The following is a 70,337-nucleotide window of genomic DNA, read 5'->3' on the forward strand; positions in this document are numbered from 1 at the left end:
ATTTATTTAAAATTATAGGGAAAATAAGCAAATTGAGCTTTGAATTTTATAATTTTGTGAAATTAAAAAATTGAATAACATATTTTAATATATTAGAATCAAATTAAATATATAAATCAAAACAAACAAAACTAAACGTGCTTCAAATAAGAGTGATGCTCAAATAAAGATCGCATGCTATAAGGCACATCGCATATCATTTCTCGATAAATATAATATATTAAGCTCGAGCTCGAGTAATAAATAACGATTTGTTCCGCTCAATCCATTGATTTTGATGCACACATCAAATTTATAATTTAATGATAAATTAAGCCACATTAATTGACTTGTGGTTGTTGGTGCCAACAAAATTATTGTAACAGTTGATGTTGATTAACTAGGTAAAATAGTAAGATTTAATTCTCACGATACATCACATTCTAGAAAAAAAGATTAAATCCATTACTTGGAAGTTCTTCATGCTCTTCGAAAATACCATATTCTTTAGTGTATATCATAGAATAACTATGACTACTAGACATAAACGATAAAAGTAGTTTAAAATATTCATAGTTAAAAAAAATAATATATCCTACTTTGAATTTCATCAATTCCAATATTTAATTTTGTATCTAACAAAGATGAAATGAAATTCTAAAAAATATGTAAAGTTAAAATTAGAGAAAAAAGTATGAAAAATGAAAATGATACACAAAGTTGGATGTGAGAAAGAAACCACTGAACTCGTAGTCTAATATTTGGGTGAATTATTCATGGTGGTACGAGTGAATACAAATTTAATACCAACAAACTTTATCACATTATTTCTTCCCATTTTTCTCATTGCACTTTAATTTCCTACATCCTAGAATGGGGATCATGCTACACACCATATACAGAATTGAATAAAATCTTAGACTACCTAAAAACACTTTAGAAAAATTTTATCTAAAAATAAAAAGAATAGAATTTTGTACCGTGATTATTACCATATCCTCATCAACCAAGTAAATTTTTTATCAAGCTTGAAAAGAACTAGTACTACATTGATATAACTAAGGTTTTCAAAATTATTATGTTTTCTTACATTTTCTTTTCTTTCTTACATCAATTCTCTCACTGATGCAATTTTTAGATGAATGGTCAACTCTTAGAATTGGAGTACTTTTTCATTGAAAAATATTTTAAAGAGTATAAGATGATAATATATATATATATATATACACTGTTTATTTACACGATAAATCATAAATATGCTGAAAAAATGAACTCAAATCTGATTCGAAAATTACATCATCCATGGTAGATGTTCCAATTTAATTTTTCTGAGTCTAATAAAGTTCATTAAAGACATTAGCCGTCACAGCCTTTATTACGACTATTTTTTTTTCAATTTTTTTATATAGGGAAATTATTTTCAGTAAAATAATTTGACAAACCTACCAGTCTCCATAAGATTAAAGAAAGAAATAAATACAAACTTTGTTCCACTAATAAATGGATGGAGAGGTTAGGTAAAGCATGCATATTTGATCTTTCAATACCGTTAGCAATTAATTGAATCTATTTTTTTTTTTAATCCATTTTTACAATAAGGAAAAGACAGATTCATTGGTTGGCTATTGTGGCATATCTTGTTCTTGTTGACAACGAATATACTAAACTAATGTTGGAAAGCAAACAAAAAATTTGTTCGTGTTCTTTGTGTTTTATTGTTGTCTCAAATTTTATAATTTATTAGGAATTCGATTTTTTTTTATAGGAAGACGACCTAATATATAATTTAAATCGGAACATACAACATAAAGAAGCCAAGACGCAAAATACCATTACAAAACTCTAGGGTGTTTGGATTGTGACATTTGAGGTGATTTTAGATCAACCAAAGATAAAATCCCTCAATTTGTATAACAATTGAATCACAAAATATCTCTACGTATCAGAGATACAATTATGTTTTTACTAATATTTAAATTTAAACAGACTTATGTTTTCATGTATTTATTTATTACCAATTCACTAGCTCGCGAGATTCTATTCATTAAATTACGAAAACAATAGACATAGATTCTCAAATTTCCTATCCACTAAAAAGAATTCCTGATTTAAACTTTGATGTGAGAAAAGATGGAATCCAAATTTCAATAAAATCAAGGCTTTGGAACTTGCAATTGAAAAAAAAAAAGTTTGGTTTGAATAAATGGATCATTACATTATCAAAAGGTCCATATCCATGACTCCAACCTATGCACCAATATACGAAGTTAAATGCCCTCAAATTATAAATTAAATAGTACTACTAATAACTCAATTTTCATTATTTGTATCTTTTATAATTTTATTTATTTTTCTTTGATAATTACCTCAAGACATAAAGAGACAAAATGAAGTTAGTGTAGTTGAAAAGGGTAGTAATGAAATACGTGGAAGAAGCGAGGCAAAAAAGCACTAAAATAGCTCGATTTCGAGTAAGAAATAAGTTGTGGGTGAATGAATAATATTCATACCATTATCATTCGTGACCAAAAAGATTTAAAGTTGCCCTCAAATTTCCAATTTCCAATTTAATTTTTATAATATTGGGTTTCACTTTCATCCATTAAAGATTAAACCCTCTATGTGAAACTCAGATTTGTGTATGACAACAACCCAAAAATGCGCCCTTCTCTTTCACTCATCCTGTCCTTTCGGCTACTTATTTGATTTGAACGTAAATTGGCCAAGAATTTATCAACTATAACTCCTTCTCTCTCCTCTTTCTCTCTCTGCCCGCTTATATATCTGACATTGCTCAAGCCAACATACAACTATATATTCCTTTCTTATTGGATGCTCAAACATTTTGGTATCTCTCTTTTTTCTTGACCTTCACTTTATGCGTTTTCGTGGCGAATCTGGAGGATTTTGAGGTTCTCGGTGTGACCCGTTTCTTAAAGGTACAATCTTTGGTTGTTTTATGCGAACAAATCCTTTTCTTTTTTGTTTTATTGCAGATGGGATTTTGAGGTTGTTCTGAGATCTGTCTCTGCTGCAGTCTTTTTTATGCTATTGTTGCTCTTTCTAATTTGATGATTTGTTTGTATTGAAATGGGGTGTTTGGTATTTTCTCTTTCACTGAACATTGGTTCAATAATGCAAAATTTTCCAAGGTTTGGTGGGAAATTCTTGAAGTGGTTGTTTGCTAAATGAATAGTAAATAATTCAATTTCATTGGTGTGTTTAGTCTGAAGGGCTAAAGGGTCTACAACCCCCCTCCTAATGTCATTTTCCTCTTTTCTTTTCTTTTTTTTTTTTGGTTTTTTTAGAACCAATATTGTTCACCTCTTTATTTTGTGGCAGGTATTCATGTCTGTGTTTATAGCCTATGAAATGCGATATGTTCTTGTTTGCAAGCTTTCTACCCTTGTAATGATGTTGCTCAAATATATGTGGTTGCTTATTGTTAAAAAAAAGCCTATCTTTTATCTCTCTTGTTCCAGATATCATTGTTTAGATCTTCAATTCTGCTGAGGCATCTCTTTAAGTCTTTGCTTAACATGTTTAAAAGCCTATCTTTTTGGAATCTGTAGAAGTAGGAATATGTATGTGTATCCTTCTAGTTAAAAGAACCTTTTCATTTCAATGGTCGATTCAAATTAATTCAAATTTGGTGTCTTGTTAGGGATGTTGGCATAAACTTAGATTTAGTTCCTGTAAATTTCAGTGAACTACATTTACTTGATAGCAAATGTGGATTTTGGTGATCATGTTATTAGTTCTTTAACGGAAGTTATAAAGGTGTATGTTTGCTTATCGAACATTTCTTCCATAGGTTCGTCAATGGAGGAGGAAATCTCATGGGTTAGTCATTGTATTGACAACGTTGATAGCTGCCCTGTGGGATTTGACTCATTCTCGGAGCTTAATGAGGAAGCCGACAGAGGAGTTTCTGCAGTTTCTATGGATGTAGTTCTGCCCGATGATCTTCTGGAACGGATAATATCCTATCTCCCCATCGCTAGCACCTTTAGGGCGGGATGCGTGTGCAAAAGATGGCATGAGATAGTGACATCGAAGAGGTTTCTTTGGAACAATTCTCATGCGTTGTTACAAAAGCCTTGGTACTTCATGTTCACGAGCTCTGATGACCCGATTGGTTATGCGTATGATCCCATTCTCCGTAAGTGGTATGGCATTGACCTTCCTTGCATCGAGAAATCAAACTGGTTCATTGCTTCATCGAGTGGCCTAGTCTGCTTTATGGACAATGATAGCAGGAGTGAGCTGTATGTATGCAATCCGATCACCAAATGTTGCAAAGGACTTGATGAGCCTCCGGGTCCTATATTTCCCGACTACAGTGCTTTAGCGGTCTCAGTCAACAGAGCGACTTGCAGTTACAATGTCTCGATTATCAAATCCAAGCAGGTCCCTGAAAATTTCTTTCAGTGGGATCTCTCCATCCATCTATATGATTCAGAAACGCGGGAATGGCTAACTGATCTGACCGAGGTTTTAACAGGGTGGAGAGCCGGTGATGAGAGTGTGATATGTGATGGGGTATTATACTTCTTGATTTACTCGATCGGAGGTGGTGGCCCTGACAACCGCCACGGCCTTATCATGTATAACCTCAGAAGCCGGTCGCCTTATGGCCTACTGATGAGGAGTTTCGTTCCGGTTCCATGCTCTCTCACATGTGGCCGCCTGATGAACCTGAAGGAAAAACTTGTGATGGTCGGAGGCATTGGCAAACATGATCGACCGGGCATTATAAAGGGCATCGGGATCTGGCTTCTGAAGGGGAGAGAGTGGCAAGAGATTGCCCGAATGCCCCATAAATACTTTCAAGGTTTTGGTGAGTTTGACGACGTCTTTGCCAGCAGTGGGACGGGCGATCTCATATACATTCAAAGTTATGGGGCTCCTATGCTTCTTGTTTTTGACTTTGACCAGAAGCAGTGGAAGTGGTCTCAGAAATGCCCTGTGATCAAGAGGTTCCCCCTTCAGCTATTCACCGGCTTTTGCTTCGAGCCAAGGCTCGAAATCGCACCCTAGCTTTCCTGCTTATTATATATACATAATCCAATTATACATGAAGCAGCCATTGATGCCACCATGTTCTCTGCAATTCCAAAATGCTTAGGTTTTGAACTTGTTTTAGCTTTGTTTACGACGATTCAATTCGTAGTAATGCCTCTATAGGTGAATGCCATCATTGAATTGATGAACTTTGCTGATAATGACCATGTTAAGATCATTATTCTTTACATTCATAGATTCAATTTACAAGTTTATTAGTGGTAAAAATGTAAACTTTATTATCTAATTTTTATTGTGTTTATCTTCAATCTTGGAATGAACAATTATCTGTTCACTTTTTTTGTTCTGTGTTTAACCAATCAATTGGAAGTCATTCTCAGTAGAGAGTTATTCCACCATTTCAGTGTGTTTTTATGTGTTGGAGTGAATGGAGTCCATAATTGGGCTATTTTTATTAAATAAATGGGCCCTCATCTTTTGTTTCTTTAGTAGCCAGCCCAGGAAAGCAAAGAGATTGACCTGTCACACAGCTAGCCCAGGAGTATTTTTTTTTTTTGGTTTGACCACAGGTATATCGAACTCACCTTCGGCGGAATCCGACTAATCCTGCTCGACCGGGTTTGCAGATTAAGGCCGAAAGTCTCCCAGCAGGTGGTGGGGTTTGAACCCGTGACCTCAAGGTCACCACAGCTCCGCGCTGCTAACTGTGCTACAACCCGTTGGTTGCCCAGGAGTATTTAATTACACTTAATATTTTTATAGCGAAATTGAGATCTTTCTAACCAACACAAAATTATCTTAAAAAATAAAAAGTGAAACTGCATTAAAGTTGAATCATCAAAAAATTAAAAAGTGAACTGCGTTAGCGTTAGAGTTGAATCATCGTTGATGCCTGCACTCGGATCGGCTTTCCAAATTTCCCATGACACTTGAATGATTTAGGAATATGTGACATATTTGGTCATCACTTCATTCATCATCATCATGTTAAATACGTATTGCTTTCTTCTCCATAACTTACAACGACTTGATTTGCAACAAATAGTACTTGTGCATTCAATAAACTACTACTCCTACTAATGTTTCAACGGATCATACTATTTATACTTTATCAATTTTTATTATTTAGTTTAAGAAGATCGGACTTAATTATCTCATTCCTATTAACTTATTAATGCATAAAACAAATACTCCTTATACAAATTCTTCGCTTTGAAGATAGTTAATGATTGAGAATTTTCAAACATATAAAACATACTTTCGCTTTGTCTCTCTCTACACGCTTTCTCTCTCCAGTCTTGGCACTCCAAGCTTTTGAAATTATGAGCGGTTGGGGTTTGGGGCTGCCCGTCATGGACCTATCCGACCCCACCACTGCCCGCCAATCCGACTTCGCCTTCGCCTTCAACGACAGCAATTTTTCCGATCGCCTGCTCCGGATCGAAATAGTCGGAGATCCACTCCATGAATCCGTCGGCTGCGGCGCCATAGCTGATTGGGCGGCGCGCCTCTGCGACCTCCGCACCCGAGATATTGTGGAAAACCAGCTCGGTGAGCAAGTCAAACTTAGTGTTGCTGGTGGTTTTGATTTGTTTGTTCGATTGAAGTAATGATTCATGCTGATTTTGATTAGTTATCGAGTTTAAAATTACTATAATTTAATTCGTTTGGATACTTGCGTGTTGCAACATTTGGTTACCGATTGAGCTATTTTTGTGAACATAAATGCATTTCTGGTGCTGTTTTGCGCTTAGTTTCTTAAAAATATAAAAATTCTGTGTATTGTAGTCTGGATTTTGGTCTTGTTAATCAGAAATGTGTTGCTTCGTTTGCAGCTTTGGATGTGAACAGTGGCCAGGAAGAGCGTGATGCATTTGATAGTCAGCAGCCTGATGTTGAAGACGGGATTGGCGATGACAATCATGATGAAGTGGCACTTAAAATGATCGAAGATTCACCATCAGGTATTCTGCGATGTTTACTTTTAATGTGTGGTAGTTTTATGAAGATTCTGGCTGTGAAGAGTAACTTTTCGATACTGTCGTTTCTGCTCTAAGTTGGAGCTTTTATATTGTACCTCAATTAGGAGATGAAGCTGCAAATGATGATTCGGAATTGTTGGAAGATGAATTAAAAGTTGTAAGAGTTAAAACTCTGCATATCAGTTCACCCATCTTAGCTGCAAAGAGCCCGTTTTTCTACAAGGTACTGGTTGTATTTTGCTGATTGTTGATGTGTTCCTTTTTGTGAGATTTCAAGTCATAATTTCTGTATGCTTTTTCTTGTTACAGTTATTCTCAAATGGTATGATGGAATCTGAACAGAGAGACATAACCCTTAGAATTAGCACCACTGGTATGTAATCAGTTGATTCATGAAAAATAACTGAGAGCAGTTAACTCTCATAGAGTTTTTGGTTTTGCATTATTAGGTCATAAAATGTAAAAATGCCTCTCAATCTTTGGTGCAGCTTCTTTTCAATGAGAATATCTTGGAACACATTGTTGGTTTTGAACACATAAATTGTAGTACCTTATATAAGAAGATAGCAATCATGATTTCCAAGAAATATTTACTTTGTTATCAGGTAGCAATGACTGTTGTCAAAGCTAACTAACTCTCTTCTCAATGGAACAGAGGAAGCTGCCTTCATGGAGCTCCTGAATTTCATGTATAGTAATACATTAAGCATCAATACAGCTCCTGCTTTACTTGATGTGCTTATGGCTGCTGATAAGTTTGAGGTCATCTCGTGCATAAGATACTGCAGCCATCAACTAAGAAACCTGCCCATGACTCCCGAATCTGCATTAGTTTTTCTAGACCTTCCTTCTAGCGTCCTTATGGGTGATGCAGTTCAACCATTGACGGATGCAGCGAAACATTTCTTAGCTGCCCGGTATAAAGACGTATCGAAGTAAGTATCAATCCATATTTTAATGATTATTGATAACAAATGTAATGTATTATGGTTTCATTTTGCAGTAATAGTAACATTTTATTAAGGCTTGACCTTTTTGATAGGTATCAAGAAGAGATTATGAATTTACCTCTGGCTGGGATTGAGGCAATCTTGTGTAGTGATGACCTTCAGGTGGCATCAGAGGATGCTGTTTATGACTTGGCGCTGAAGTGGTCCCGGTTTCATTATCAAAAGCTGGAGGAGCGTCGCGACATCCTTTGTTCTCAATTGGGTGGCTATATTCGTTACCCCTACATGACTGGCCGCAAATTGAAGAAGCTTCTAACATGCAATGATTTCGATCGTGATTTTGCAACTAAAGTGGTGATTGATGCCTTATTTTTCAAGGCTGAGGCACCCCATCGCCAACGGAATCATGCCTCAGAGGAATCCACCTCCACTAGCCGACGCTTTGTGGAGCGTTCCTATAAATACAGGCCTGTGAAAGTAATCGAGTTTGAACTGCCACGCCAGCAGTGCGTGGTCTACTTGGATCTCAAGCAGGCAGAATGTGCAAACCTGTTCCCATCAGGACGAGTATATTCCCAAGCGTTCCACTTGGGCGGGCAAGGGTTCTTCCTATCCGCACATTGCAACATGGATCAGCAGAGCTCGTTCCACTGCTTTGGTTTGTTCCTTGGGATGCAAGAGAAGGGTTCAGTTTCATTTGGTGTCGACTACGAATTTGCTGCTAGGTCGAAACCCACAGAAGAGTACCTGAGCAAGTACAAGGGTAACTACACATTCACCGGTGGAAAGGCCGTGGGATACCGGAATCTTTTCAGCATTCCCTGGACTAATTTCATCGCCGAGGACAGTTTGCATTTCATCAACGGCATACTTCATCTTAGGGCTGAGCTCACCATCAAACACTGAGATACGCGACGATGCAGGGAAGCTCAAGGTGCCATCCAATCTTGTAGTAATGTTGTGTTCTAACTTCCATAGATCGATTGCTGGGGTTGTTAGCTTACTGATGATGGATTAACTTTGTATACATGAGCCGTAGTTATATGAATTGTAAATATGGCCGGAAAATGCTAATTCAGTTGTGTTGAAATCTTGGAAATTTAAATTGAATTTGTGAAATTTGAATTTAATTAGGAGCTTCAAATTCACCAGTTTCAACCTTTTTGCAAGAAGAAGATCGATAGTGATTTCTTTTTTATCCTATACTCTATCGCACTTCAATCTATTAATTTTAGAAATTTCATTTATAAATGCATTTTATTTCATATACCTCTCGCTCATTTAACTTTCGTTCTTAATGGTAATGGCTAATACATATACATGAATTTCACAGAAGAATCTGTCATGCCACCTAATATTGCTAATGACTTATGATTGTATTAATTTAGAAAATATCTCTAATATTAAAACTAATTTCTTAACAACATTTATGATCAAATGAGGCACCACTGCATTGATCGCAAAACAAAATTAAATTAAGAAGCATAAACCCACGATAAGCATCAGATTGCCACTGGAAATATTGCTGTTTTTGTGCTTGTTTGTGTTATTCAATTTCTTGATTAAAACAAGGGCAGAACAATACAGGAACACATGCAAAACATTATAATAATGCCATCAATATTCCACATGCCTATTATGTGAAGCACAGTTTTATCCTTATACTTTTGCAATAGAAGGACCTCATTTCATTGACCTTGCTTCATCTGTCCCTCTGACTCTATGTAATCACCTTGGATCTATGATTGCATCTGAAATCTTGTACGTGTTTGAAAATAGGGGAACCTTTTTTTAGCCTCTCGAATTGAGAACACATTAATAATGACTATGGACTTTTGCTATCCTTGTTTTGTGAGAATACTATGTGTCTTAATGAATTGGTTTAGAATGAAAACGAAGAAGTTGGTTACTGTTGATAACTTTCACTATCTTGATTCATACATGTTATCTTCGAACTTCTTGGTATAGGCTACGCTCTTTCATGATTATCAGTCTCTATTTTCACATGAGACAAGTGGCGTTACTTTTAGGAAGCATCTTGCAGTGTGATGCCAGAGTGGAAAAGGGAACTGAATTTATTTATTGTTAATTTATTGAACATATAGCAAGATTGAAAAGGGAACTGAATATTGTTGCTCATGCTGGTCTATGTTTAGTTTTCATGATTATTAGTTAATTATTTTGGCGTGCAGATGGCTCTTCGTTGTACATCTGTGGTTTTGGTAGTTCAAACAATTTTGTTGTCCCACACGGGAAATTTAGAGAGTTTTACATCCTCAAAACTTCCAGAGAGTTGCTTAAAGTACTAGATAAAATTTGGAATTGGATATATTGTTGGTAAGAGCTCTGAAGAGGGAAGGAAAAACTTGATGCAAGGGAAGGAAACGAGATCGAAGTGAAACGATCATTTAATGAAGCAAATGACAAAGTACAAAGTTGCTCAAAAGAGGGATCATCAAAGTATCAAGAATGAAAGTGAAGAGACGAATGAAATTGAAGAGACGTCGCCATCACAAGCCGGCTAAGAAGTCCTCATTCTCTAATGCTTTGAGAAAGCTTGATCGGGAGAGGAATTAATGCTAGAAGACATCATGTGACGAGTTCTCCAAATAAATATTATGAGCGAGAAGATTTGATGAACATGAAATTTACATGAAATTTACTTGTTCTTAATGCCTACGAAAGACTTATATTTAAGGACACAATAATTGAGACGCACTTAATTGCCTTGGAAAATTTAAAACAATAGTAACAATTTAAGACATAAAAGAAAGTATTCCTAAATGAAGGACAAATATTTTGTTTATTAGGATGGTTACTTTTAGTTGGAACACTAACAATAATAACGTTTTTTGAAGCGTTGTTGGTATTTTTAAAAATATAAATCAGCATCTTTAATTGAATTAAAAAATGTCCTTAACGATTTTTTTTTTTTTAGTGTATATATAGTTATACATGACACGAGTTTTAATGGTCAATTCTTAAAATAAGAGATATGTGAAAAAAAGTAAGAGAGGGGAAAAAAGTAGACTATGGGATCCACATTATTAGTAGTAATATTTAAATGTTTAAACTTTCATATTTAGAAATTGGTTTAATTTTGGTGGATGGCCCAAAACGTTAAAACTGGTCTATTTTTTTTGGACGGAGTTAATATGAATTATGTTATTGCATACTCATAAGGCAAAAATGTAAAACTCTACTCTCTCTTATTTTATCTTCTATCCTACTTTTTCTCACTCCTCTTTTCTCACTCATACTATATTCTCTCTTAATCTAACAACTTAGGGATATCAATTGGATCGGCCCAGCAGGTTTTGGGCCAACCATACTCTGGTTGCGTGTCAATTGGTGCTGGCTAATCGAGTTGTGATTTTTTTTTCAGGTTATAAAAGTTCAACCATAACCCTAAAAGCTCGGGTTTTCGGGGTACCCAATCCATTGATAATTCTGTAATAACTATATTTGTATTGGAATGATCTATTCTTCAAATTATGCTTTCGAATTTAAAGAATTAGTTTTTATTTTTTAATATTAGGGTTTGTGGTAGAATTCTCAAATTCAAAGTTCTCTTTGTGGCGTTGTGATTATGAAATTATCGAGAATAATTTGGCTGATTTGAGGATTTAGAATCACGCGTACCTAGAATGTTTCGGACAAATGAATTGATATTTCGATTCATGGTTGAAGGTTTGCGCATACTTACACCTAAAAAGAATTAATGGTTACTTAATTGCGAATTGAATCGAAACGCATTTTATTGGTTGAATGGTTGGTCCTTTTAATATTTAAATTCATGGTGGAGATGCAAAAATACCGAAAAATGATGATAAGAATTTATTCTAAAGTAATGTAAAGAATTTTTAGTTGGGAATTGAGTTTTATTTTGTGTGCTGTAAAAAATTGATGAATTGATTCATCAATTCAAGGTATTATTCATGAATTGAATTATAATTATAAATTCATGGTTTTATGAACGACTAACTGAGAATTAACTGAATCGAGTTTATTTGGTGAATCACATATGCTAATTAACGTAAAGAAATAGATGACTTTGTTTTGTCAATGAAATTGAGAATTAGGGTTGGCGTTCTTGCTAGTTTTGATGAATCAATAAAAATCTAGAGGGTTTGTGTTTTGTGGATTTAGTTGTGTTTCGTAAAACAAAACAATGAAGGGATTAAATTAAGAAATAAAATAAAAATAATAGTGAATACAGAAGTAGCTAGTCGAGTAGTGTTTTGAGAAGGGGAGCATGACTACTACTACTACCACCCGTTATCACCAGGTATTCTGAGATTAGAGCTTCTTCATACATTCTCACAAGGCTTAATTAATTAGAACAAGACAATAATAATGAGACTATGATTTAAAGCTCCTATTCTATTTATACAGTTATAATAACCCAATCCCGTCAAGGGAAGGTTGATTATATAAGGAAATAATCAAACCATTGAATCTTTCAATGCTATTATATAAGGAAATAATACCAATATTAATTAACTACTATTATGCCTTCTCCGTAATTTTCATATTACTTACCGTAATTTTCTTATTATTTGTAATATTATTATTTCTTTACTTACTTACTTACTTACCCTTTTGTTATATTTGTAAAGTTAAATTACTATTAAATTACATGGACTATATATACAAATTTGAAAATATGGAAGATCATTACAACAAAAAAATATGGAAATAGTATTCCAACAGATGGTTTGCTTACCAATTTTAATTCGTCTCTCCTTGGTGTTCTTATTTACCGCGCGTGGAATTATATGAGGCTGCAATTGTTTCTCAATTTTAGATTGCACTCAAGCAACTCTAAAATGGAATAAATATTAGTACTTCCTACGTCCCAGTCCCATGCTACTCGCACTTTCACTTTGACAGTGTAAATTTAAACATGAGTAATTAGTATAATTAAATTAAAATTAAAATTTTAAGTGAAATAAGGCAACACTTGATAAAGGAAACACGAACTAACTCTAATATCTTAATTAAATACCATCGTTTATCTAAAATAGAAACAATGCGAATAGTTTGGGACAATCCAAAAATCAAATGTGCAAGTAGCATGGGACGGAGGGAGTATTATTTAATAATCTTAAATTAATTTTTACTGAAACTTATGAAAATAACAAAAATAAACAAAAATATTTTATTATAAATTTACGAAAAGAACAAGATATAAAATACAAATTTCCCACTTGTTAACATTAAAGTTTACAAAATTATAAGAATACTACTTATAACAAAAATAAACATATGAAAACAAAAACAAAGATTCTTTATAATTTAAATTAATGTCATATATAAATTTACAGGAAAAAAAATACAAAAGTTAAAAAGGAGAAAATGGGCGCCCCAGCCCCCAGTCCAATGACTGATGGAGGAGGGGTCGCGCGGGGTCGGCCGACCCCGCGCGTGGGTCTATGAATACCGGAAATTTTTAATTGTATTCAGGCGTTCGATCAACCGTCGACCCCATCGTACGACCCTCTGTCCCAAAAAGGACAATCTTTCTCTTTGATATATTTCATACAAATTGTACATTTGATCGTTGTTTTGTGATTTTTGTAAACGAGAGTAGTAATGAATTTATTCACATGTCTCTCAAGAAATCATATATGGTGTATAGGTATGTATGTTACAGTGTGAGAGATTGAGAGAGTATTGGTGGTTTTATCTCCTTTCTTATCCATATCATCAAATGCTCTTAATTTTAGAACTACCGTGCATGTCATCTTTTATGTAATCTTTTATGTATTTGATTTGTACCTTTTTTTAATGTTACTTTGTGAATCATTGAATGGCTAGCAGCAATATAGCATTATATGTTTTGTTTTTAAATAATTTTATTGTGAATCATTTTTTCAAGGAACATTACCTAATGAAGTATACACTATTTTTACAAGTGCAGACGATATAATTTCACAAATGGTCAAACTATACATTCACCGATTTTACAAAAAGTTATCACAAATTATCTAATTTATGCACAAAACAACTTAAAGTATTAATTCTTGTATGAAAAATTGTTAAAATAATCTTGTTTCTTTGACGATTTTACATCGACAACGTCAAGTAGGGAAGAAAGTTGATCTTAGTGATCCGACGTGCCGATTGGAAGGATCGTCGCTCAGCACATAAAATTAATATAGGGTTTATTGCTCATTTGTCCAATCCCATACTAAATATTTTCTGGATCCGTCATTGCCCCAGTCTACAACATGAGTTGTGCGCACGAAACCCATATAATTACGTCAATTCTTAATTATATGAACAATATAGCAAAGACTACAAACGTTGCGAATGACTATGTTTATTGTGTGTGATGTTAGCTTTAAAAAAATTAACTATATATGCATATACTTAATTTTATAACTTAGACTTTTAAGAATTATTTATTAATAAAATAACTGGATGCGAACGACTATGACTATTTAGGTGGCTGATAACACTAAGATTTTAATTATATACACATGTACTCGTTTTTATTATTTAAAAATTTGAAGATGATTTAATAATGAAATAATTGGATGTGAATGACTATTATTAATATTTTGTAATTCATTGGATAATAGCACTAAAAAAAAATTAATTATATGCGCATGTAGTCGTTTTTATAACTTAGAATTGTAAAGATGAGTAATAATAAAATAGTTGGATGCGAATGGCTATTACTCCCTCCGTCCCGCTTTAGGAGTCCCGGTTGATCAATTTTGGGCGTCCCACTTTAGGAGTCCCGGTTGAGATAAATTAATAAAAAATGCCTACAAAGTGTTAAAAGTGGGTCCCAACATCCACTACAACTAATAAAAAAGTGTTAAAAGTGGATCCCAACATCCACTAAAACATTTATTTATTGGACACTCAACTAAAAGTGGGTCCCAACATCCACTACAATATTTATTTATTACACACTAAACACTTTTTTCTTAAAACATGTGCCCGACTCAACCGGGTCTCCTAAAGCGGGACGGAAGGAGTATTATTTTGTATTCCAGTGAAAATAGCACTAAGAAATTAATTATATATGCGTCTAGTTGTTTTTATAGCGTATAGTCATTTTCATAGCATAAGGAATTTCTGGGGAGGTTTAACATTTATTTTCCCTTTATCTCTTGCAATCTGGTATTCTCTGACATTAGTAGCTGGAAGCTCAGTACTGTCTCCACCTTGACTTGAATCACTGATGCACTTTTTATTTGCACTATAAATACCTGCAAGTATATAGAGTAGATATAGTATAGCAAAAGGTCAGTATCGAATATCGAACACGGGGAAGGCAAACACAAAGTGTCTATCCTCTACTAAGACTCAATTACTATTTGGAAAAACAAGTGGGTTTTGAAAAACTTTTGAAAACTAAGAACAATAAAAAGCATATAACAACTAAATGCAAAAAAAACGGAGATAATCGATAGAGATAAGGGAATCCTAGGGATGTGCGTTCACAGTTATGGTTATACAAATTCCAAACTACAATACCCTAGCACAGTTATTACTTTGATAGGACGAGTCACCTAGCTTATGCTCATGCGATACAAACGTTGATTACAAAATTAGGGTTGTCAATCCTAACACGTAACTCCAAAAAGCTCCTAAGACCCTTGAAAAGTCCTCACTCTCAATTAACAGTGCCGTTTTAAAGAAGCTAACTGTAGCGTCTACTAAGTGAATCTAACTCGCTAGAACTCTGTCACAGTTATGAAGCAAGTTATATTAAAGCATACAAGATTGTGTCACTCAATCATGCAACATCAAAACTACTTAGGGAAGAAACAAAGTAAAAACAAAACGGATATTAAATAGAAAAAATGAATTGTATAACCAAAGTCGTTACTAACACATCCCTAGAATCCTATGAGTTTAGTTACACATGGTGAAATAAGCTAAACACATAGATTGAAGGGAAGACAATTTGAACATAAAACTAAAGCAAATAAAACCCGTAGGTTGAATCCTTGTCGTTCTTGATGTTCTTGAAATCCTTCTCCAACTCCTTGCACAAGTGAAGTACTCTACCTCTTGATCTCTATGAATTATTTTGCAAGTCGAAGCTCTCTCTTTTGATGAAGCTTGAGGTCTTATTTATAGGGGAAATCCAATCCTTGTTGTAGAAGGAAAAGATCTCCAAAATATGGTGAATCTTGGAGCAAATCTAGGGCTTCTCGGATTCGCCGCCTTTCTCCGGCGGGCCGCCACACCTTGGCCGGCGGTCGCCGTGTTGGAGTCCAGAGAGTCTGTTCCCTCGGCGGCGGACCGCCGCACGACTCCCGGCGGTCGCCGAACGAGACTTCTCTTCCAAGCATATTTTTCCGAGGCGGACCGCTGTATTGATCTGCCCGCCGGGCGCCGGCGGTCGCCGGTCGCCGTCTGAATCCAGATTTCCAAACTTTGCGTTTTGGTTCCCTTTTTTGGCTCAATTATGCACGTTTCTCACAAAACACATCAAAATACCAAAATAGACAAAATATATAAATAATGGACGTGTAGAGTGACTTTGACATAAAAAACGGACCAAATAATAGCCTTAAAATAGTGCAAAATCTGAGCGTATCAATCACCATAATTTTCTGGCTCAGACTCACTTTCTAAGTCACTGACTCCACCTTCACCTTGGCTTAGCCCCACTGACTTCACCTTGAAGAAATCACTATCAGCCTCATCAGGTTTCTTCTTGTCACCTTATCTTGTCCAATCTCTCAACTTTATCTATTATTGGCCAATGTTAAATTCTAGTTTTTTGGTTTTATATGGATTTAGTGGTAGCGAGTCGATAAGAATCATGACTACGCGTTGATGTTTTTTTTCATATTTTCCTTCTTTCTTTCTTTTTGTGTGTGTCTAACTCCAGTCTGAAACCTGAATTGGTTTATACTTTGTAAGTTGGGTGGGTTTCTCTCTTCTGATCTTCTCTCTTCTGATCTTTTCCTTACACGTTGATTATTCGATAGCTTTATTTTCATGTGTGGGCTTGGGTTCCTTTTCATGTTTCAATCGTACCCCTCTATTTGTCTCAGGCTAGTGTTACGTTCCAGTTTTGTGGATTTAGATTAGAGGTTGTAGAGTTCAATCCTTCAAATGTTTATGTAGATTCCAATGCAATTAATTGGGGGAATTTGTTCACCTTAGTGGACATGAAGTTCCTTTTCTCCTTATCTTATCCTATCTCCCAACTTTACTTTTTAATGAGTAGTGTTAGATTCTAGTGTTGTGGTTTTACATGGATTGAGTGGTAAAGAGTTGATAAGCAATCAAGACTACATGTAGATGCTTGTTTCTTCATATTTTCCCTTTTCCTCTCTTCTTTATGTGTGTTTCTAGTCTGAATTGGTTTATTCTTTATAAGTTGTGTGAGATTCTATCTTCTGATTGTTTTTTTTTTCTACTAGGATGACAAGGCTGTGTTAGGTTTGGTATACTGAAAAGCATGTTTCGAGCAAGTTTCGCTCGAATAGAATCTTGCTTGTATACGTAAAACTCTATAATCCACTTTTAACCCGATTCAGTATTATTCGAGCAGTTTCGCACGAATAGAATCAGTATATTATTACATTGTGTTTGCTTGTGCATTTAGAAGATGTTTTATAAACGTTTGAATGTATAAGAAGCAAACAAAGTCTAAGTCTTTTGCTTAGTAGACTGGTTGTGGGCGTCGTCCACTTTAAGGTAACACAGTCGGTTCTATGCAATGCTTTGCAAAAGAAAAAGAAGAATTTCACAACCCAGATAGGCTTAGACTACCTATCGTGAAAGGTTGCAATGTCAGTCCGATTATTTCTAAGCCTTTCTGAAATAAGATGACGTTGGTGTGGTATAGCACTGAATGGATCTAACAGCAAGACGTGTCTTTATGCTATCTACTGAAAGACTAGGTCTTGATAAAATACTATTTCTTAATCTACATATGTTAGCATTGAGCATACGGTATTGATTATGCACTACTTTGACTTATCAAATGGTGCGGGTTTTTCGCAACCCAATAATCCTGATATATTGGGTAGTGGTGATTAATATCTAGCGGTGCTAGGATTGCTATTATGTTGAATCGTGCGCGAGGTGAGTCTCGTTTGATAATGTCCTCAAGAGGAGCTTGAACAAGGTTTTATTATTCGGAAACTGGCCAGTTGGAGTTTTATTACTCTATGAATAATAAATAAGTGTTTCTTGCTAAGTCCACTCTTGGAATTAATAAGATGTTAATTAATTAAGTCCATAGCAGACATTAATTAATTAATGGACATTTATATCTTAAGCGCGGGAAATAAATAATATAAATAATGGAAACCCGGATTACTTGTAATTTCGGATTTGGATGGGGAGTGCAATATTACTTCTGTAGTGGCTGCTCGTAATATTCCAATATAAGCTTATATTAAATTGGGGTTCAATTTAATTAGTAAAAAGCTAATTGGGCGAGCCCATATCCAAAACCTTTCATAGATCCCTGTCTGGGCCCATAAAGAACTTAATATAAATAGGAGAATAAAGGTGACAGAAGTATCACAATTTCATTTTTTTTTTTGAAATTTTCGAAAATTTCAGCTCCTCCAGCTGAAGAGAATTTCGAATTCCACTCCTTTTTCCAAAAGGATTTCTTCTGTCTTCTTTATTCGAGTCCTAGTATTTTGATAAGATCAGCCCACCCTGATATCGAGATACAGTTCGGGAACCAGAGAGAAGATCTGTGGTCTAGTACTCAAGATCATCATCGTGGAGAAGGCGCAAGCAATCGTCGATTCTTTGGAGAATCAAATCGGTAACTCTAAACCGTAGAATTCATGTTTTAGGATTTACTTTCTATAAGCATGAATTATTTGCGTTCTAGCATGCAATTATCTGTTTAACATGTGAATTGATTAATCGCATAATCGGTCAAATAGATCCGTATCTGATTTATTTGTTTTGTACAAATCTTCCGCTGTGCAAGGGGCACCAAACCCCAGCAGGCTGATGTGATCCTAAAGTACATGCCCAACGAAGCCAAGTTGTTGAAGGCCTACGGCGAACTGCCTGAGAACACTAGGCTCAATGAGGGTATTGCTGGAGGACTTGATGAGGAGGATGATGGCCCTGGCGATGATTACATTGAATTTGAGGACGAAGACATCGACAAACTCTAAAGAGCTTTTGAGAGCTGTAATCCTATCTATTTTTTTCTTTTTTAAAGTAGCCTTTTGGATTTTTCAATACTAGAGGATTGTTGTCTATTATGTTTGATAAAAATGTGTGTGGATTTCTCTCTACAGTTATTTCGGCTGATACAATAACAGTGAGCTCGAGTTATATTCTCCGTGTCATCTCTCGTTCTGTATCGGAATCTGAGTTGAGCTATTGAAAAAAGGGAGGTATTTATTGAAATATGATGAAACAAAAAATGCATACATATATCGTACTCTAAATTACATCAGATCTCTCTCCTACAAGCATATGTGTTTAATAGGAGACAGGAGTATTATAACATGTTGCAACTCTTACTAAAACTCACCACAATAGAAATTACATATATTTTTCAAAATTCATTTTCTGTTATTATATATTTTCTATTATCTATATTATTATATAGATAAAATAAACATATTTCAAAAATATTACTACTGCTTTAGAACACCCAAGTTATACATATGAATATTTTAAGATTTTAAGTAAAGAAGACACTCTTGCAAATGTTAATTAAAAAGATTCATAGTTATAATTATCAATTTCATAATTCAAATAAACAATTTAAATGAATCCATTAAAACTGCAAGATTTAATTCTTCCAGCCCAATAAAGATTTACATTATTTAATTAAATTGCCCAGCCCATAGACAGCCCAGATTCAAATATCAACTCTGGTCCAACAAAAAAAAAGAGCTCACACCTCTCCACTTGCCCAGCCAGCACCAACTCGCTGCTGCCGCTGTCCTTGTCCGACCAACACCACTTTGCCGCCGTCTCTGTCGCCGGGTGGGGCCTGCACCGCCATCTCCTCTCTCACCTCTGCCATTTCCACACGCAGCTGATATGTTGCCCTAGCACCAATCTCCCCTTTCCTCGCCTCTTTTCTCCTTCCTCTCTCCTCCTCCCTCTCTCACATGATACATTTTTACAACTGTGCCATTAGATACCTATAGATTACTAAAGTAAAATCGTCTTTTTCATCCTACATTTCCCAGGTTTGAAATTATGTATTCCGGCAGCAGCAGCACTCGGTGGACCGACGCGACCCCACATGGATCCGCCAACTACGGTAAATGCTTCTTTGTATATTTTCTTTAAGAAAGAGAGTTCTTGTGTGTTTTCTTTTAGACTTCGAACTTTTTATTTTTTACCGTATGATGTGAATCCGGGAAGCGCCAAACCAATAGAAGGAATGAAGGCATCCAATGAACCACACCGGAGCTGGGGTCCATTTCAAACGTCAATATTCCTACTGAGACGGTGTCCAAACGCTGATCCAAGACCACCATCGTCTTCATCGTCGAAATACCTTCATGTGGGTACCTCACACGCCCCAAACGGAGTTCGGATGAGAGAGTTATGATCGTTTTAAGAAAGCCGCGCAATGCAGAAAGAAAAACGCGGGCGGGTGTTTTCCAACCCAAAAACACCCGGTCAGGTTTTTTGGCCAAGAAATCAGTTTTTGTCCAGAAACTTCACACGCGCAGGTGAAATGAGCCGTGGGAATCACCCGGTCGGGTGTTTTGTCCGGAATGTGAGTTTTTGATCAAGACTTGTTTTGTTTTGCTTCTTTTTAACTCCTAGTATAAATACTCTTGCTAGGGTTCATTTCAAGCAGACTTTGAACATTGTTGAAGAACAAAGACTCCATTTGTGAGCACCCATTTTCATTTGAAGATTTATCAAAATCCCTTGTGGTTGTATTCCAATCTATTGTCGGGCTTAGGTTGAATATTAAGGTATGCAATTCTAGTTCTTGTGTTACTAGTTTGGTGGAGCCATTAGATTTTTGCTTTGGTGAAAGTTTTCTTGGGTTGTCTTCATTGTTTTGTAGAAGGTCCATAGGTTCCAAACATCTATCTAAATCATAACACCTTCATCCTCTTCCTTTTCCACCATTTTTATTGTTTCATTTCTTGTTGGGTTTGTTGGGTTGTTGAAATATATACAAGAACAAGTCTGGGGCAAACATATGTGTCTTGAATCTCTAAAATTCACATTACCGTAGCTATGGACGTCGAACATGGAGGGGACGTCGAACATAGAGGTGTCAATTCTAGGCTTTATATACGTGGAGAAGATGAACTTGACCATTTTTTGTCTTTTGGAAAGGGTCTTAGACCTGATTTGGAACGGTTTGACTTAGAAATGCGGAAAAAAGATGATGAATATGACTTAGAAATGCAACCTGAGATGCCGGTGGCGATAACAAGAACGGAAGGACTTGCTATTCTGAAGAGGTTCATTCATTTGATTGAGAGAAGAAGAGATACCGATGTTCTAGGTAATTATCAAAGCAAGCATACCCAACTGTGGGAGAAGTGCTTCGAAATTCGTCGGGAAGTACAATGGGTATTACAATCTTCCGGTGAACAAATAGATTCTAATGGTGATCTTGGTTTAGTCTTAAATTGTCTGCGGTCCCAACTGGATCAGGTAAAAGTTTTGGATAAGGATGTCTCCAAAAGAAAGTGGAAGTGCTATGCCTTGAGGTGGTTGCTGTATTTTATTTGCTTTGGATCAGCAGTAGTGTAGCCTAATGTGATAGTGTTCAAGAATCTGAATTCGATCGATAGCAATATAGCAAGATTGATAATTGGAGGGGTATCAATCTTCCTCGGCACACATGTTATAGATGTGGTGGCAAAGAACACTTTTTAATCTATTGAAGCACTTCAGGCTACCACAAGGCTGATCAAACAGGGATTACAATTTGTTGTGTGGAGATTCAACACAGTGAAGGTTTACAAATTGCTTGATGTTTGTTTTTCATATTTTCTTTCTTTCTTTTTGTGTGCGTCTAACTCCAATGTGAATTGGTTTATTCTTTGTAAGTTGGTTGAGATTCTCTCTTCTGATCTTTGTCTTTCCTACTAGGATGACAAGGCTGATGTGATCCTGAAGTACATGCCTCGTTGAAGGTCTACGGCGAACTGTGAGAACACTAGGCTCAGTGAGGATATTTCTGGAGGAATTGATGAGGAGGAGGATGGCACTGGCGATGATTACATTGAATTTGAGGACGAAGACATCGACAAACTTTAAAGAGCTTTTGAGAGCTGTAATCCTATCTATTATTTTTCTTTTTTAAAGTAGCCTTTCGGATTTTTCAATGCTAGAGGATTGTTGTCTATTATGTTTGATGAAAATGTGTGTGGATTTCTCTCCGGTTATTTCGGCTGATACAATAACAGTGAGCTCAAGTTATACACTATTTGTTATTTCTCTTTCTGTATCGGAATCTGAGTTGAGCTATTGAAAAAATGGAGGTATTTATTGAAATATGATGAAACAAAAAATGCATACATATATCCTACTCTAAATTACATCAGATCTTTCTCATACAAGCATATGTGTTCATATATATTAAGTTACATCAGATCTCTCTCATATAAGCTGAGATGAATGTGGCAAAGGCTGCAAGCATTCACCCAGTTCCAGCAATGTTGCTTTTCAATGCTTCTATGTCTGTTACCTGTTACCAGTTCCTTTCTACTTGACTGCAAAAATCAAACATTCTATATAAGCCACATCAGTTTACTGGTAACACAAATACGCATATAAGATCCTAGATTGCCTCGTGTACCTTGTAGAGCAGGTAACGGTACACAAACCACGATGTGTATGCAACTCCGACCAACTCCAAGATCTTGGGGAACTGATAATGAGGTTGCTTATACAAGTTCACAGACATGCATATCTATGTTTCCCTTCTCATCGTTCCTCTAATGGTGAAATAGGTAATGCACCTTTCAACCAAGTGACAATTTCCCAAAAATTACAACATCAGCATTCTAAGTATCAATTTCCAGCTTCAGCACTATATGAAACCACAGAGCACAGAGGAGCATCCCATTCATCATCACAAACAACTAGAAGATATGGTATCTTGTTTTTTTTCTGTTTCTTCTGTAGGTTATTGTGTGTGCAATGATCTAAGTTTGACTTGAAGCTGTATGTTCCATTTCATATAATTGTTGTATGAATACTGGTGGATTGAGTATACAATTGTATTTTCTTGCTAAAATAGAATGTCCATCAGAGAGGTGTTTATCACTTTCGGAAACCATGGCATGGATTTGCCCTAATTTTCTGTCTATTGGGAAGTATTTAGTATTCCGTGTTTGCAATTACTGATAGGTGAATCAAGTGCCGCATCTTGCTCAGATCCTATAGCGATGATGGAGTGCTACATGAAGAATGATGCAGAAGAAGAGAAGTTGAGGCCTATGAAACACTCAAAGGATGAGATGCCCCCACCTGCATCCTTGCAAGGTTGAGATTCATATGAGAAGGCCATCTTCCCCCAACCACATACTCAGAAACCTCCAGAAAAACTGTCAGCAAAATGAGCATTGTAATTTCTTAGTTTCCCGGTATAAAGATGTTTCAAAGTAAGTACCAATCCATATTCCAATGATCATTGATAACAAATGTTATGTGTTATGATTTCATTTTACAGTAATATATGAAGAAGAGATCATGAATTTTCCGCCAGCTATGATGAACTTCAGGTGGCATCAAAGGATGATGTATGACTTGGCCAGTGTCAGAGTTTAGTTTTGCGGTTTTAGATGGACTGAGTGGCAACGAGTTAATAAGAAATCATGACTACACGTTGATGTTTGTTTTTTCATATTTTCCCTTTTTCTTTTTCTTTTTGTGTGTGTAACTCCAATTGGTTTATTATTGGGGATTCTCACTTCTAATATTTTTCTTTGCTACTTGGATGATAAGGCCGAGTGGAGCTAGTGAAATGAAACATAAGGCTGAAATAAATATAACAAAGGCCGATAAGAATTTGAGTATATATTTAGTTGAATCTCTTACAGAATGCAACTATTGTCGGTGTCTTTCTACTGCTAAAATGTAAAACATAATAATATTAAGAGCACTCCCAATGGAGTTCCCTTATTTCTCCCTTATTTCTCCCTAACTCCTGCCACATCAGCGCCACATCAGCATCACATTTTATCCCCAGTTTTTAGCCAACCCCTACAATGGTTTCTCCCTTATTTCTCCCTTATTTCTCCCTAACTCAACATTTCATTTTTACATCATCACTAATTTAATTGTTTTATTTTTATATATAATAAAGCTAGCTTATTTAATTTATAAAGATAAATCAAATAAATAGTAATAAAGTTCGTTGTATTAAACACGGGTACACATTACAACGAAGAAAATTAAAAAAAAAAAAAGTACACGAATGGAAATAAAAAATCAAAAAAAAAATTCAAAGAAAAAAAAATTCAAGGGCGGTGGGCGCGGTTTCTATTTGCCCACAATTCTTCGATGATATCGTGTTGTAGTGCTTGATGGGCCTCCTTCTGGTGTATGTCCATGAACGCCTGGAACCGTTCATGTTCGTTGTGCGGTACACCCTGGCGGGCGGACTCGGTTGAGACACCGTGACTCGATGATGCAACACTTGGGTCGTTGGTGACGTCGAGGACGCCTTCGTGTTCATCTTCGATGATCATGTTATGCATGATGATGCACGCATACATGATATCGGCAATATCCCCCTGGTAGAAAAAGCGCGTCGGACCCTTTACCAGTGCAAATCGCGATTGGAGCACCCCAAATGCCCTCTCCACATCCTTGCGCGCAGACTCTTGCGCTCGGGCAAAATACCTTCTTCTATCTCCGAGTGGGCATCTGATCGTCTTCAGAAACACGGGCCATTGCGGATAGATGCCGTCAGCCAGGTAGTACCCCATGTTATGCACATTGCCATTGGCCGTGAATTCGATGGAGGGGCCTAATCCGTTGATCCGCTCGTTGAAAAGGGGCGAGGAATTGAGAACATTTAGGTCGTTGTTCGACCCGGCTATACCAAAATAAGCATGCCAAATCCAAAGCCGTTGGTCGGCAACGGCTTCAAGAATGATGGTGGGATGCGTACCTTTGTAGCCGGTAGTAAACTGGCCTCGCCACGCGGTTGGGCAGTTCTTCCACTGCCAGTGCATACAGTCGATGCTGCCGAGCATCCCCGGAAAGCCGTGGGTCCTCCAGTGCCAATCCAGTAGGAACTGGCAGTCAGCTGCGTCCGGCGAGCGAAGGTAGTGCTCCCCAAATATCTCTCGCACGCCCTGACAGAAATTCTTCAGGCACTCGTTGCCAGTCGTCTCGCCGCATTGCAGATACTCATCGAACATGTCGGCGGACCCTCCATATGCCAACTGCCGGATGGCAACAGTGCATTTCTGTAGGGGCGATAGTCCGGGCTTCCCTGCTGCGTCTCGCTGGAGCCGGAACTCGGGGTAACGCGCGGACAACGCATTAACAATGCGCAGGAAGAGGGAGCGGCGCATTCTGAACCGGCGACGAAATACATCTGCCGGATAACGTGGTTCCTCCGCGAAATAATCGGCGAACAGCCGATCGTGCGCACCAGTGTGGTTGCGAGGGATGTATCGGCGCCGCCGGCGGATTGGCCGTTGGGGGGGTGGCTGCTGCATTCGAGCGATCTCGCTTTGTATGCAGCGGGAGATATAGTTGTTGATTGGGTTGTTGGCGAAACCCGCTACATCCCATCCGGTGGGAGCGGGAGGTACCTCTTCTTCGGAAGAAGAATGTGATATTTCCTCGTCGGACTGAGCACGAGACGATGAATCAGAACTCATTTAATAAAGATGGAGAGAAAAAAGATTGAAAATTTGTGTGAATGAAGTTTGTGGGTGATGAATGGAGGAAGAGGATGAAATATTTATAGGGGTGGGATAAAATAGCCGTTCGGCCAAAAAAAAAAAAAAAAATTTTAAAAATCGCCGATTATCGCCGAGCGTCGCCCACAGTGGCCGGCGATCGCTCGGCGATAATCCGGCGATAAATCGCCACTCGGCGAAGCAACGGTAACATTATCGCCGAATTATCGCCGACTTCGCCACAATGGCCGGCGATAATTCGGCGATAATCGGCGATTTATCGCCGAGAATTCGCCACCTCCATTGGGAGTGCTCTAAAGCCAAGGTACTAGATAGAAAAAAAGAAAATCATGTAAGATTCAGTATCTCCTTCAACCTCCGCAACCTCAACAAAACAAATTTTATTCCGTCTTCAATCAGTTGCGATATATTCACAAGATCTTCAATAGAATCATCAAATTTTTTTTACAAAACATCAATGATATGACTAAAGGATTCGCCAATTATGACTCTTGCCAGCTAGCAGTGGCGAATCCGGGATTTTAGATTTGGGGTACGATAAATAGTTATGTTGATTTAGGTTTTAGATTTGGGGTACGATAAATAGTTATGTTAATTTAGAGTTTCAAAATTCATTTGATCTTTTACAAAATTTATATTTGTATTTTAATATACTTTATTGTAAATAAAATTAGAATTTCTTATATATTTATATTTTGTAGATGATTTATTTCAAGTTTTGCAATATATATTATTTTTGAAAAAAATATTTCAATTATTTAAGCAAAGTTTTAGTTGTCTTTTATAAAGTAGAAAAGATACAAATTTTAATTGATTAGAATGAACATACACTTTAAAAATGCATTAAAATGTTTACAAGTGATCAAGAAATAATAAAGAAAAAAATATACTATTATAGAGAATCAAATAATATTTTATAATATTTTAGATGTATAAGAAACGAAAAGATAAATTAATTATATTAGCAAAAATATTATACTACAAGAGATGTGTTATAGTAAATCGAAAGGAGAAAAGAAAACAATTGAATAGATTGGTAGAAAATATAAAAAGAGAAAAATACAACTGCTCAAGGGATTCGATCGTATCTCTTAGATGACAGGTAGTAAGTCTACCACTGTGCCACTACTAATACTTTGTTTTGGGGTACACTCAGTACCCATTTGTTGTAATGTAGATCCGCCCCTTCTAGCTGTTTGTCAACAAGATTTTCTTCAATTTAAACTTTATCATCAATATTGTGAAAAAAAAAATAACTTTCAAGAAAAGTCTTCCTAGCCTCTCTCTTATAGCCTCATTTCAAAAAACATAAATAATATACGTAAGAGGAGTATTTTAGTTTGGAGGAAATATTTGAGATGACAATGGATGAAATATATAAGAAATGGTTTAGGAGATGTGATATGGGAAAAACTAAGACTCTTTATTTCTCAAACTTCTCAAGTTATTCTAAATGATAACTCTCCTCTATTTATAGGCATCCCTTAGTAATTCTAGAATTCTATACCTAAATGTTTCTACTAAAATTATCTAGATAATATAGGAGTACTTAATTCTAGAGAATTCCATATATTATCTAGATAGCAATGTAATCAAATATAAACTCTAAATATTGTACAAACTCCAAACAAATGATGTTGTGTTGAAAATGTATTGACATTTTATGTTGATGTATTTTAATCATCTGTTGAAATTTTTTAACTGTTCAGATCATAGTTTAGAGTTTATACAATATATAGGTTTGCATTTTATCACTACCTAGATAGATATTTATCATATCTAGATATTCTAGATACAAAAATCAAGTTTAATTATTTTTTATTCCAACACGGAGGAGGAAACTGGGTGGCGGAAATTGTAAAGAACCCGGCGCGATAGGGAGCGGAGGAGGAAGCTAGTCCGGTGTGGTGGTGGTCGGAAATTGAAAAGATCAGCTTTGCGCTGGAATACGGCTCGGTGGGAGCGCAAGAAACTAGTCCGGTGTGGTTGGCGTCGGAAATGGTAGAGATTATCTTTAGTGTTATGAAAGAGTTGGTTAAAACAAATTAGAAGATAAAGGCCATTAATTAAATACTGAGACACGCGACAACGCAGACGGCACGGAATTTTATGTAGCTTTATTTTGTGTGTTGAGTGGAGAGAGTAAAGTAAGACAGATGGAATAGAGTAGAGATAAAAGATGTTTTCATTTTTGGTAATAAGTCATCTTAAGTGGACCAAACTAAAAAGTAAAGTGAGTATCTTTAATGGGGACGGAGGGAGTAGTAATGTTCTGTTCTAAATTTCATAGCTCGATTAACTTGTAAATATGGACTTGTATGTGAATTGTAAATATGGACTTGTGTTGAGATGATGGAGATTTACATTGAATTTGTGAAATTTGAATTTATGAGCTTCAAATCATGAATTCACCGGTGTTCTACTTGTATTTTCCTATTTTACATCGCTAGTAAAAACACTATACGAAATAACTGATTGGGCTAAGCCCATCTAGATAGTTAATTAAAAGCCCAAATTAAGCGTATCTCGTGACTTCAGATAATCTAGTCGTAGGCGTAATAACAAATCCTTTTGTCTCTCACATACACTTTTTATATAATCTGGGAAAAGAGAGTAGAGAGCACACGCCTATTGTTGGATAAGAAGGGAGATAACAAAATCGAAGGGAAAAAAGGGGGAGAAATCATCAGCCGTCGGATCTAGGGTTTTCGGTCCGCCGCTATGCCGAAGAACAAGGGTAAGGGAGGGAAGAATCGGAAGAGAGGGAAGAACGAAGCCGACGACGAGAAGAGAGAATTGGTTTTCAAGGAAGACGGACAGGAATACGCGCAGGTCATGCGCATGCTCGGGAACGGACGCTGCGAGGCCACGTGCATCGACGGCGTCAAGCGCCTCTGTCACATCAGGGGCAAGATGCACAAGAAGGTTTGGATCGCCGCCGGCGATATTATCCTCGTCGGTCTCCGCGATTATCAGGTACAAAAAAATTTAATCTTTTCTATGCCCTTTATCTTCAATTCTAGATCTTGAGATGATTTTATGATGTTTTGATTAAATTAGTTGTCTTTTGGTTATCATCGCTTTGTTTCTGTAGGTATGTTATCTGGATTCTGATAGATTTTTGTTTGAAAATTTTCACGGTAATTGATATTTGTGCTATCAGGTCCTATTTATCTGTGCCAATTTTTATTCCATGCCTAAGCAGTTTGTTGTATCAAATAGAGGGTTGTTTCAATCTTGAATATTTACTTTTCAATTGTAAGTTTTCGCTTTGAAGAATTGTGGTTCTGACAATTTTAGTTGAAGATGGTTTCGTGTGAGAAGTTAGTTTGCATGTTCTTTTTCTTACTCAAAACTGTATTTATTTTTGTACCGATGACTGATGACTTTTCTCAGTGCGTTAATGGCTAATTAGGAGCTTTTTCTTCTGTCTTTCGCGGTTCGCGGTTATTCCCTTTTCTGCTAGTGTTAGATTTTACTTAGTAGTTTTGTGGATTTGGATGAGAGGTGATAAAGAGTTCAAAGATGCTTGCTTTTCATTTATCTTGTTATTCTGGTTGGTATTACTTTCTTTGTGTGTTATGCTGATAATTCTATTATCATGGGGAATTTGTTAGCTTTATTTTCTTGTGTGGGCTTGCGGTTCTGTTTTTGGTCCAATCCTACTCCACGATTTGTCTCAGGCTACTGTTAGATTCCAGTTTTGTGGATTTAGATGGAGAGGTTATAGAGTCGAAGAATAAATATGCAATGATTCTTGTTTTCTTATTCTTTCCTTATTTTAGTGGTCCTTATTCTATGCCTCTGTTTCTACATTGTCTACCTATATTCCAATTCAATAAAAGGGGGGCTTTGTTGACCTTAATTCATTAGTGGGCATGAAGTTCTTGTCACCTTATCTTGTCCAATCTCTCAACTTTATCCGTTATTGGCCAGTGTTAGATTCTAGTTTTGTGGTTTTAGATGGATTGAGTGGTAGCGAGTCGATAAGACATCATGATTACGCGTTGATGTTTGTTTTTCATATTTTTCCCCTCTTTCTTTCTGTGTATCTCTAACTCCAGTCTGAATTGGTTTATTCTTTGTAAGTGGGGTGAGTTTCTCTCTTCTGATCTTTTCCTTTGTTTCTAGGATGACAAGGCTGATGTGATCCTGAAGTACATGCCCGACGAAGCCAGATTGTTGAAGGCCTATGGTGAACTGCCCGAGAACACTAGGCTCAATGAGGGTATTGCTGGAGGACTTGATGAGGAGGATGATGGCCCTGGCGATGATTACATTGAATTCGAGGACGAAGACATCGACAAACTCTAAAGAGCTTTTGAGAGTTGTAATCCTATCTATTTTTTCTTTTTTTAAATTAGCCTGTTGGATTTTTCAATACTAGAGGATTGTTGTCTATTATGTTTGATGAAAATGTGTGTGGATTTCTCTCTACGGTTATTTTGGCTGATACAATAACATAAGCACGAGCTATATACTCCGTGTTATCTCTCGTTCGATATGTATCAGAATCTGAGTTGAGCTAGTGAAACAAGGAATGTATTAATTGAAATAAGATGAAACAAAAAATGCATACATATATCCTACTCTAAATTACAACATCGGATCTCTCTCACACAAGCATATGTGTTCATATATATTAAGTTGTTTCACTGATCTGAGGCTGAGATGAATGTGGCAAAGGCTCGCAAGCATTTACTCAGTTCCAGCAATCTTGCTTTTCAATGCTTCTATGTCTGTTACCAGTTCCTTTCTACTTGACTGCAAAAATCAAACATTCCATATAAGTCACAGCAGTTTCCCGGTAACATAAATACACGTATAAGATCCTAGGTTGCCTCGTGTACCTTGAAGAGCAGGTAACGGTACACAAACCACGCTGTGTATGCAAGCCCGACCAACTCCAAGATCTTGGGGAGCTGATAATGAGGTTTCCATGGAAACAACAAGCCTTGTGTTAGTCAAAAGAGAGTGAAAAAAAATAAGGCTTGACAATGAGAAAAACACTGAGGAGTGGCGCAGCTACACGTTTTTCTTGAAGAACATACCAATGGAATCGAGTTTATTGCACCAACAAATGTGGAAGCAAACCAAATTGCAACAATGGAGCCACCACCATAAATAATCACAGTGGTTTTGTTTTCAACAGCATCCCACTGATCAAGAAATCATCAACCAGTATGGTCAGAAATATCAAGTATTGAAGAATGTAGAATGCAGTTGTTTGATTGGGATAGTGTGTTATCTACCTTTTCTTTGAGGTCATTGAACAATTCATTGGTATCAAGAGAGCTCTCCTCCGACGAAGAGGCTCTCACAAGGAGCTGGGAAGACCTCCTACACTCTGTTTACAATGGCATCAACCCAAAAAAATCATCAAATTTGATTGATTCAAGAAGAGTAATTTGATGAGTGGGAAAAAAAACTGATATTGATCAGTGATTTCCATGAGTACATATTTTCAAGATACTAATATATGCATTTTCAACAAGATATGGATTGGATTTGGAGGGTAAATACAATGATAAAAAGATTGAACCTTTGAGTATCTTGAAGGGAGTGGCTGAAAGGGTTGGACGTTGGGGCAAGGGGCAGAAGACGGCCGCTGGCCTGACGGCAGGGAGGCGGTGGAGCAAGACAGGAGTGGTGGCCGCCATTGAAGTAGAAGCTGCCGCTGCCATTTTTGACTGAAGCTCAAGCAAATGTGATTTGTGCAATGCTGGCTTTTCTCTGTTTTGCTATGCCTATCTTTCTTTATCTGTATTGTTATTGATATGCAATGCATTTTCAATGTTCGGATGCTTCCATTGGCTGACACGTGGATAATTCATGCTTTCTGATTGGTTGATTTCCTATCTTGATAATATAGTAAAATCAAGTGTTTCATTTATTTATCATTTTCTGAATATACTATAAGAAGCTCTATTTGATAGGTCTTATAAGACTCCTAACTCTATATACGAATTAGTATAATTTTTTAAATGTTGAAACACTTAATAAACCATATTCTAGCTAGAAATTTTCTTTAAATTACACAATTAGTAAATAAAATAGAAGTAAGAATACCTAAAAAAAGCTATATATGGGCTTGTTTATAATCTCTTTTACAAAGTAGGCCTAATAAAGCTTTAATAGGATTTTTGTAAGAAATTGACTTATAATCCTCACTCACAATTTATGTGATATAGGCTACACTGCGGCCCGATTAAGACCCACTACCTAAATTAATTAATTAAAAGTTTAATGCCTACCTAAATAAATTGAATAATCAATAAATTGCATATACAAATTTCAAGTAGTTCTTTGATGAATGCAAGAACTCCCCTATACACAAATACAAAGCCTTTTTGCACATATATATGCGTTAGTTGCTTTGTCTCTATTTCTTACACACTATCATTTTAATTTCATACTGTACATATATAAATAGCATGATATCATAATCATACACATCATCTAACCGGTCAATGCGGAATTCAAACACGAAATGAATAAGATGTAATTTCCTACAATTTGAATGGGACACTCTTTGTTCATCTATTCAAAGTTCATAAATGATATACATATGCGTGTACACACAAAATATAGTGAAATATCCAAATTCCAAAGGCCAACTAATCCAACTCACACTATTTGATTAAACTAAGTTTAGCCAACACATAAGAACAACTCAAAAGAGGCTTCAATTCTCTTTCTTTGTTTGTTTAAAGTTGCCACCCCTCCATTCTCTCACTTGTGAGAATATAGTATGCAACAACCAAGCTAGAATAAGCCCTCTCTCTCACATCCACCAAAACTAATTATTCCCTTCTCATTCACTTCTTGCCATCTGCAACCAAAACCCCAATCCCTCCAAAAATCCAACCCCAAATGCCAACAACACATTGACAAAATATTCATTCAACCATTCATTCTCCCAACTTCTTCATTTCATCAACATTAGCCTCCTTAGCTTTCTTCAATTATGCACTTCTACTATTACAACCCTACTTCAACATTATTCCCATGTAACATTTGTTCAATCAGGAAATCCCAAAATCACTCCAAAGGTAGAATCTTTTCCTAGTTTTCTTTCAAGAAAATGCGATAAGGCTCTAACTCATCGCTCAAAGTAAGGATTTTCCAGAGTTTTCTTTCGAGAAAAACGAGATAAGGGCTCTATCTCATCGCTCAAAGTAGGGATTTTTCCGAGTTCTCTTTCAAGAAAACGCGATAAGGGGCTCTAAAAACACTCAAAGAAGGCACGTCTTCGAACTTTTCTTGCAATGTTCATGTGTGAAGACTAGCAATACATATTTTGAGGCATGATCAAGAAGCATTCATTGAAGTTTTGATGGGAGCTACTAAAAGGAGCATCTTGATCATGTTTTGTGCTCTAATATTGTTCAGACATGTTGAAGCATCTTCATCATCACTAGATTCATTCCTCTACAATCACGCCCTCAACTCCATACCGAAACCTCGTACAGGCCAGTTGTACGAGGTTTCGTCTCCCGCCAACTTCTCGGGCGTGGGAGTCTCACTCCTCCGCCTCAGGGCCCACAGCCTGTGGAAGAACGGAGCCAGCCTCGGCTCCATCGGAATCCCACCCAAGGCAGCGCTGCCATTTCCCTTCACAAGAAGAGTTGACTTAGTCTACCAAGACCTCGGCAATTGGTCAACTTCTTACTACAATATTGTCCCAAACTACACGCTAGTGGCTCCTGTCGTAGGCCTGCAGGCCTACGACTCTGACATGGGCCCTACGAGCATGGTGCTCGTGGGGCTCGAAATGCGAGGGGACAGTGTAATCACTGTGTCTTTCCAAAATGTCTCACTTCATCAGTACGACGCGGCGAGCCTGCGCTGCGTCAGGTTCGGCGCGGACGGCACGTTGCAGCTAAGCAACGTGTCAGGTGGCGGCGGCACGTGCGTGTGGCGGAGCGACGGCCACTTCTCGATCGTCGCTCCTCCGTTGGACATGAAGAAGAATAAGAAGGGGAAGGAGTCCGCGGTGAAGTGGTGGATGATCGGAGTCCCCGGCGGCGTCGCTGCGGCGGCGGTGTTGATCGCCGGCGGCGCAATTTTGTGTCGGTGGAGAAGTGTGAGGAAAATGGAGAGAAATGCGGAGAGAAGTGAAGGTTTGAATTCAATTTGGATTGGAAATAGCAGAATGCCAACAGCAACAGGTATCAGAACACAGCCAACTCTTGAAAATAGCTATATTCCATAATTCATCATTTTCCATCTTTTTCTTTTCTTTTCTTTTTTTTTGGTTTCGATACTATTTCAATTCTTTGGGTTCTTTTGTAAGTGAATATATACATGATTTTCTTTGTTTCATTTTTTCTTTTCAAATTGAATTACGTTTTCTTTAGATGTACAGTTTTTATAAGGATTAATTGTGTATAAAATCACAAAGAAGTAATCACTTCTGATCTGATTTATGACTTTTTCAGAATTTGAATGATAAATCATTGTTAAATTTCATGTTTATGTCATCACATTAATATATATTTACTCCATTATTCATTTACATCACCAAAATTTATATGATTTTACAGTTTTAGTCGCATTTGCTTGGAAAAAATCATCGTGAGACAATTTTAAATTTTGAAGCTTTGTGGTTTGAAATTTAAATTTTGAAAAGTAAATAATAAATTTAAATTTGACTAAACTTTGTGATTTTATGTGTAATGAAACCTTTTTCAAATTAGTGGAGCTATTGTAAGAGGGAGAAAGAAAGATACAAAAGTAATGTACATAAATATTAGGACGGACATTTGACTTGGTTGATTGATTATTATTTCGCGCCGGAAGCATATTATTTGATGAGGAACAAGTTGGCTATTTATTTTATTTTTCAAAAAAATATATTGGTGCCTCTTGTAAGAGTGGACCATAAATTGCAATAAACATGAAATTAAAATCTATTTGTATAATTTGATGGAATACAGAAATGAACCACTGAAGATTTGTCTATAGTGTGTGGGAAAATAATTATGAATTTGAAGACAAAGTCATTAGGCCAATTGGTTGTTAGGATATTGCTTTCTCTTGAAATAAAAGTATTGACAGATGTGTGTGAATATATAAATAATACCAGCTCATACAATCATCATAAATGAATAAAAGTATATTGATATGCATACCAAAATATCTTTTTTATTTCTATTTAATCAGTGCTTCCAAATGTTTATACATCGGACAGCCAGAGCCGTCACATCGTCTACCAAAAAAAAGTACAACTACACAAAACTAGTCAAGCTATCGATTTTAAAACGAATGATTGAACAATAGATAGTTTCAATAAGGTCTTATTATGCTTGATCTTTAAAGATTAATGAACGATGGCTTGCGCTTCTTTATGTGTAGATTCTTTTAAAAACTAATATCTTCCGACCTATATCCAACAAAATAATTCCTGATTATTGGATGGAAAATAACTTTTAATGAATTTGGATTGGAATAAATTAAATTGACTAGATTTCTGTATAATAAAATATTTTTCAAATAAATTATGATATTATCAATATGACATCTGAGACAATTTAATGCGTCATAATACCATGACTCAAAATGTCAAAGATTTTGGATTGCAAAAATCTCTCATTGGTTGACAAGTCAAAACAACGTACTCCGTTCATCCCTCATTAATTGTTAATTTTAAAAATATAAAGGAAAGTGGATTGGAAAAATTAGTGAAATATGAGTCTCACTTTTATTTATTAGTTTTATAATAAAATGTGAGTGAACTAAGTTAGTGGAATGTGGGACTACTTACCATTTATGGTAAAAGTGAAAGTGGACAATTAATAGGGAACGGACGAAAATGGCAAAAGTGAACAATTAATAGGGGACAGAGGGAGTAAATTTTAAGAACCGTTCTTATTGTTATATTCAAATATTAAGAAAATACATTCTTGAGACTTTCCTTCAGTAATGAGCAAGAAAAACTTATCTCGTAGTGAATTCTTTCAGTACTATACCATGCCAGTTTCATTGGTCATCCAAATGTTATGTGACTTAAACTTGACACTGCAATCGTTAACTAATACTCCATCCGTCACAAAGAAGATGACTCATTTCTTGGGCAGCACGAGAATTTATACAACTTTATTTTGTGTGTGAAGTGGAGAGAGTAAAGTAAGAGAGAGGGAATAAAGTAGAGAGAAAGGTGTTTCAATTTTTAGTAATGGGTTATCTTGATTGGAACAAACTTAAAAAGAAGAAAGAAGTCATCTTTAATGGGACGGAGGGATAGATAGTATATTCTAAAATAAAAATATTTTAATCATAACCAAATTGGTAGAATCGATATATATATTCAGTTCGTAGATCGACTACAGTTCTAAAGACTGTCGATCCGTTCAATACGAACCAGTGGTTTTGATTTAACCGTGCATGACTAGACACGATTGTTGATTTCGTCTCCAAATATGGAAAGCATTATTTTTATTTTTAGTTTGCGACGAAACCTCTAACATGACAAATCCCGTTAATCATTAATACATCACACATTCAAATGTTCAAAATATTTAAATGTAAAGCAAGTCACATGTTTGATTATCTCTCCCAACATTTGAGTGAGTGAGGGAGTGCAAAAGGTGTTAATCAATTGCTTGAATATCACAAAACTTATGGAGTGAAAATGGTGGACTAAAAATAGAGCCATTGATCATAGCATGAGCAACAATCTTGTTAGCTGCATCAGTAGCATGAATCCCATCCCAGCTCACATAGTTATATGGATCACCACACGCAGTCGCAACCAAGGTCCGGCCGTTGATCACCTTCTCGTTCCCACAATAAACTCTCTTATCAAAATTGTATGCACCACCACCATATCCACAGCATGACTTGGTCCCATACTTCATCCCTGTCCAATATCCCAACATCAGTGTGTGTGTGTTTTCTTGAATTTAGAGAAGCAATATTATTACCATGAGAAGTGGGATGGTGGAAAAGCTCTAGCATAACAGAATGTATGTCTGTATACACAACATTTGCATCTCCAATCTCTCTTCTTGTCTGCTTCAATGCTTCCTCCAACATAGTGTTGTAGTCTACCACAGCATTGTTGTAAGAGATCAAGCATCCGAATGAGTCAATGTCCGAGGCATTGTGAGGCAGCTCTACCAAGAATGCAGGGTAGCAACCTATTGGTGCAAGATTCAGCACCAAGAAATCTCTCCCACCTATGGCATAGATCTCCTAAAATTTGACACAAATTTTCATAGTTTAGTATCATTAGCCCTTTTTTTATGAGAATAAAATAGCTGCACAATCACCTTAATAGTGCCAGCAATTTGTGACACTACTTGAGGGAGATACTGCTTCACCCCATTTATGCCAATGGATGCTAAATTCCCAGTGAAATCATTTTGGCCAATGTAGAATGTGTAGAGAGAATTTCCAAAAACAGAAGGTGGTGGAAGCTTGTCTTCTCCTGCAAAAGACATGATTTTTAGCTACATTAAGGTAATCAAACTATGTGTTGAATGATGTTAGAATATAAACCTGATGAAGAGTGAAGTTGATCAACTTTGGCCTTAAATTGCTTCAGTTGATTGAGCTGAATAGCAAGAGAAAAAGGGCTAACTCCTGTGACAAATAGTGAAGTCTGTGGCAAACGAACCGTCGATGCCAATGTTGCAAAATTGGCACCATGTCTGAAATCTGATCCTATTGACTGCAAATATGGGCTCAAGAATGGTATCCCCAGAGCTTGTGCTGCATTTTTTCCAACACAAATTGTAACAGAAAATCTCCTAAACCAAAATTTTGCATTTCATTTTAACAGTATTGGTGAGAAAATAGAGTCCAGTTTATGTCACTTGGTATCACTGTATCTGTATAAGTTGTTAAAATGTGCAGAAAATGTGCAAATCCACAGTTCTTGGATTTTTCTTGATTATGTCCAAGAAATCTCCACTCTTGCCAGCTATGATGTTTTGTCACTTAACTCAGATTTTTTGTATCATTCCTAAATTTATTGTAGTAAGGGCCTAATCATGGACCAATAATATAGTCACGGGATGCATTCCTTTTAAAGTTTTAACATAACTCAATCATGCAAACTCAGATTTAATATGGAATACTTGAGGAATAAAATGAATACCTAAAAAATCAACAATGACCCTGCCATCTGTGGCTCGACCGGCTGGTTTGTGGAAGTATGTCATGCCGAAGGGCAGCCTCTCTGCCGGAAAAGCAGCGTAGAATCCTCCGGTGTCGGAGTTTGAATCTCCGAAGTTGAAGATGGCCTCAAAACTACATTTTTTACCATGGATTCTTGCAGCTGACATGGCCACAATCACTGCAAAAACCACCATCTTTTTCCTACTAACTTCAAGATTCATTCTTGAATTTCTGACTTACCCTTTCAGAGAGTTTGAGGATAGTACTTATGTATGTGTGCCAAAATGTACAATCTTTAGACCTATATATACATTAGAATACAAGAAGGACTATTAAAGATGTAACTGACCACATGGGACAATCAAAGCAGTGGTTCCATGCTTAGAAAACATGATGGTTGAAGTTGTAGGAGCCACCACCATATCCACATCAAGCAGTGGTTCCATTCTGCAGCCCTGAAATAGACCAAATGTTGTTATTAGGCCTAAACAAATGCATCAAAGACAAACAGAATTAATGATAATCATGAGATTTTGAGGTTGTAACAGAATAAAGATTGCATCTTGGCACTAAAATATACTCATATTGATTAGGCCACTATGAAATGACATGAAATAAACACAAGCATGCAAATCAAGATTCTGACTTCAGCATAAAAAGCTTGTGCCTTGGGACATAAACAATTAGTAATAGGCATATGTAAAGAACATCATATAAACACAGAATGCAAGTCAAGATTGCTTGTTCATGGATACTGAAGTTGTCATCAAAATTGTCCAAAAAACCAATATATTTGTGTTTTGAGTTTGATCCATTTTTTCATTTTTTGTTTGATCAAGCTAAAGTTATTAAATTGGTGATGTATATGAACAAGATATCGACTGTGGATTAGGATTAATTCAATGGTTATCCAATTCAAACTTGTTGGATGAATCTAAATTTGGCTGATGGAGCAAAACAATCCAGGTTTTTTTAATGAAAAGGAAACTGGACTCATGGAAAGGTTGAAGTGTTTCCATTGAATGGGAAGAAAATGTTTCTTGTTGGAGCAAAAATACAATGTCCACCACTAAACTGTTGGCTACAATTTTGCAATTTTGAACAGTATGATACTTTTTCCATACAATTTGTCATATTTTCCACTAAACTGTTGGCTATATTTTATTTTTACATTAAATTAAATAAAAATAAAAATATACACTCAAAATGGAACCTGAGTTCCGATTTGGGCTGCACGAGGTGTAAGCCCATTAATTTCTAAGCTAAAAATATGTTGGGCCTAAGCCATTAAATCTCTTGACATTACTGGCCTGCTACCCAGTTTTCTTCACACAGAGCCATTATGGATCTAGAAGAAGATATCATTAATGGTTGAATAGTAATCTTAAACTGAAATATTAATGAAACTGGCTCTGCTTTGTAAATATTAGTACTATGTACTACTAATGTTTGCTCTTTTAAAATTGATTTGTTCTTTAATAACGAAAATAATTAGTTCCAAACCCAAAGATTTATTTGAAATGGTATTTTCCAATGCGAGACTAATACTAATCAATAGTATCTGTATTGGTAATAACACATGATTTTTCAGTTTGGAAATAATTCTAGGGGTGGAATGGTTTTTTCTATAGTCAAAAGTTTTCAAGTTCTAACATCTTTATAAATTTGAGTATATCATATTGGATTTTTCAAATGTTGATTACTGGAAGAAATAACGGCTACTAAGTGCTGTGATAAAAAAAAAATAATAAGAGGATCTGATCCAAATATGTTAATGAGTGGCCAACCAACAAGAAAATATGATAAATTCCATTCAAATCATATCCCATAAATCACATCATGGATTGAAGTCCACGTCAACCATATACGGCGACACAATCACATGCAATGGTGCGACCATTCCAAGATGCGGGACACGTCACCTCCATCTCCCACGATTCCTTTTCCGCCACGTCCTCTCTCCCTCCACCGCAAATCACGCATCTCTATTTATCTATTCAACTTCATCCAACGGCTATTACTAACAGTCTAACACCCTTGCTTACGTCACCGTGATTCACTAAAATGCAATGGAACCATCTTCTCCTTGACCTACTCTTTAAGGGCATCCACCGCGATTCACAAAACCGTCTCTATCTCATCTTGGAGAGACGAAACGGATAAGAGACACCGTTGTGGGATGCATCCCATCCCCATCCCGTCTCTATCTCGTCCCACGTCTCTTAGTGAAGGGGCTCCCGGCGAGACGAGACGCCACGCGCTTGGGCGACATGGCGAGCTCCGGTTCGTGCGTGACGCCCACTCGCCGTCCCGCGAGTGGGCGTCGTTTATATCTGTTAAAATTGATTTTTTTATTTTTTTTAAATCAGAAAAAATTCAAAAAAATAAAAAATATATATAAAAAAAATTTCAAAAATTATACTAGCCGTTTATAGCCGTTTTTTACAAATTTTTAATTTTTTTTAAATTTTTTTTAAGCCCCAAATCACTTCTATAAATGCCAAATCATTCCCACAAATTATCCACCATAAAAAACTCTCTATTCTCACTCAAACACACTACATTCTTCATCTCAAAACATTTTTCTTCTCCCAAATTTAATCAATTCATGGATCCATTTGAGCTAATGCGTCAACTAATGGAACAATCGCTAGAAGAAGATCGACGTAGGGAGGAGGAGGAAGCCGCGGCGCGTCAAAAGCTAACCCGGAAATACATCCATCGACAGGGAGCAAGCCGCCGCAAGGTTGGTACGCGATTACTTCTCTAACAACCCGAGATGGGATGATACCTACTTCCGTCGCCGTTTCCGTATGTCACGCCCGCTATTTTTGCATATCGCAAATACATTGGCGGCCCGGGAAGAGTACTTCCAAGAAGGTTTCGACGCTACTGGCCGTCCCAGTCACACGACGCTTCAGAAATGTACTGCAGCAATCCGTCAGCTTGCTACTGGACAAACGGCGGATTTGTTCGACGAATACCTACACGTCGGAGAAACCACTGGGAGACTTTGTTTGATGGAATTCTGCAAAGGCGTCCGGGCAGCCTTCACCGACGAATTTCTGAAGTAGCCAAACACCGCGGATTGTCAGTTTCTGCTCCAACTTCACGAACAAGCACACGGGTTTCCCGGGATGCTCGGGAGCGTCGATTGCATGCATTGGCAATGGAAGAATTGCCCAACGGCGTTGAGAGGGTCATACACGAGCGGCCACAAAAGGCACCCACCCCACCGTTATACTCGAGGCCGTCGCCGACTACCGGCTATGGATTTGGCATGCGTATTTCGGGGTCCCCGGCTCGAACAATGACATCAACGTGCTCAACCACTCCGACCTCTTCACCGAAGTTCTGAATGGTAAAGCGCCGGCCATCAACTTCGTCACTAACAACCGCCAGTATAAAATGGGGTACTATCTTGCCGACGGCATCTATCCGAAGTGGTCAACCTTCGTGAAGACGTTCAACAGGCCTGCGAACGAAAAACAGGCTCTTTTTGCGCAGAAGCAAGAGGCTGCTCACAAGGATGTAGAGAGAGCGTTCGGGGTTCTCCAAGCTCGATGGAACATTATCAAAGCCCCGGCTCGTACGTGGTTTATAGATAATATGGTCGACATCATGTATACGTGCATAATCTTGCACAACATGATTGTTGCCGACGAAGGACCTCAGGCGGGAAATTGGTTCGACCCTGAGACCGCGGGAAGCTCTACCGCAAGTAGTCCGCCTCGCAGTGGATTGCATCCGTCTTTGGAAGAGCGGATGTGTATTCGGGCTAGGACACGTGATTCTACCGCCCACGGCCAACTCCAGGAGGATCTAATGGAGCACATTTGGGCAAAATTTGGCAACGAGTAGACGCAAATGATCTTCATTAGACAACTCTTTGCCTCCATTTTTTTTAATGGTGTGTATTTTTATTTTTTTAGGATTTTAATTATGTGTGTTTTTATTTTTTTTAGGATTTTAATTATGTATTTTTTTTATTTTTAGGATTTTAAATTGTAATTTTATTTTATTTAATGAAGTGTGTTTTTTATTAATTGGATTTGTTGAAAATAAAAATGAAAAATGAAATTGAATGAATAGTTAAGAGATTAGATGGTTAAGAGATGGATTGATGTGTGTGCTATCTCTTAGTTAAGAGATGGAGTGAAATGTACAGTGGGGCCCATGAATAGTGAAGAGATGAGACGGTTAAGAGACGGATAAGAGACACCACTGTGGATGCTCTAAAGTTTTAAGTTTACATAATCATTTCATTCCGAATCTGCGTTAGATTAGAACTCTAATAATCTTATATCCATAATCAAACATCAAATCTTCATTCCGAATCTGCGTTAGATTAGAACTCTAATAATCTTATATCCATAATCAAACATCAAATCATACCACAGTACTAACGAAATAACTTCATCAACACAAAATTTAAAAACTGAAAATATCTTAAACAACTAAATATATTATTATAAAATCCTGATTTACTTATGAAATATTTTCTTTCTAAGTTCTCTAAAAATATCTTGATTCAATTTTCTCCTAAATCAACAACAATGTGTCTCATCTAGCATTGTCAAATATATTTTGAGAATTGCATTTCTAGTCATGCTCACGTTGACGTTGTACTTCCTCCGTCCTACTAAAAATAACTCACTTTTCATTTTAATTTATATCATCCAAGATGATTCATTACTAAAACTAAAAATATTTTTATTTCTACTTTATCCACTCTCTTTTTCTTTATTCTCTCTAACTAATACAAAAAGAAAACTGCATAAAATTCTATGTTGCTCATAGAAAGGGTCATCTTCCTTGGGACAGAGAGAGTACATTGCAAGTTAAGGGTCCTCTTCAACTTCGATGCTCATACAATTTAACTTCTCCTTCCTCCCGACTACTTTAGTCCTTTTTGGTCAGAGACGAGATAAAGTTGAGATTTTCTTCCATTGTTGTAGTTATATCGATGGATCTATGCGAGCAGAGTATTGGATGAAAACGGAGACTCTGGTTCTCTGCGCACCGGGGATGCTTCTAGACAACCATAAAACATGGGCTCGGTTCGATATTGAATTCACTAACTTGATTTAGTTAATTACTACTCTGATATCTTATGGTGACTTTAAGATTTACTAAGATGGTCATTGATATATCCTGACCCTCCGTTGGGATAATTTAAGTTGTCGATTAAGATCAATTAAAGCATCATATATTGTAACTCCAAACAAATCTTACCATCTTAGAGCATCTGCAATGGTCGGCTAGCGACCGGCAAGCCGATTCATCGCGCTAGCCGAACCATTACAGTCGGCGAGAGCGAAATCGGCGAGCGGATCGGCGTGGGCTGGCCGATCGCTCGTCGCTGGCCGAAGCGCACGGCTAGCCGCCATTGTGGCGGCCCGATCGGCTAGCGCCGATTATTGATTTTTTTTTTTAAAACCTATATAAACGCGATTTTCGTTTCATTTTCATTTGCACCACTTGTTTTAACGAGTTTTCTCTCTCTCTAACTTTCTGTACAAGAGCATCATCGAGCGATGGATCACAACAACGAGTCCAGTCCAGCGACGAATGGATCTCAGACTCCCACGGTACCTGTGGGATCTGGATGGGGGCAGATGGGCCCGGGGTTTAACATCCCTTGGAATCAGATGATGGGGATGATGGCTGGTGCGCTGGGGGGGGGGGGGCGATGGGGGGAAACCAGGGGGGTATGCTGGGGGGGATGCCGGGCGGCGGGCAGGGGAGCGGCGGGCAGTCAGTGCCCGGGTGGGGGGGTATGCCCCAGATGCAGCAGCAGATGATGCTGCAGCAGATGATGGGGATGATGTGGCAGGGCGGGATGCAGGGGGGGATGCAGCACGGTATGCATCCCGGGATGCAGGGGGGGTGCAGGGGTCACCGGGAGGGGACACGGTATATCGGCCCTCGCTTGATTTTTTGACGGCTTCGTCTCACACGTCGACCCCAGTGGAGACGCAGTTCTCTGGCGATGACCTTCTGTCATTGCATGAGATGGGGATCGATTTCGGGGAAGATGATACTCCCGTTCCAGCGACGCAGGCCGCGCCGAAGAAGAAGACGAGGGGGAAGGGGAAGGGCAAGGCGGTCGGCGAGTCATCGCAGCCCGCTGCCCCTGGCCGGAGGAAGTGGACGGAGGATGAGTACGCCGGGGTGGCCAAGGGGTGGTTGGAGGTGTGCGACGATCCGCTGGTTGCGAACAACCAGCGGGTCGTCAACATGTGGTCGAAGATCAGAGCTGCCTATAGGAGGCACTGCCCGCACGGGAAGGACTTCAGCAATGAGGAGGTCCGGAAGGGGTGGGAGCGCACCAGGGCCGCGGTGGGCCGTTTTGCGAATTTGTACGCCAACACCCTCCGTCAGCTCAGAAGTGGGAAGAATGAGGACGACGCCCGGAGGATAGCCGCGAGTCAGTTCCCCTTAGAGGGGAAGTATAAGGAGTTCACCTTCAGGGAGTGCTTCTTGTTGTTGAAGGACTCCGAGAAGTTTCGGGCGGGGTGCGACGCTGGGTGGCCGAAGAAGCAGCGACTGAACTATAGCGGCGACTACAACGGCAGCAGCGGCGGATCCCACGACCTCCCCCCGGATGCTGAGGAGTTTCCATCCCCTCCTTCATTTACTGGTCGCCCCCGCCCGGTTGGAAAGAAGCGGGCGCAGCGGGCTGCGAGGGGCGGATCCCCCCTATCGCCCCGCGAGGTCCAGTCCTCCGCCCTCCCACCCGCCCCACTCGAGTACACTCTCCATTCGCGTAACCAAACGCGGGCTCAGATGTACAAGGTCTTCCAAGAGTGGAAGAACGCCACTGACCCCACGGAGAAGATGTTTCTTCACGAGATGCTCGAAAGCATGCGTGTTGATTTGGAGATCGTGAGGGCACGGCTAGGGGGTTCCCACGTGGGCTCAGATACCACGGGTGGCGGCAGCGGCGGCGGCGACGGCGATGAGGAGTAGAGAGTGGCGGGGCTCGTGTGTTGAAGCCCTTTTTTTTAAAAAAAAACCATGTACTTTTTTTTAAAAAATCTTTGTACTTTTTTTTTAATGGAATGGATTATTTTTCCCGTATATGTGTCGTAAATTTAATTCCGTATTTTAATCGTAATTTTAATTCCGTAAATGTAGTCTATTTTGAATTATTTTTATTGCGGCTGGCCTAAATCTGATGTGGCAGGTGGATTTTTTAGTGTTGCTGACGTGGCAGGGGAGAGAATGGCTGGCCTAAGCACCATTGCGGATGCTCTTACGCAAGAGTCTCAAATATTCCGATTTTATTGATCTATTGTTTCCTTTCTAGTGAAATACTAATATTTCAATTCAATGGAACACCACTAATTAATCCAATAAATTGTCAAAACATCAGAAGATGTAATCTCAATAATAATAAATGGTCAAAAGAACGTATAGAGTCTTATTTTTCTTAGCTTGCTATCCAGTGATGATCAAATGTAGATTGTCATAGATATTGAATTGTGGACTGGAATATAGTATTTTTAGTGCTCTAGATTGTCATCTTCGGTTTGGGAGATGTTTGAATTTCCTAGGATAAGAAATCTTCAAATCATGGCCATATTGGGAATAACTCGGTGGACAGCTGAAATCGTCGAACATGACGAGTTTCCGACTGTGAAATTATCAGTTATTGGTTTCCGTCTGCGGACATTAGTTGGTGTTTGCCAAACTTGGCGGATCACTGACTTGCTCCGGTCTGCCGATTTAACTTTGATCTTCGTATATTCAGGACTTAACCTCTTTTTAATCTTTTTTTACTATGAAAACTCAATAAACACGTTGAACAGCCAATTAGTAAGATTATAAACTCAATAAACATGTTAACTCTTTTTATCTTTCAACATTTTTTTTTTTAAATATTTTTTTCTTTCACAAATATACTTAAATATATAAAGAGTAAAGGCCAAATGTGGTCACTAACATATGGCCGTTTTATCAATTTGGTCCTTAACATTATCTTTTTGATTATTTGGTCCCTTACAAATAAACTCGGACCCAAATCGGTCCTAACTTAACAGAATCGTCAAGAAATAAACGATGACCGCAATTTGACTATATTAAATTACTAATGGTAATTAATTATACCTAATTATAATTCTTTTCCTATTAGCAAAATTGGAAAAAATATAGTATCAGTTGCAAAATGAAATGAATAATTTGTAATTTAATAGCAATTAAGAATTATAATTAGGTATAATTAATTACCATTAATAATTTAATATAGTCAAATTGCAATAACCGTCTATTTCTTGACGGTTCTGTTAAGTGAGGACCGATTCGGGTCCGAGTTTATTTGTGAGGGACCAAATAATCAAAATGATAATGTTAAGGACCAAATTGATAAAACGGTCATATGTTAGGGACCATATTTGGCCTTTACTCATATACAAAACTAAAAATATTAAATAAAAATTTGAAATGTTAAATTAAAATTTTGATGAGAAGACAATTTAAAAATATAAAAGTACGTGCTCAAATTGGACCTGTGACTAATGCCCTAATACGTAGGCAATAAATAAAAAACGAGTAAAGGGTGGAGTGCGGAGGTCTAGGTGGAAGATACGTGGCTAAGCATCTAGAAAGCCGAGATGTGGTGATCTGGATCACGCGTGCGGGGACCACCTGAAAATAAATCAGAGGTGGTTGTGGGACAGACACGTCATCCGATGTGATGGTGGCGTGGGGCCCACCCGCTCGAGTACGTGCCGCGACTTCCGATTCCTTTTGTCAGCTTGTTTGTTAAACGGTGGAGCCGTCGACCACCATCCTAGATTCATCGCAGCCGTCCGATCACATTTTCATCTGCCGCCATTGGATACGCCATCCAACTCACGGCCACGATGCGCACCAACCTTTTCTTTTTTTCTTTTTTAAATATTTATTTAATCTGGAGAGCTTTGATAAACTAACCTCTCTGCCATGTCATGTTGACCGTGAGATATTTTATGATAGTTTGTTGTTAATTTAAACTTTTAACATTATCTTAAATTTACATTTAAATAGAGTAGCACATGCTACTTTATTGAAAGTTAATTTATAGTTAGTGGTGTGGTTCTCGTTGCAGCATGCAATTGCAACCGTTAATATTTTAGGGCATTATAATTTATGAATAGTTGGATTTGATAAAAGATGTTCAGGTTTAAATGTAAATGAATAGTGCAATTTTTTAGTTATGATTGTCATACATATTTACACTCTACAGTCTACACGTTGGGCTACAAAATGAAACCCTTTGTAATGATAAAAATATTCTAAAAAATGGAATGATTTCTAAGATGAAAAATTAATCTCATAAAACAATAAGTTCCATAGTCAATTTCATGATAATTGTGTCAGGATTTGTTATTTTCTGTACAAACCATTCGAGTAGCATATATCTTCAATTTTATATTTCTATGAAATTCTCTCTTCAACTCCAATAATACAAGCACTTTAACAGCCTATAAGCTATTGAATTATAGAGTTGAAATGTATGAACTCTCTAAGATAAGTTTTTATGAATTCTACGGTCAAATAAATCTCAAACATAACATTTATTTATAATTAGAATGGTATCATTTGTAGTAGTATCATTTGGATGCAATAAAACACCATCTAGTTTTATGTTTAGATGTAAAGATTTGTTGATATTTAATTTCATATATTATTGAAGATGCACACACGTTTGGTACGTCCTACCAAACACAGGTTTAGCAAGAAGTGGGCACGCAAGAATTAATTGATTATGGAGGATGAGCCCCTGTTTTGACACGTGGTCCTCGTCCCCAGAGGCTGCGTTTGGGATTACAAAATGGGATAATAGAAATGGTTGCGCAATCCAAGGTCGTGTGCTTTCAACACGCCCATAAAATCGGCTCATTTATGCACGTAAGAGCACTCCCAATGGCACTCCCTTATTTCTCCCTTATTTCTCCCTAACTCCTGCCACATCAGCGCCATATCAGCATCACATTTTATCCCCAGTTTTTAGCCAACTGCTACATTGGTTCTCCCTTATTTCTCCCTTATTTCTCCCTAACTCAACATTTCATTTTTACATCATTATTTTTTATATTATTTAATTTTCGCTACAAATGTATTTAATAAATAGACTAATAATGAACAATTCATCGTTGTATTAATCATTGGAAAATATAATACAACGAGAAAAAAAAAACTACAAATAAAAAACGCAAATAAACAAAGATTTAAAAAAAAAAAAAACTAAGACGGAGGGGCCGGAGGGGCGTCGGGATCGAGGCCCATCGTAATCTGCAGGCTTTGGATGCATTTCCAGAGGGCCGCCTTTTCTTCAGGGGTCCCGCCGCCGGTGAAGTACAGCGTGTACATCTGCGTCAGATTGGCGACATTGCTCGAATAAGTGGCTTTTTCTAAGTCGATGTGGGGTTCCGACTCGACTTCCGACGTTGTGCCCTTCCCCTTCCGCCTCCCCTTCGCCTTCTTCGCTCCCTCCGGGCGCTCGTGCGGACCATCCCCACTCAAGTCGATGTGGGTCGCGCTCCCCTCGCTCTCCGAAACGCTAAGTCGCGAGCGCACCGATTTCCCGTGCAGCGCGACGTGCATCCCCGTCCGGAATTTGGGGAGATCCTTCAGCTTATCGTAGATGTTCCAATACTTGAACCCCTTCGACAAGTACTTGCCACAATACCTCTGCATGGCCTCATCTCGGACCATATGCTCGTTCTGGCCACTGGGCATGTTCGCCAACAAGTTAGAATAAATACCGTTGAAGTGGCCGCAGTCCCTCATGAGGCGCTCCCAATGCCGACGGATCGCCTCGCTGCCATGGTCCTTCATTGAGGCAGTCTTGTGGCTCCTGTACTTCGCGGCAACCCGCTCCCAAAATATGATCTCAGTCTGGTAGTTGCTGCGCTCCGCGTTCTGTGATGTGTCCGCCCAGCAGGTGGCTATCAGCTCGGACTCTTGCAGAGTGTAAGTAGTCCTTACCCGCTTCGGCCTCTCATCGGAACCCGTATCAGTCGCAGCCGACGACGCCGGCGCCTTCCTCCTCCCGCTCCTAGAAGGCGGCTCGGTGGGCGTTTCTTCCACCTCGAAGTCCTCCGCGCTCAGTGTCGCGGCCTGAGATTCTTGGTCGCCTGGGGTTGATCCGGGGGTGTCGAACTGGGGCCGATACACATCGTCGGCTGGAGAGGGCATTCTGCCGGCAGAGTTGAAGTACGGAGAAAGTCTCCGCGCCGGAGGAGTCTGCAAAGGAGACGGACCCGCGTATGGAAGTTGGCCGGGAGGAGAACCCATCGCCAACAACGAGTGCATCCACTGCTCGTTTGCTTCATCCGTGTTGGAAATTTGTGAACTCGACTCTTTCCCCTTACCCTTACCCTTACCCGAGCGGGAATTTTTCTTCCAAAAGCTCATAATTTTTGGAAGATTGATGAAGATTGAAGATTGGGAGAAGAGATTGAAAATGGAGAGAATGAAGATTGTGGGTGATGAATGGAGGAAGTGGAGGAAATATTTATAGGGGTGGGATGTAAAAATAGCCGTTGGGCCGAAAAAAAAAAAAAATTAAATATCGCCGATTTATCGCCGAGCGTCGCCCATAGTGGCCGGCGATCGCTCGGCGATAATCCGGCGAAAAAAACGCCGCTTGGCGTAAAATCGGTAGGATTTTCGCCGAAAAATCGCCGAAATCCTCCCAATGGCCGGCGATAAGTCGGCGATATCCGGCGATTTTTCGCCGGATTTTCGCCACCCCCATTGGGAGTGCTCTAATGTCATCCTTGCATCACTTAACATAACTTTGATTTTATCCCAACTACTTTGAGGTAAAAATTTTATACTCCTTTCATTCCAATAGTTTGGACGGAGGGAGTACTTTTTATCCCATCTCAATTAAAATATTCATACTTTTAAAAGACGGAAAGTATTTTTTACAAATGGAGAAAGTGTTCATATTTTTTACAAATGGAGAAAAGTGTATAAAGTAAGACTCATATTCCACTAATTTTTTTAATTCATTTTCTATTACGTTTCTTAAAACTCGTGTCGAATCAAAATGAGACATACAAAGACGAAGGGAGTGTGTTAAAAAGCGAGAGAAATAAAATGAGAGATAAAAAAATACTACCTCCGTCCCTCAAATTTTGATACAGTTTACTATTTCGGTCCGTCCCTGAAAATTTAACACACTTTATTTTTTACCATTTTTAGTAATGACCTCATATTCCACTAACTCATTTCTACTCACATTTTATTATAAAACTAATATTTTAAAAGTAGGACCCACATCTCACCAACTTTTTCAACTCACTTTCCATTACATTTCTTAAAACCCGTGCGGATTCAAAGTGTGTCAAAATTTGAGGACGGAGGTAGTAGAAAAGTAGATGATGGAATTAAATAAGAGTGGTTGTATTTTTTATTTTTTTAATCAATAAAGGGGGTGACTTAACATAATTGGGACATCGCAAAAAAATTACTGTTCAACTTAGTTGGGACGGAGGGAGTAAAAATTATAATAATATCATAAAAGTTTGAACTTATAATGAATACTCATTCTGTCCAACAATAAGAGTCATATTTTGTCATTTTAATCGTTCCATAATAAGATTCACATATCACATTTACCTTAAATGGTAAATATATCTCATATTTCACTCATTTCACCCACATTTTTATTGTAAAACTGATATAAAAATGTAGATATCAGATTACACTAACTTTTTCAAATTATTATTGTTTACATTTCTTAAAATCTGTATCCACACCAAATGTGACTCTTATTGTAGGACAAATGGAACAATTGGTAAAATAAGAGAGATAGATATAAAGGGTAGTGTGATAGGCCTATCGGGAAAATTATTTGAGTGAATTTGAAGAGAGAAAAGAGAACAACCCAGTTGAAGTACTAGGGGGCATTTTAGGATGGAAGAGAGAATGAGATTAATAATTTAATTCTTCATTCTACTTAATAATAATAATAAAAGACTCTACATTTATAATATGTGTGGTATAAAAAATTCTCATATAAACTAGGAATATAAATCAAATCTTAACTATTAGGAAAAATAAATCAAATCATTACAATTAAATAACAAAACATAAAATAAACTAAGTAATTATACTGGAAGGTTATCAGCTCCCTAGCTCCCTTCCGAATAAATTAAAAGTCTAAATCCCTATCATAGTGTTAGTGATGAGTGAGTTCCACATCGTTAGTAGTGTAGTGTAATTGTATAATTTGTAGATATAATGATGTATACGAGTAATGTGTTGTTTAATTATTCTAATATTAAAAAGTTCATACTTTTCATAAACGAACTATTCTCTCCGTCCCACTTTAGGAGTCTCAGTTGAGTTCGCCACGAGTTTTAAGAAATGTAAAGGAAAGTTGGTGAAAAAAGATAGTGGAATGTGGATCCTACTTTTTTATATTAGTTTTATAATAAAATGTGAGTGGAAAAAAGTTAATAGTAAGTGAGTGGACAAAAGTTAGTGAAATGTGAGACCTAATACCATTTATGAAATTTTCCAACCGGGACTCCTAATGTAGGACACCCAAAAGTGATAAACCGTGACTCCTAATGTGAGACGGAGGGAGGAATTAGGATCATACACCCGCCATCCTGAGGAAGATGATCTATTTCTTGGGTGACATGAAATTTTATGCAATTCGACTTGTACGTTAAGTGAAGAGAATGAAATAAGAGAAGAAGAATAAAATAGAGATAAATGTATTTATATTTTCAGTAATAGGTCCTTTTGGTCGGGACAAAAAAAATGATAGTGTGTCATCTTCAATGGGATGAAAGAGTAGGTTTCAAGGAATTGAGGGAGTATTATGTTTGAAATCTTGTGATATATATCATCACTCAAACGTGAGATCGATCTGAAATCAAAAGGCGTTATTACTTGTTAAAATTTGTTTAAATTAGTGTCATCTGAATTGTATAAACAATTTACTTTGATAAAATTAAATTTAAACAAAATATTTCTTAATTTTTCCATTTAGCAAAAATAATTTGCAATAATTTGAAATTAATTCAATTTTTGGATGATACAATTAGAATCAATTAAACTTGCGCAAAAGGAAGAAAAACCAACGATGGAGAATAGAATGCTGAATGCTCACTCACAACACACGACGACACGACTCCACAAAATCACCATGGGCCCATCACTTGTATAAGCAAGGGCAAAACAGTCTTTCCGTAAGACAAGAGAAAAGAAGCAATATCTGTTCCAACCAAACAGGGCATACCAAGGTAAGAGGCGATGGGCCCCACTCCCCCGGATTCCAAAGGCTCCATCAAATCCAGTTAATTTCCCAAGAGTTTTGTTTAAAGGCATTAAATTAATTCGCGACGGAGAAAGGTAGAGTGAACACGTCACCCACATGTGCGTAGATGAATCCTCAGCGAACACGTGTACGGTTGGAGATCCACTCGGAATATATATTTTTTTTCCCAGCCAGCGCAATATTTTTAGCGCCAGCTCACCCCACCCTCCAACTAATTTATACCCATTGCCTTCTATGACAACTCGGTTTCAACTTTACTATATATTTTCACAAATATGTTAAGTAATTTATTAATTGTAATACGTGTGATTTCGCCAGCAAAGCAATCTATAAGCTAATCTAATAATTGCAATTTGCACTCAATTTTAATTTTGTAGAATCCTAAACCTTATTTGGAAATTGAAATCTGGACACTGTCCCTTTAAATAAATCGTTAATTTTTTTTATAAAAATCATTATTATTGACGACCGCTACACTACATATGCTGGTTGGATTCCACATATCCATAACAATCTACAAACTATATTTGGTATTGTTTCAAAAAAAACACTAAAAATAGATTTGAGTTTGATGTATAGTTTGAGAAGATTTCTATACTTATAATTTATAAAACTTATTTTTGAAGTATGATTAGAGATAGTCTTGCTTCTAATAATAAGTAGTACTATGATTTATGGCGATAAGATAATAGATATGTGACTACACTCCGTTTTTTATTTTCAGAATATTAATAAAAGTATAATTTCATATATTTTCAAAATTTCCGTCAAAATTGGAGCCCTGGTATTGGTGTTTTTCATTTTCTTTAATTTCTTTTGTTGGGTTTTATGAATTTGGAGAGCAGTTTTATAGTGAAACATTAAAACACACTTTATTTTGTTTTCTTATGTCATTTATAATCATTATATTAAATTCAAATTCATTTTTTAATACTATATCATATTAAAAAGTAATTTTACTATAATTAGTTAGGCCAAATTTAAATTTTACACAATTTTTTTATAGTATATATCCCATAATTTTTTTACAATAGCACCATATTTGACGTTGTTCCACAAGAAAATTTCAAAAATCAATTTGAGTTTAGCATATGATTGACGAAATTTTTTACACTAAAAATAAGGTTTGGTGAATGATTAGAAATGGTATAATATTGTCCACGAACTGCATTTGGTCGTTGTTTAATATAGGGGCTGTTCAGTTTGCGAGTTTGTATCTCGGGATAAAATATGTAGTGTGTTTGGTTCATGTATTGAATTCCATAACTTAATCCAAGATGAAACATAATATGATAATTAGTCATAACCAACCCACCCTAATAAAAATAATTTCATAACTTAATCCTAAATTATACCTTAGTATTATTTTATCTAACACCGAACACCACGTATATAATCAATTTGATAACTATTTTCATAAATACGAGGATTTGCACGTGACTTTCGTGAAATGAGAACTGATTTTGCATTTAAATTTGGATTAAGAGTAGAAGTTCGATAATAATTATCGTGGAGTATATACTACTGATTGTTTCTGGAAGTACTATTAATAATCTAAAATGATATTAATAGTGTAGTACAACTATTTTTTTTTCTATGTAATGCATCTCCGACTTAAGAACCTTGTATTTTCTCTCCGAATTTCATAAATAGACCATATACTCTTATTAAATTATTGTACTTAGTACTAGTATATTGTCTTATTATAAAATTATTATATAAAACTGAAATTCATACTTAATTAACTTTTTCTATTCGTTTTTCCAGTCAAACAATTTTTTTTACTTCATACTCAGAGTCAATGGATCTTTTGATTAATAGATAGACCGATGAATATAAATTTCCGAAAACGAGCTAATAATAATGAATAATTCTGACCCGAATTTAAATAATTGGAATGACGCATTAAATACAAATTGCATATCTTTTCACATTTAGATGTATTTTTTGAGACCAATATTTTGTAAAAGAGACACGTGTTTCGTGACGTGGATTGTTGGCTTGGCTTTCTCCCTCTTTCTTTGCTCTTTCTTCCTTCTTCCTCTCCCTCTCTCTAAAGCTTCACTGTGCCAAAAACACATCTGTTGAGAGAGAAAAATGAATGCTATCAGTTTTCAAGCATAAACTGGCTGTCCAAATCACAATTTCCCCTCCATCACTCCAAATTCTCATTTCCCCAGGTACGTTCATTTCTGCGTTTACTAAATTTCAGCGTCAGCTGAATTTTTTCTATTTTCGGTTGTATGCTTGCTGATCTCACTGAATTTTCTCACTTGGTTTTCTGATTTATTTTCCTTGTTTTTATGTTCACTTAGAATAATTAAATCTGCTGAATTTTTTGGGTGAAAAACAAAAAAAGCAAACTTTTTCGCATCCAGTTTTGGGCGTTGTTTGCAAATTTAGATGAAATGGAAATCGGAATTCAGAATTGTAAATGATTGAAGCTGTTGAATTTGGTATTTTTGATGATGGTGCTTTAAAATCACGAGAATTCGAGCATTTCAATTTTTGTTTTGCCTGTTATTTTTGAAAATCTCAGGTGGCCAAAATTGGAGTGAATGAGTTTTTCATGGTTTTCAGTTATGGAATTTTAGGTTGTTGGGGAGGGTAGATTTGTCATTTCACACCAGTTTGTGCTTGGACTGCAGTCAGTAGATTATCCTACTTGGTTCTGGATGGGGTGATTAAAAGGACGATAAAGCCCCTGGCTTTTCTTCCTCTTTGGAACTGTGTGGTTTTGTCATACCAAACTGAATCAGTTACAACTTTACACTGACCCTGTTTCATGAATACTTTTTAGGTTTTTTTTTCTTCTATTGATATTGACCTTAAAAAGAGTATACCACAAATTTTGGTTCCTTAATGTAACAATAAATCTTGATTCTTGCACACAATTCCCCAAATGAAGATATGTACAAATTTTCAGAGTTGTGTTATAGTGATTAAAAATGTATTATACCAAGAAATAATCTCATCCCTGTCATATTTGAACTAATCAAAGTCATAAAGTCATTACCCCTTTGCTTTTTTGTAATTTCGTTGCATTAATAGGCACTTGTGTTTTTCCACATTGACTTTTGTTTTATTGCATACTATAGTATATGGAAATTCTTTTCAAGGCTTTACTTTTATTTCTTTCTTTAACTTTCATGACTCAGCATTCTTTATGGTTGTATCTCTGCTGAGTAACTGATCTTTGTGTGTTCTTAGTTCGATATATCTAGCTCAATGTCTTAAATCTTGCATCATAATTTTGGAACAAATCTGCTTTATTTGATCTTCTTACGTTATTGATCATGGTCAAATTTGTAGTCGACCGTGTTGATTTGAAAGATTAGTTAATTTGTCTATTATGGCAGATCACTGAAACTTGTCATATTGCTCGACCTTAAGTAGGCGGAGTATCAAGAGTCGTTCCCGAACACATCATGGGAAACAATGAAGAAGGAAAGTGTACCAAGTTGGAGAAATCACCTCCACCTGCAGTGCCAGCAGTGGTTAGTACATAGAACTGCATTTTTTGTAATTTTCTGATGTTTATTTGTAGCTGTAGCACCTTGTGTAGTGCTTGTATAACGAAGGATCAATGCATTCTATATTTAAATATTCTCGAGCCAGCTAGCTTTATTTGTTGTTCCATTTTGTCCTCAATCATCATTAGATCTTCGTGCCTGTGGAAGTTTTAAATTGCCTTACAATTGGCAGGATCAGAATAACATGCAGATGTATCCTGACTGGGCAGCAATGCAGGTTAGTTACGTCGTTACAAATTTTCGTCTACCTAAAAATTACTTGTGCGGTAGAAAGAATATTCAAGATCTTTTTTTCATGGTTATTGGATGGTTCTCTATCAGGCTTACTATGGTCCCCGATTTGCTGTTCCACCATATATGAATTCGGCTGTTGCTTCTCCGCATGCACCGCCCCCCTATATGTGGGGTCCACCACAGGTATTGCAGTTTTTCTAAGCATTGAAGTGGCCTGGTTTCATATATTAGTGGGATTAGAATATATAGAAAGTTCATAACACCAAACATTAATTTTCTCAGTCAATGATTCCTCCTTATGGAGCTCCGTATGCTGCCTTCTATGCTCACGGAGGAGTTTACGCACACCCGGGAGTTCCTATGGTAAGTTTATAGTGAAGCTTTAAGCAAACAAGAGGTCTACTCCCTTTGCTATGAGCAAAAGCCAAGAATGGTCAATTTTTTAGTTCTTTTCAAGCTTCTACTGAAAATGGAATTTGTCAGCATTAAGATATACTCCATTAACAGATGACCTTGGAGTGTCTGAAAGCCAGATTTAATTACTATTTGTGCTTTTACATGTAGACTGGTACTGCTGCGAGCGGGGAAACACCAGCCAAGTCATCAGGGAACACAGATGGAGGCTTTGTGAAGAAGTTGAAAGAATTTGATGGGCTTGCAATATCTATAGGCAATGGAAATGGTGATGGTACTGAAAATGAAACTGACCGAAGACAGTCAACAGACAGGTTTGTGTAGATTCAGAGACATAGCAATGTACCTTAAATTGCTTAGTACTACTTATAACGTATGCCATAGTTCTGTAGCTGAAATTCAGAAATGAATTGTTATGGTTTTCTTCTTATTTGGTTAACGTATTGGCTAAACGCTCATATTTGGTTATATGAACAGCGACGAGACTGATGGTTCCAGCGATGGAAGTAATGGAGTTGCTCCAGGGGTAACGGATCTATCTTACTAGACGAGAGTTTTCCTGTTCTTTTGTTAGATACTAGTTGTGTGTTGTCTGAAAGTATTGCTTATAATTCTATTCTGATTCGTTTATAGGCTAATCAGAATGGCAAGAAGAGAAATGGAGAAGGATCTCCTGAGAGAGGTAATGCTTTTTTATTCACTGTGGTAAATGTGCAGACCTAGTCGCGCATACATATCTTTTGAGCCTAGGCAACTTTCTATCACAAAATGCTTAAGCATGTGTTCTCAAATTATTTTGATCTGATTTGTTGTGTCTGATGCTTTTAATTAGAAGATGGAAAAGCTCCTAAAAAAGGCAGTTTAACTCCTGTTGAAGTTGGCCAAGCTGCTGAGAAGACGATGGACGTGATTCCTCCTGCTAATAAGCCAGTGAAAACTATGGACAACATGAACGTTGCGTTGGAAGTGAAGGAACCTTCCCTGAGTGCAATTTCCAGCCCGACTAGTGTTCCACTCCACTCTATTCCTAATGAAAGCTGGATGCAGGTGTGTGTACTCATCAAGACATCTTTAATTGGATTGGGAATTCTTACATTTGTGTTTGTTTCTCAATGTGATACTGTTTGAGTGCAGAATGAACGAGAACTGAAAAGAGAGAGGAGGAAACAGTCAAACCGGGAATCAGCAAGACGATCACGACTGAGGAAACAGGTATGACTCACCACAAAGATTACAATCCAATGGAGAAGTCCTCGTAAGCAATTGAGTTTCTTATAGCCTTTCTGTTACGTGTTCATCTTCCTTCACACAGGCTGAGACTGAAGAACTAGCTGTCAAAGTTCAAGCACTAACTTCTGAGAACATGAGCCTCAAATCTGAAATAAATGCACTAATGGAAAGCTCTGGAAAACTAAAGCTTGAAAACGCTGCACTAATGGTACTTTGCCACGCCTGATTTCTCTAGTAGCTTGTCGCTGATTTTAATTTTTTTTCCGTCTCATAAATGATTGGAATTTGTAGGAGAAACTGAAAGAGGCTCAATTAGGACACAGAGAAGAGGTAAATATGCACAAGATTGATGATCAGAGGAGGCTGAAACCTGTAGGCACAGCAAACTTACTTGCCAGAGTCAACAACTCGGATTCATCCGACGTTAGAAACGAGGACAGTAGCGACTCGTACGACAACAGTAGTCGTCCTGGAGCTAAACTCCATCAGCTTCTTGACAGTAGTCCTAGGACTGACGCTGTTGCTGCCGGTTGACACTCCCAACTGAGCTTTCATCCCTCCTTGACTTTATTTGATCCGGCAACTTTTCGCATAAATACGTCGAGAGTTACCTCTAACAACAGTAATAGAGTGTGGTAAGTAATGGTCAAGTCTAATTTCATTGCAACTGATTATCTCAGCAAAGCTGGAATGTGTTTTAAATGTTCAGATTGCTGAGATAGTACTACATAATATTAGTCGATGCGCTTTTGCTTCGCAAAGTCATCGAAATTCTAGAAGGAAAACAAAGTGTATTTGAAAAGGGTGTGTAGCATGTACTGTGAGTTTTCAAACTTTAGATGAGGTTCAGATAGTTAATAGTGGATAATGGATTTGGTTTTTCAGAGATGATTGTGATAATTTGAGGTTCTTCGACTGAGTCAAGGAGACGATGTATATTGTTGTTGCCAAGAAATACAACATATATTTAACTACTTGATTTTTTTTAGGATTAATTGCTTGTTAATTCTGGTTTTGCCCGTATCTTTCAAAATTTGCATGTTAAAATCAGAGTATCAAAAATTTGCAACTAAAGTTCACTTGCCACTAGTAAAGCGAAACGACATTATTTTTCGTTTCAATTAACATTTCATAGTAATCTCATTTATAAGAAAAAGTTTCCTTTTTTTAATTTAGTTTTCTATAAAATTAATCAACTTCTATTTTTAGCTAGCTTTAGCTTTTCTCTCGTATGAGTTGGACTTATTATTCCTCACCTTAATATTCCAATCAAGTTTTCGTTTCATCTCTTTCAAACCTAATCAATTTTATATTTATCTTTCGTAAATTTTTATTTTTACTTTTTTTATCCACACTCTCCATTTACTCTCTTGCCGAAATGTGATGTCGTTAAGCAAAAGACTTGTCTCGATGGCCATCGTCCATCGACACATTGGAAAGGAGTGCTAGCAGCGAATCAACAACCATGATGAATCACATCTTTTCTGGTTTTGGCCGATTGATTTCGTGGAGATCGGCAGAACCTTGAAGCCACAAAGACAGCGGTCGAGGATGACTTTGAGAGTTTCTTACAATAATTGCTTGATAGTATGAGCCTATGAGGCATTACGTCAACTTCCAATATGTTGTCTCACTGCACAATCAGACTAGAATGATTCTCCAAAAGATGGTTCTGGACATTTTGAGATCATGCGACATTGTTATTTTGTTAAAGTTGTTGACATATTGATTTTGTAATTTATTTGTAGATTTTTCTATATTTTGGAGATGACGTGGATTTTGGTTGTTTTTGTTGTTGTATAAGATGATGGACATGATAAACATGTTTTCTCTCTCTCTATGTATATATATTTTATTCTTTTTAATTTCTAGTGTTATTACATTTTATGTCCACTTATCCGCATAATTTACTATTCTCTCCACCATGCACTCTTTCATTTTTAGTCCATGCCACAAGAATATGCACTTTTCAATTTTGAAAATTCTTTTCTCTCTAATGAGATGAGACTCATTCCCCACTAACAATACCGTAATTACTTTTTTTCCATACATCTCTCTTACTTTACCAATTGTGCATTAAAAACCGTGTTGAATTCAAATTGCATATATTTTGGGGACGGAGGGAGTATGTGTCAATTCATTTTTTGCATTTGCACAACAATTAATCATTTGGACAATTGGGAATTTTTTAATTTTCGTGATTTGCCATTCAAAATTTGGAAGGTACGAGATTGACCACAAAAGTCATGATTTTATAAGCAATTTTCTCTATGCTTATTGTTTCGAGTTTTTTTTTCTTGTTTCTTGTCATGTTCTTCATCTCTGGCATTTTTTGTCACAGTAAAAATACCTATAGGTTGCACGAGCAAATGCGGAATTAACACGAGGGTAGACATCTATAATAGTTACTACCATTTTAAATTAAAAATGTAACTAATATAAATAATGAGTTAATTAGAAATTGTTACACACGACTAAAGTGGAAGTTAATTACTCTTAATTGTGATATGAATAAACCTTAATTAAAATCCAAAAGAAACAAACAAAATAATATATAAAATGAAAATCTTGAGGGCTTGTCAACTTAGAAACATATACTTAGTAAAATGTTATAGAATTGGGGTCTTGAGATCTTGATATTGTGAAACAACGTAGGCTTCTTTTCACCTAGTCATTGTAAAACAAGCAAAAGAGTAGACTACTATAATAGAATATTGTCTTCATGAAGATTCCAATCTAGATTTGCATTTCCGCAGCTATTAATTTAATTTTTTAAATAGTGTAAATTATATTTGAGTTTTACTACCTCTGCATCCATAAAAAATAGTCTTGTTTTATTCATTTCTGGCCGTACACTGAAATTAGTCTTGATCCATTTTTCGATTATGAACTGATACCACATGAAGTTTGAAGGAGAATAGAAGAAAAGTTGTTCGAGGGGCAGCACAGTTCATTCCGGATGATAGAAATTCGAAGAGAACAGTAAAAAGAGATTTTTGATTGGGGAGCTAAGTCAAAGGTGTTGTTGAAGATGATGCAAAAGCCCAAAACATGGCGCGCCCTCTGTCCCCTCCCATCACGTGACCTTCATCAACTTGGCCACTCTTCCTCACGTGACAAATTTCTCATCATAGAATACTAGTATTACTAGTGGAGTAATTGTATTTTTTTTTCCTTCCTTAGTTGTTGAAATGCTGATGTTACATGCACAATATTTCCATTATTCCACCATCTCCAATCACTTAAATGTGCACACACTGTGAATCCGCAAATATTTCAAATTACTCTCATAGAATTGAGATACAGTGCATGTTCATAAAAGATAGTACATGTATTAGAATAAGAAGTATAGCCCATAAATCAGCATGGTCTAGTTGTCACTAGTTTCCCAAACCAGAGTTTAAATTATTACACCATGTCCATCAATCAAAATCCAATATTGCACACATTTAATGATATTAATAGACTGTCTCATCTCAAAAATTTGACCACTGCAAAAATAATTTTTCTGCCATAACTCATTAGCACTAATTTATTACACTATATCATAAACACATTGCATTATACTCCATAATGCGTACAAGATATGAATATTAGGCTATTAGCAATTGGATATATATTCTTGATTTGAATTTTGGAGAAAATTTATAAAAGGTTGAAAGTTTATGTATTTACGGGTAAATAACTCTCATGTAAAATTGTTCTAGCAATATTTAACTATTAACTTTACTTATCATGTTATTGTTAAAGGGAACATTTTTTTTGTCCGCAAACTTTGCCAATGTATCAATTTTGGTTTGTAATATTTGGAAATATCTTCTGAGATCCATGAACTTCGATATAATATCGTCTGAGCTACTTTTTCACTTCTTTTGAACTTTTTTAGATGAAAATACCCTTAAGCCCATGAAAGACATTTTAGTCTATTTACTCTCTCTTATTCATAAAAATATTTGATTTATATCTCTAATTCATCTTTCCCTTTTCTTCCTTCTTTTTTTCTCTTTTCTTTCCCATTTTTAATTCACTCATTCTCCCTGTTTTCTCCTTCTCTCTTCATCTGAAGTAACAATATAAATAGATATAAATGAATGCATAACTAATTTAAAACGACCTTCTATGACGCTTGAAATGCCCTTCATGAGACTGAGGGTATTTTCGTCAAAAAAAGTTCGAATTGGTGAAAAAGTAGCTCATACGATATTACATCGAAGTTAGTGGACCTCAGAAGATATTTCCAAATGTTGGGGACCAAAATTTATTACTACCTCCGTCCCCCAAAATTTGCTACACTTTGACCCGACACGGGTTTTAAGAAATGTAATGGAAAGTGAGTTGAAAAAGTTGGTGAGATGTGGGTCATACTTTTAAAGTATTAGTTTTATAATAAAATGTGAGTAGGAATGAGTTAGTGGAATATGAGGTCCACTACCAAAAATGGTAAAAGTGAAGTGTATCAAATTTTCAGGGACGGACCGAAATGGTAATATGTATCAAATTTTCAGGGACAGAGGTAGTATTTGGCAAAGTTCACGGACCAAAAAATATTCTCTCTTACTTTTATACTCCTAATTGTTTATGAAAATGTCACTGACAGAAATGTTACTCCCTTCGTCCACCAATACAAAGGCACATTTAATCAGGCATGAGTTTAGGAAATGTAGTCGATAGTAGATTGAAAAAGTTAATAGAAGGTGAATCCTACTTTTATATATTAGTTTTATAATAAAATGTGAATGAGATAAAGTTAGTGTAATGTGAGATCCATTATCAAGAAGTAGAAAACAAATAAAGTTTATTGGTAGATGGATATAAGTGGTAAAATGATAAATTTATCGGTGGAAGAAGAAAGTATTAGATTACATGTTTGATAGTTTTAAACTTGTAATCCCCAGCATTTTATGATGCAATATATATTTCCCTCCATTTAGCATTCAAAATTGGTACCCCCATTTCATTACACAAGGAGTATCAAATGTCTGAACTTCCAGTGTTACAAATTATCAAAAAAAATTTGTCATATTTGGGGGGTGGGGCTAATGAAACAAGATGTCCGAGATTTTGAATCAAATTCTATGGTGCAGTACTTTCCCCTCAATTATTTACACTTTTTGTGTATATTAGGTCGATGCTAATTTAATTTGCGAAATCTTGATTACACCAATAAAAGTTCAAAATTTGAAATCAAGATGTTTAACAACTTTTGACCTATCATATATTCGTACAAACCAATAATTATTGCAGTTAATTGTATATGGGTGTGCCTATTTTGGGGGTGCTGTACCAGCTAACCTATTTCTTGATAAATTGTGGAGTAGTATAAATAAATTGTACTCTATATATACATAATTGAACTATAAATTACATGCTACTTATTCCATAAAAATTTTAGATTAAATACCAACAAATTTAAGAAAAAATATTGTTTTAATTGAATATTATATAGGGTAATTATTTCAAATTGAACACGAAATCACGTGAAAAATTGTTATAAATTTTCCATATCACTTCTTTTGTATTGCTATATAATAATATACTTAACTAATAATAAAATTAATTTGTGATATAATTCGATTGAATTTAAAATTTATTGATAATTCATATTTGATGTTTACAATTTAGATATATTTATATGGGTACTTCCAATCCGGCGCATTGTACAACTCAATGTACGTAAATTATTTTTAAAAAAAATTACATTCTTTAATTGCATCACATGAATGGCCATTAATTTATTTCAAAACATCCCATGTTTCCACATTCCTGCTTGCTACCTCAGGTTTACGTTACTTCCTGCAATTCTTTGTTTTTGAATCTAGACTAGACTTAAATTAATGCTTGATTAGGTTCAAGATTGCATCACACTTCATTTTAATGGACTCTGCACTACTATATATTGTTCAACGTTTCCATAATTGTGTCTCAGTGTTTTCTTAGATTGTCCGTTTGTTTTCAAGAAATGGGCTTTCTTGATTCTCAATGCTTTATGTGAAAGATTACAACTTTATTGCTCAGTTACTCCCGTTGTTATTATTGTGCTCAAATCGGGTTTTTTCTTTTTTTGCTTGATTCGAGAAACTTTCCAATTGAGATTTATTCCATTTCTAGGAATTGTTGTTGTTTTGGGGTTAAATTTGAATTGGGATTTCAATTTCCCAAGATTTTGTAACATTTTTGGGGAGGAGATTTTACCTGTCAATTCAAGGGATTGTAGCATTGGTGGGGAGGAGATTTCACCTCGTAAATTGTTGTGGTTTGTTTGAATTGCTGATCTTGAAGTTAGGCAGCTTTTATTGGATTACCTCATATTTGATTTTGGGGAGTGTCGTATGGGATTGCCTTAGGATTTTGGTTGGAGGAATTATGCCAAATGTTGAACATATTTGTGAGATTGCTGCGGTGGTAAAGCGATAAGAGTTTATTTTGAGTCAATGGGATTTCCTGAATCCCAGTGTGTGAGGAGTGCAGCATTTAAATTTGGTGAAAAGTTGGTTATAAATTTGGTTCAGTAGCTGACAAAACTATCACAACGGTGGTGTTGAGAGGAGAAGTCAATAATTAGCTGTCGTAGCAACGTTTGTTTCTGGAAAGGGAGTTATTCGGATTGGAGGAGTTTATAAGGATTATAGGTATTGTTTGGTGACTTGGGAGGAAACAAGTTTATCTTTTTCTGCTTTTGGGTGTAAAGAATGGGGCATTCTGCAGCAGTTTGGGACCATAGAGCTTCTCTTGAATTGACTAAGGACTGGAATGGAATCGATCAGGTTGTGCTTCGGAACCCTCGTGGGGCGTCTGCACGAGTGAGTTTCTAATTATTTTACGATTCTTGGTGCAGAAATCAGGTCTATGAGTAGATCTGTGTGATTCTTGAAATGCTTCCAATTATGATTTGTGAAAAAATGCAGGTTAGCTTGCATGGAGCACAAGTTATCTCATGGAGGAATGATAGGGGCGAAGAGCTTCTTTTCACCACTAGTAAGGTGTGGTTCTTATCCTAATTTATAAGATATGATGTGTATCTTCATCTTAATCAATTGTGGTTTTGCATTTTCATTAAATTCCAGTAAGTAAATACTGTATATCAATTGTGGTTTTAGCCTCATACCAATTTTAGTACCTTCACTGTCGAAAGAGAAGGTGCAGTGTGATGTATACTAGAGAAATACTTTCATGTCGTATCATCTTAAATTCTGTGCGATTAGAATTAAAACATGATTCAATGAAGCTGTCAAATGTGCATATCTTGAGGTTAGTTTATGTAGATCTTTCAATATGTTTGGGCTTATGTTAAATACTCTGAGATCACCCACTCTAGGGATTGGATGAGTAGTCGTCATTATAGGTAGAACTGGTGATGTAATTCTGTTAAGGAATAGTATTTATTTGCAATGCCTACTCGGTTCACTAATGCTGTGAGGGTAGAATTTAGAAATCATCTAGTAATGCAGAATTTTTTTGTCAAGTTCTGCATATTGGTAATATTTCAAGAAAAAGTGTTCGACTGTTTATTGCTCGACTAGAGGAAACATCAAGCTGATGCTGCAAAATTTAGATGGTTCGGTTCAGTTGAATTTTGTTCGATTAAGTTACTTGATTCAAATTTTCATCTCTGTTAATGTAACTAGATGTAACTTAGAAACATTTAGTTACTAAAATGCTGTATATTGACCTTCAAAACCTTTGTAGGCCATCTTTAAGTCTCCAAAAGCAATGCGAGGAGGCATCTCTATTTGCTTTCCGCAGGTACACAATCACTTGCTCTTCTATTTTGCTGTTATTTCAAGACTTTGTGAAGCTTAAAACATGTATGTATCTCACTTCATATTTCATCAGTTTGGGAACTGTCATTCGCTCGAGCAGCATGGATTTGCCAGGAACAAGATTTGGACAATCGAGGATGATCCTCCTCCACTTCATCCAAATGACTCTCTTGGTAAATCCTTTGTTGATTTGCTACTCAAACCCATTGAAGAAGATCTGAAGTTCTGGCCTCACGGGTAAAAATTTCACGTATTCGAGCATTTTATTAGGAAATGTTATGTTCCTCACTCTTCTTAGCAGTCTTTGAACTCTCTCTCTCTGTCTCTGGCCTTCTCTCAGCTTTGAGTTTCGCCTACGAGTTTCTCTCACATCGGATGGAAACTTGATATTGATATCGCGCATCAGGAATATAAATGGGAAACCTTTCAGTTTCTCTTTGGCTTATCAAACACATTTCTCTGTTTCTGACATTAGGTAAATAGCCAATTTTTTTAGATTTGTCCATTCTTTTAATAAATCATCATTGAAATTTAATTTTCTTTTTACCCGTTTGCCCATTTTCACACTTCCAACAGCGAAGTGAGGATAGAAGGTTTAGAGACGCTGGACTACCTCGACAACCTCTCCCAAAGGGAACGATTCACGGAGCAAGGTGATGCCCTAACATTCGAATCAGAGGTAAATCTTCTTCCACTTCTAAAATGTTGCAGTTTGACTGTTTTAAGTAATGATGTTCTAAACAATTGCTCTTTTTTGTTTCCCGGTTTTCAGATAGACCGTGTTTACCTAAGCTCACCCAAGTGTGTCGCTGTTCTTGATCACGAGAAGAAACGAACATATGTTATCAGAAAGGAGGGGCTGCCTGATATGGGTATGTATCACCATTATCTTTTTCCTCGAATGCCAACAACCTCCGATTTGTGGCCTAATACACACAAATGGTTTTTTCATGTAGTCGTGTGGAATCCATGGGAGAAGAAGTCGAAAGCAATGACAGATTTTGGCGATGAAGAATATAAGCAGATGCTATGTGTGAATGCAGCAGCAATAGAGAAGAACATCACCCTGAAACCAGGAGAGGAGTGGACGGGGAGAGTCGAGCTCGCAGCTGTGCCTTCAAGCTTCTGCTGCGACGAACTTGAACCTCATCTCGACTACTTTTGATGTTCGACTTGTGATCGTTCGTTCCTTCGTTTACTCAATTTTATCGAAGCCTGTGGTTTTTTAGAAATGGCTGAGAAAAAGTTTGGTTGTGTAGGGATTTGAGGCATATAATTTGCCCTGTTTTAGCTAATCACAGTGCCTTTATGCACTCTGAATCTGAACATATCTAGTTTGTGATTTGTGAAGTGATGATCTTCAGACACAAATTGTGACATCAATTCTTTTCAGTATCTGCTTTCAATATCACCTAGACAATTACTATCAAAATTTGAAGAAATCTAGAGGAAAATCTTTTACTTGAGAATTTATTTTTAAAAGGTGATAACAAATTTACAATAGTAAATATGGGCGAAAATTGCTTTATTATAGACAAAATAGACTAAAGTCCAAATTTAGTCCTTTATATTTGCTCAAAAAAACTTTTTTAGTCCTACACTATACCTTTTGGTTCCAAACAATATGTTTTGGTCCAAAATTAACATTTTCCGTTAAACTTAATGGTCAAATGTGATTTGATCAAACTAGTGACTTAATTATGAATCTAATTAGTTGGATTAACCTAATTAATTTAATATAAATTTATAAATATTTTTTTTACCTATAATGAAAGTTAACTTACAATTTATAAAATATTTTATAAAAATTAAATTAAATTAAAATATATAAAATATTTTAACTATACTTTTACCTATATAAAATTAAATTTGTGAATATTTAATAAATTTTAATTTAATTTTTATTATAGGTAAAAATTATTTTATAAATTTTAATAATATTAAATTTTGAATATCTTATTAAATTTTAATTTAACTTTTTTATTATATGTATTAAAATATTTTATGAATATTAAAAGCATATTTTGATATAGGTAAAATGATATTTTATAAGTTTTAATATTGAATTAGTTTGGTTGATCGGTTTAGGTTTATAATTAAGTCACTAGTTTGGTCGAATCACCTTTAACCGTTAAATTTAGCGGAAAATCTTAAATTTGGATCAAAATATATTATTTAGAATCAAAAGGTAATAAACTTAATATAAATGACCAAAATTTTTTTTAGAACAAATATAAATGACCAAATTTAGACTTTAGTCGACGAAAATATTCATCTATTGGAAGCTTCATTATCTAGCTTTATTATTTACTTTGCTTTCCTAGTCAATTAATAAGTACGGAATGTTATCAACCCATATTAATATACTTTTATATTCATCCCTTCTACCAATTAGAGTTTCATTTTTATTTATTTTATTTTAAACTATTTCCTTTCTAATTTATTTCTTTTAAGTATTTCCTTTGTATGTTAGAATTAATGCATATATAAGGGCTTCATTATGAAAATGAAAGTCACAACTTTATTAAATCATATTTTGCGAGTTTTGTCTTTTTTTTTTAGTGCGTTCTCAAATTTTTAAGTCAATTGAGAAATTTATTCAGGCTTATTAAATGAATTTTCACATTTGTTTGTGGCTTCAATAATTCCATACATGATTATCAGTCGATTTATTTATCCAGTTTGTGGCGTCTTCCATCCATCTTTATCAAGTTTCCGCTGCGTTCTTAGAATATGCATTATCGTTCTTAATCAAGTGACAAAGGATCATACTCCCTCCGTCCGCGAATAGGAGTCCCGTTTTTCCATTTTGGTCCGTCCACGAATAGGAGTCCCGGTTCATAATTACCATAAATGGTAAAGAGGCCCCACATTCCACCAACACATTCCACTCACATATCATTTAAAACTAATATATACAAGTGTGACCCATATTTCACTAACTTTCTTTCACTCACTTTTTTTAACATTTCTTAAAACCCGCACCGATAAGAAATGAGACTCCTATTGTTGGACGGAGGGAGTATCATTTAGTATCATTTTTCGTACTAGATCTTTGAGCTTCTAGCATCTTTTTAGTTTAGTATCTTCTTTGAATATCGCATGCACAATTACTATTAAAATAGGAAGAAATCTAGATAAAAAAAATTTAACTGAGAATTTATTTTGAAAGATTTGCATGAAAATTAGTGCATGAATAGGATACATTTTTTTTTATTTTGATTATGACAAAAGTATGCAAATGGGTTTTAAAAACCACTCAACTCAAATAATAGGGCATACATCGTACAACCAAGCACAATCACTTGATCTACAAATCTAAATACTCCCACAAACTTGAGAAATTAAAAATAGAGAACACAATCAATATAAAACCTCATTTACTTTTATAAATGCTTCGAAATAAATCAACATATCCATTTTTTCAAAAGACCTCGGCTTTTTGTTGAAACTAGTGTCACGCCCGTGCGATACACGACTGAACTATTTTTGTTATTCACACTAAATCGAAATTGTAAATTCACATGTATGAAATGATATTAACATTAACATTATAGCAAATTCTAAAATTCTAAATATATTCAATAACAATTTAGTATACTAATATAAACTCATATAATCAAATAAGTTACAAATATAAAAATTGCAGTCAAAATGTACGTCAATTATAACACTTTCCAATCTCTACTAAAAAAATTAACCACAAATACAAATAAAAAAATCTATAAATATATATTAAAATATAAAAAAATCAAAAGCATCATCAACGGCAAAAAGATCAAATGCCATTATTTGTAGTCCAAAAAATATTATGACTCTTCTAAAACTTTGTACTTTCTCACCTGTCACGAATATCATTAATATTACCTTTGTGTTAATTTTTTAGTAGACAACTAATCAAGAATATTTCTCATATGATACATTATTTAATGCTTATAATTTATATTATATATTAGAAAATCTTTTCAAATTCTCAATGACGGTTATCTCACTAAAGATTACTCCTTCTCAAACTGAATTCTCTATCATTACTCAGTTCACTATCTAAACAGTCTAACAGCAAATCATTTTCCCTATGAATAACGTAGCTAGGATCGAAGATATCGCTAGAAAAATTTATACGCAGAAAACATACAATAAAATAGTGATAAACTATTATTAAATTATATATTTAAAGAGTGGAAAATGAATTGATAGTAAAATTACTTAAAAGTGCAAAAATAAATTATATTAACTCAGGAAAAAACGGCAATGTTTTATTATCCGTAGTAAAACTAAGTCATGTTTTATATAGATAGGAAAATTAGTTATGTAGAGCAAAATATGCGAAAGTTGGTTTTAGTTTCTGTAAGTTCCAATTAGACTCATGCACATTTTAACAAATGTCCAGAAAATATTTAGTAGTATATGGATTCAATTTTTTTCATTAGTTATATAATAGAACATGGGGTTGTGATATAGGCTGAATTAATTGTGAATGATGAACTGTCGAACTAAAATATACTCCCTCTGTTATCTCATAGTTGAGGCGAACTTTTCGGCACAGTGTTTAAGAAATGGATGTTTAGTGCGTTAAGTAGATAGATAAAAAGGTAAGAAAAAAGTAGAAAGAATAGAGTAGAAAGTGAATAAAGTACAAAAAAGTAAGAGAAAAATAAAGTGAAAGTGAGAAAACGTATTAATTATTACTACATATGGAAATGACGCAACTATGAGGGAACTTCCGTAAATGGAAAATGACTCAACTATGAAGAATGGAGGGAGTAGTGCATTATTTGACGACACATAGTTCATTTTAAGATCATTTTAGTTCAGCTTTTTTTGTAACGAAGTAAAATGATCAAATAATGAAGTTCATATAAAATGAAGTAAAATGATCTAAATATGAAGTAAATCATTCGCTTGATTTATTTTATCCACTAAATTCGAAAATTAGATGACTAAGATTTGGTCTCTAGTTCTGGCTTTAAAATTAGT

General features: G+C 36.3%; 7 protein-coding genes, 1 long non-coding RNA gene and 1 pseudogene across 17 annotated transcripts; 7 read left to right on the forward strand and 2 right to left on the reverse strand.

Annotated features, from left to right (window-relative positions):
• Positions 1-2,613: 2,613 nt before the first annotated feature.
• LOC125201257 (F-box/kelch-repeat protein At3g61590 pseudogene) lies at positions 2,614-5,345 on the forward strand (annotated as a pseudogene). Of its 4 annotated transcripts, none has more exons than XR_016134995.1 (2): positions 2,614-2,918; positions 3,794-5,345. The product of XR_016134995.1 is annotated as an F-box/kelch-repeat protein At3g61590 pseudogene, transcript variant X1 (transcript). The 4 variants fall into 4 exon arrangements; XR_016134998.1 differs by lacking the exon at positions 2,614-2,918 and adding an exon at positions 3,033-3,131; XR_016134996.1 differs by lacking the exon at positions 2,614-2,918 and adding an exon at positions 3,162-3,563.
• An 876-nt stretch (positions 5,346-6,221) lies between these two features.
• Positions 6,222-9,055, forward strand: LOC125201620 (BTB/POZ domain-containing protein At2g46260-like). 2 transcript variants are annotated; one of them, XM_048099808.2, is made up of 6 exons: positions 6,222-6,555; positions 6,840-6,968; positions 7,091-7,209; positions 7,296-7,359; positions 7,642-7,921; positions 8,011-9,055. In XM_048099808.2, the coding sequence occupies exons 1-6, from the start codon at positions 6,327-6,329 to the stop codon at positions 8,840-8,842; spliced, it is 1,653 nt and encodes a 550-aa protein (XP_047955765.1). In that variant the 5' UTR covers positions 6,222-6,326; the 3' UTR covers positions 8,843-9,055. The 2 variants fall into 2 exon arrangements, with proteins under 2 accessions (XP_047955765.1, XP_047955766.1); XM_048099809.2 differs by having other exon boundaries at positions 6,223-6,555; positions 8,029-9,055.
• A 7,587-nt stretch (positions 9,056-16,642) lies between these two features.
• Positions 16,643-19,231, forward strand: LOC148931500 (uncharacterized). Its single transcript, XR_016135682.1, has 2 exons — positions 16,643-18,704; positions 18,876-19,231. It is a non-coding gene; the product is annotated as an uncharacterized LOC148931500 (long non-coding RNA).
• Positions 19,232-28,372: 9,141 nt separating this feature from the next.
• LOC125201623 (eukaryotic translation initiation factor 1A) lies at positions 28,373-30,274 on the forward strand. The gene is made up of 2 exons (XM_048099811.2): positions 28,373-28,755; positions 29,911-30,274. Exons 1-2 carry the CDS (start codon positions 28,501-28,503, stop codon positions 30,091-30,093), a joined length of 438 nt encoding a protein of 145 aa, XP_047955768.1. The 5' UTR covers positions 28,373-28,500; the 3' UTR covers positions 30,094-30,274.
• Positions 30,275-30,299: 25 nt separating this feature from the next.
• LOC125201622 (protein CURVATURE THYLAKOID 1A, chloroplastic-like) lies at positions 30,300-31,531 on the reverse strand. The gene is made up of 5 exons (XM_048099810.2): positions 31,322-31,531; positions 31,032-31,126; positions 30,831-30,938; positions 30,630-30,701; positions 30,300-30,543 (listed from the first exon to the last, which is right to left on the reverse strand). The coding sequence occupies exons 1-5, from the start codon at positions 31,461-31,463 to the stop codon at positions 30,478-30,480; spliced, it is 483 nt and encodes a 160-aa protein (XP_047955767.1). The 5' UTR covers positions 31,464-31,531; the 3' UTR covers positions 30,300-30,477.
• Positions 31,532-32,437: 906 nt separating this feature from the next.
• LOC125186026 (uncharacterized) lies at positions 32,438-34,104 on the forward strand. Its single transcript, XM_048082332.2, has one exon. The coding sequence runs from the start codon at positions 33,116-33,118 to the stop codon at positions 33,992-33,994; it is 879 nt and encodes a 292-aa protein (XP_047938289.1). The 5' UTR covers positions 32,438-33,115; the 3' UTR covers positions 33,995-34,104.
• A 2,131-nt stretch (positions 34,105-36,235) lies between these two features.
• Positions 36,236-38,510, reverse strand: LOC125216528 (GDSL-like Lipase/Acylhydrolase superfamily protein). 2 transcript variants are annotated; one of them, XM_089063989.1, is made up of 6 exons: positions 38,252-38,510; positions 37,883-38,080; positions 37,282-37,494; positions 37,053-37,210; positions 36,705-36,975; positions 36,236-36,640 (listed from the first exon to the last, which is right to left on the reverse strand). In XM_089063989.1, the coding sequence occupies exons 1-6, from the start codon at positions 38,346-38,348 to the stop codon at positions 36,372-36,374; spliced, it is 1,206 nt and encodes a 401-aa protein (XP_088920115.1). In that variant the 5' UTR covers positions 38,349-38,510; the 3' UTR covers positions 36,236-36,371. The 2 variants fall into 2 exon arrangements, with proteins under 2 accessions (XP_088920115.1, XP_047974228.1); XM_048118271.2 differs by lacking the exon at positions 38,252-38,510 and having other exon boundaries at positions 37,883-38,227.
• A 15,702-nt stretch (positions 38,511-54,212) lies between these two features.
• On the forward strand, positions 54,213-58,574 carry LOC125201030 (common plant regulatory factor 1-like). Of its 4 annotated transcripts, none has more exons than XM_048098904.2 (12): positions 54,213-54,369; positions 55,583-55,686; positions 55,895-55,939; positions 56,044-56,139; positions 56,239-56,319; positions 56,521-56,684; positions 56,848-56,896; positions 57,004-57,052; positions 57,206-57,417; positions 57,505-57,582; positions 57,683-57,808; positions 57,892-58,574. In XM_048098904.2, the coding sequence occupies exons 1-12, from the start codon at positions 54,291-54,293 to the stop codon at positions 58,132-58,134; spliced, it is 1,326 nt and encodes a 441-aa protein (XP_047954861.1). In that variant the 5' UTR covers positions 54,213-54,290; the 3' UTR covers positions 58,135-58,574. The 4 variants fall into 4 exon arrangements, with proteins under 4 accessions (XP_047954861.1, XP_047954860.1, XP_047954862.1 ...); XM_048098903.2 differs by having other exon boundaries at positions 54,214-54,369; positions 57,203-57,417; XM_048098905.2 differs by having other exon boundaries at positions 54,215-54,369; positions 55,549-55,686; positions 57,203-57,417.
• Positions 58,575-63,323: 4,749 nt separating this feature from the next.
• On the forward strand, positions 63,324-66,731 carry LOC125212049 (putative glucose-6-phosphate 1-epimerase). Its single transcript, XM_089066149.1, has 8 exons — positions 63,324-64,400; positions 64,506-64,580; positions 65,287-65,343; positions 65,434-65,597; positions 65,701-65,835; positions 65,937-66,039; positions 66,133-66,232; positions 66,317-66,731. Exons 1-8 carry the CDS (start codon positions 64,290-64,292, stop codon positions 66,523-66,525), a joined length of 954 nt encoding a protein of 317 aa, XP_088922275.1. The 5' UTR covers positions 63,324-64,289; the 3' UTR covers positions 66,526-66,731.
• The last annotated feature ends 3,606 nt before the right edge of the window (positions 66,732-70,337 follow it).

This window comes from Salvia hispanica, chromosome 2 (genome assembly GCF_029641045.1).
Source record: "Salvia hispanica isolate PSC_SH4W2 chromosome 2, Shi_PSC_v1, whole genome shotgun sequence".
NCBI lineage: Eukaryota > Viridiplantae > Streptophyta > Magnoliopsida > Lamiales > Lamiaceae > Salvia > Salvia hispanica.

Bases quoted from the DNA above. Each gene is read 5' to 3' on its own strand.
- LOC125201620 (XM_048099808.2), top strand. From the start codon at position 6,327: ATGAGCGGTTGGGGTTTGGGGCTGCCCGTCATGGACCTATCCGACCCC. The intron at 6,556-6,839 runs GTGAGCAAGTCA...CTTCGTTTGCAG, and splicing joins TATTGTGGAAAACCAGCTCG to CTTTGGATGTGAACAGTGGC. The intron at 7,210-7,295 runs GTACTGGTTGTA...TTCTTGTTACAG, and splicing joins AGAGCCCGTTTTTCTACAAG to TTATTCTCAAATGGTATGAT.
- LOC125216528 (XM_089063989.1), bottom strand. From the start codon at position 38,348: ATGGAACCACTGCTTGATGTGGATATGGTGGTGGCTCCTACAACTTCA. The intron at 38,081-38,251 runs GTCAGTTACATC...TGGTTTTTGCAG, and splicing joins TGCTTTGATTGTCCCATGTG to TGATTGTGGCCATGTCAGCT. The intron at 37,211-37,281 runs GTTTATATTCTA...TGTCTTTTGCAG, and splicing joins TCAACTTCACTCTTCATCAG to GAGAAGACAAGCTTCCACCA.
- LOC125201030 (XM_048098903.2), top strand. From the start codon at position 54,291: ATGCTATCAGTTTTCAAGCATAAACTGGCTGTCCAAATCACAATTTCC. The intron at 55,687-55,894 runs GTTAGTACATAG...TACAATTGGCAG, and splicing joins CACCTGCAGTGCCAGCAGTG to GATCAGAATAACATGCAGAT. The intron at 57,583-57,682 runs GTATGACTCACC...TCCTTCACACAG, and splicing joins GATCACGACTGAGGAAACAG to GCTGAGACTGAAGAACTAGC.
- LOC125201622 (XM_048099810.2), bottom strand. From the start codon at position 31,463: ATGGCAGCGGCAGCTTCTACTTCAATGGCGGCCACCACTCCTGTCTTG. The intron at 30,702-30,830 runs GTATGTTCTTCA...CCTCATTATCAG, and splicing joins CAATAAACTCGATTCCATTG to CTCCCCAAGATCTTGGAGTT. The intron at 30,544-30,629 runs GTACACGAGGCA...TGATTTTTGCAG, and splicing joins ACCGTTACCTGCTCTTCAAG to TCAAGTAGAAAGGAACTGGT.
- LOC125186026 (XM_048082332.2), top strand. From the start codon at position 33,116: ATGGGAGCTACTAAAAGGAGCATCTTGATCATGTTTTGTGCTCTAATA.
- LOC125212049 (XM_089066149.1), top strand. From the start codon at position 64,290: ATGGGGCATTCTGCAGCAGTTTGGGACCATAGAGCTTCTCTTGAATTG. The intron at 65,344-65,433 runs GTACACAATCAC...ATATTTCATCAG, and splicing joins TCTCTATTTGCTTTCCGCAG to TTTGGGAACTGTCATTCGCT. The intron at 66,040-66,132 runs GTAAATCTTCTT...CCCGGTTTTCAG, and splicing joins CCCTAACATTCGAATCAGAG to ATAGACCGTGTTTACCTAAG.
- LOC125201623 (XM_048099811.2), top strand. From the start codon at position 28,501: ATGCCGAAGAACAAGGGTAAGGGAGGGAAGAATCGGAAGAGAGGGAAG. The intron at 28,756-29,910 runs GTACAAAAAAAT...CTTTGTTTCTAG, and splicing joins TCGGTCTCCGCGATTATCAG to GATGACAAGGCTGATGTGAT.